At 40.7% G+C, this 72,089-nt stretch overlaps 6 protein-coding genes across 6 annotated transcripts; 5 read left to right on the top strand and 1 right to left on the bottom strand.

The window, feature by feature from the left end:
• Window positions 1-5,836: 5,836 nt before the first annotated feature.
• Window positions 5,837-6,760, bottom strand: LOC143399981 (olfactory receptor 7A17-like). Its single transcript, XM_076857209.2, has one exon. It carries the CDS (start codon window positions 6,758-6,760, stop codon window positions 5,837-5,839), a length of 924 nt encoding a protein of 307 aa, XP_076713324.2.
• Window positions 6,761-22,514: 15,754 nt separating this feature from the next.
• LOC143399972 (olfactory receptor 7C2-like) lies at window positions 22,515-23,453 on the top strand. Its single transcript, XM_076857204.2, has one exon. The coding sequence runs from the start codon at window positions 22,515-22,517 to the stop codon at window positions 23,451-23,453; it is 939 nt and encodes a 312-aa protein (XP_076713319.2).
• Window positions 23,454-36,110: 12,657 nt separating this feature from the next.
• On the top strand, window positions 36,111-37,073 carry LOC143399967 (olfactory receptor 7C2-like). The gene has a single exon (XM_076857191.2). The coding sequence runs from the start codon at window positions 36,111-36,113 to the stop codon at window positions 37,071-37,073; it is 963 nt and encodes a 320-aa protein (XP_076713306.2).
• Window positions 37,074-47,839: 10,766 nt separating this feature from the next.
• On the top strand, window positions 47,840-48,802 carry LOC143399959 (olfactory receptor 7C2-like). Its single transcript, XM_076857184.2, has one exon. It carries the CDS (start codon window positions 47,840-47,842, stop codon window positions 48,800-48,802), a length of 963 nt encoding a protein of 320 aa, XP_076713299.2.
• Window positions 48,803-57,313: 8,511 nt separating this feature from the next.
• Window positions 57,314-58,276, top strand: LOC143399953 (olfactory receptor 7C2-like). Its single transcript, XM_076857173.2, has one exon. The coding sequence runs from the start codon at window positions 57,314-57,316 to the stop codon at window positions 58,274-58,276; it is 963 nt and encodes a 320-aa protein (XP_076713288.2).
• A 9,325-nt stretch (window positions 58,277-67,601) lies between these two features.
• On the top strand, window positions 67,602-68,564 carry LOC143399946 (olfactory receptor 7C2-like). The gene has a single exon (XM_076857159.2). The coding sequence runs from the start codon at window positions 67,602-67,604 to the stop codon at window positions 68,562-68,564; it is 963 nt and encodes a 320-aa protein (XP_076713274.2).
• Window positions 68,565-72,089: the final 3,525 nt, after the last annotated feature.

The following is a 72,089-nucleotide window of genomic DNA, read 5'->3' as shown; positions in this document are numbered from 1 at the left end:
AGCAGGAGAAAATTACCCAAAGTCAGGATTAGTGGTGTCTTTGTGGCTTCAAGTACACTACACAAAAATGATCGCTGACAAAAATGAGGAAGGAGAATAAACTAAAAACTCTCAAGAGATATATAAAAAGTACAACAAACATTTGGCATGTATTTGGATGAAAGAGAATATACTGGTTTTTTTCTGTTTTTTTCCAAAAGTTATTTGACCAATCAACTGTGAAATGGAAACAGTCACGGGATGATGAAGCAGATCCCTTTCTCACTTGGCTTAAGGGGCATCTTTCATTTTTTCTGTTTTTTTTTTTTTGGGGGGGGGGGTGCTTTGGGTCTTAATGTCCCATCTGGAAAATCCCATGATACACTCCAGCCCTTGTGACACAAGATCCAAATAGCAGAGACCTTGTGGATTTATTCACCTTTGTGTTTCCTGAACAGGATGCAAAGTTACGTAATAACTAACTTTAAAAAATGAGACTTTTATACTTCAAAGAATGCAATGAGGATGAAATCAGGTTCAATGCAGTCATTTCAAAAAAAAAACATGCTATTAAACAAATGGAACAGAGCTTCAGACACTCACTGGGCAGGGCCACAGTGGGGCTCAGTGGCAGAGCACTTGCCCAGCACACACCAGTCTCTGGGTTTGAGCCCCTGCACCACAAACAAACAAAACAAAAAAAAAAAGAACTGGGAAAGGATATCAAATGGCAAATTAATAAATCAATGTGAGTTAATAGTTAATTCCCAAAGACTTTGACACAGTGGACTATAACAGACAATGTTCCCTTGACATTCTGACAGACAGATGATAAACACTCAGTTATCCCTTGAGTTTTGAGTGAATTGGGAATGAAGTCTGAGTGTATGTGAGCATTTCACATAACACAGAGTTAAAAACTATGCAGCAGCAAAGGATTACATGGTGAAATAAATACATACAAAATAACCTTTTGTCTGGGAGAAGATGAACCTGGTCTCCTACCTCACACATTTACCAATAATCAGACAGGTTAAAGACCTCAGGGAAAAAATACAAAATACATTGAGATGAACATCTGGACATTATATATGAAATCTACAGTGAGCAGCAAATCAGGTGCAAGAACTCAACAGTAAGAAGATTGACACACCCATGTAACGAAATAAAACTCAAAACTCTTTAATGGTCAAAGAAAAGTGTCCTGATAGTCAATGGAGGAACAATTGTGGAAAATCACTTGAAATGCTGATAATCTTGGGCAAATACCAACAACAGGGAGATCCAAATGGTGATGATAAGAATGCAGATTAGCTCCAAGACAGTTGTGCTTTAAGAAAACACCAAAATATCACTTTCTCACACTTCTGCCTGGAAAAAGACCCCAAAGAGCTCCTACACTGAAGGCATTGGAATTTTCAAAAGAAAAGAGGAAATCTCTGACAGGATGGAGGATCTGTGGCTTGGGACCATGCCTTGGAGAGACATGCTGCAGACAGGGATGGCTGCTGAAGGTGAAGATATGCTTTTACCCAAGGCTGCTCCATCTCCTCACCTACAACATCCTGGCCACATTATTCTCCCATGTGGAGGCTGTCCTGTGCATTGCAGGGTGTTTAGCAGTACCCCCGAGCTCTCGTGACCCCTCCCCTGTTGGACAAAAAAAAAAAAAAACCTCTCTGGACACTGCTCAATGTCCCCTGGGGGACAAATATCACACATGGTGAGAACCACTCTTTGAAATTAACAATAGCAAAGTACATTTTCAGCATTGATATAATAGTAAATTAATGAAAAAATAGGAAAGATCGCCCAAAAGACTTCTTTCTTCGATGTAAATTTATACTGGAATCTACATTATCCAGCCTCCCGTTTCCTCTCCCTCTACCTTTTCCAACTTGGCTGACCACCATGCTGCATTCCATTAAACTGACCTTTACATTTTCCAACATTCGATTAAAAATGCACTCTTTATACATATTGTTAGGGTTCTTTACAATATGTCAACATATTCATTCAGCATGCACTGACTGAAAGAAAATCTAAAAATACCTAAAACAAAGAAATAAAATAGGATTTATTTAATAAAATCAACATGAGTTACTTATTCAATATTAATTTGTCAAACACCTGGAAATAATAGAAAATGAAGGATGACCCTGTAATATGCACTCAGGTATTAATATATAAAGTTTCATTATCTGTCATATAAATACATATGAATTAAACTATGCTTAATAAAGTTATGGTAAATCAAAAAGGAAATAAGCATAATCACCTTCCACATAGTGGCTAAAAGTGACAACTTTCTAAATAATGTATCTTATCTCCAAAAGACCCAGTAAGCAACTAAAGATTTGAAAATGAGGTGGTTAACATCAAAATTGGCTTAGCAATAAGTTGCACAAGAATGCTCAATACTTTTTGATTTAGAGCAAGGACTCAAAAATGAAGAATATTAAATCAATCATTCAATGCTTTCAGAAAAAAAAGAACAATGTGCAAACAAACCAATTGATACATTAGACCCTACAAACTTCATAAGTTTTCACACATTCCCCACAAATATATTTCTACCTACATTAAAAAAAAATAAACAGGCAACAGCAGTGTGTGAATATACTGTTTTAAGAAACACGTTAGAAAGCAGGGAAGACATGCTCCCACCAGTGCACAATAAGACAGTTGCAGAAACACTTTGCAGTGTACAAGCAACTGGCTACCAGATCCAGAGGTGTTCAGCCTCACGGGTGCTCAAACCATTCCAAAGGAAGGCCATTACGCGTACTTGTACTCACCTGTGAAGTGATATTTTTTGTGTGAATACTCAGAGAAATGATACGTTAAAATGTGTGTCCCATGAACTTTTGAAGTAAGACAATTTTTCTAAGAACCTGACTCGGGATCTTTGCCAACAAGACACAAACATCATCAAATACTTCTCTTCTTAAAAACAAACACACCCCAGAGATGCCCTAACCTAACTTCTTGTCCCTCCGCAGTTAAAGCCTATTCTTCTACTCTCTTAATTGCAAAGATCCTTGGACCTCTGTTCTTTCACTTGGAAAACTGGACACCTCCTCCCATCTTCTCTTCAACCGCTGATAGCTCTATTTCACGGTCAGCAGTGAACCCTACGTTAACCAGTGCAACGTTCACTTCTCACTGAAGTGTTGTGAGTCAACGCAGCCTGTGAATTAATCATCCATCAGGACAGCAAGTGGCCACAGCAGCCCTGCTCTGGGCTAGCTCAGCCTGGCTCTCCCCTGACCTCAGCTAAAGAATCTGGGGTTCCCTTCTCTCTGCTGCTCTCCTCCAGTGTCCACTGAGCTCTCAGACCCACCTGGAGACCAGCTCTGGGAGGAAGGTCTCTCTGTGGAAGTTCAAGGTCCTGCCTGGGTGGGCTTGATGGTGACTGAAGCTCTGTCCCCAGAAAACGCAGCAGGAAGGAGTCAAGTACTAGGCTCCTGGGCAGACTGAAGACCTCAAAGACACCTCCACCACCTGTCCAGCACAGGGCTGTGCACTGAGGGACCACATCGGAGCAGAGAGCCACAGCTCCCTATATCTGTTCATTAGCTCATTTCCCTCTTGTTCCCCCGAGGGACACTGGCCTGGAAAGACAGGATATTCTTCCTGCTGATTCTCTGTTCCCAGGAGACCCATTTGTAACCCAGGGAACCTAGTTTTTATTGCTCCTCCATGGACCCACCTGCCTTCCAGAGGTCCTGCCTCCTGGCACCTCATCACTGCTTTGACTGACAGAGTTTTCTGAGTCTCAGGCTGATGAGCTCACCAGGTTTGAGCTCATGGATCTTGAGAGCCCAGATCTGTGTTGGATACAAAACACCTGATATCAATAGTCAGGCCTCCTCTAACAAGGGAGAGAATTGTCTTGCCCTGGTGTAAAGCCTTGGCCATTACACTTCTTACCTTCGTGATCCCAACACATCAGGAAATATATTCAACACAAGTGAAGAGCTCCCACTAAGTCTCTCATTTTGAGATATTTATTAAGATGAGATGGTTAGTTTGTTTGATTTTACACACCGTAGCCTAATGCTAACACCTGATAGGAACTGGGAAATTTCACTTTTAGTGAAGTCTATTTCATGAAGTCTATTTTATATGTGTTAGTACAATTATGAACTACATCAGAAACAGGGCTGACAAATGTTAGACATCAAGTAGGGACTGGCCACACATGGTAGTACACACCTGTAATCCCAACCACTCCAGAGACAGGGAGAGGCAGGAAGATTATAATGTCTAGGCCAGCCTCAGGAATTTAGACAATCCCAGTCTCAAAATACACATATACTTTATAGTGTAGGAATGGGACCTACATTCATATTCTGGCATGATATTTCCAGTTCTCAAGCTCTGAGCCTGTTGTTCTCAACTAGAGATATTTTTCCTGGACAATGTCAGAAGCTGGTGCCGATCAACTATGATGCACAGGAGAGATCCCTGTCCCCAAATGTCAGTAGAGAGGAGGTGATCCAAGCCAGTTCTAGACCAACTTCGTTATACAGAAGAATTACCAGGGATGCAAGTCCAAATGTGAATTCTGAGGCCATAGGTCAACTCTGGTCCCAGGAACTCTGCATTCTAGCGTGACCAAGGTGCTCCTGTGTTGCAGGTCCAGGCCTGTGGACCGTTTTCTGCATAGAAAGGCTGTGATGGTCTGTGAGAGTCAGGTGTAGGTAGGTTCAACTCCTCTCCTCCCAAAGTGGGCCTTGGATGTGATTTCAAAAGGGAGTGTACTCACTCACTTTATCAACTGTAACATTTCTGTTTTGACATTGCTAGTATTGTTATTATTTTGTGGTAGCCAAGGTCTTGCTAACATTCCCTGCCTGGGCTCCCTATGGTTTCAACCTGGGATTCAAGTTGCTGGGATAAAGGTGTGCACCACCTTTCCTGGTGAATAACTTATGGGGATCTAGATTCTAATCCATAGAACTTTTGAACATATCAGCATAAAAACAATTTTTCCAAACCCCAACGATCTGTTATTAAGTACACTTGAATATTTAAAATTATCAAGAGCTCTTTTCTTTTTCAAATATTTTATTAGTGCATAGAAGTTGTGCATGACACCTGGGTTCATTCTGACATGACACATATGCATGGAAGACAATTTGTTCCACTTCAGCCCCTGCTATTTTCCCTCCCCTCCCTCCTTTCCTGCTTCCTTTTCCTCTACTCTAATTGGTCTTCCTTCTATTATTTGTAGCTGTTTAAACTATTTCTATATAAAAGTACATAAAGTGAAATTCACAGTGGTATATTCATATGTACACACAGCATAAATTCACCAGCTTCATTCCACCATTCCTCCCTTCACAAGTACTGACATATAAATAAATGATAAAGCAAAACTGTGACCTCAGATGATCTTCTATTATAAGTTGCAAGAACTGACTGAGTTCTGAAGAACAGGATTTTCCACAGAGACATGACTATGTTTTCATTGAGGTAAAGAAACATTAATCAACACACATATGTCATGTAGGAAGACATTAAATAGATTTTTTTGCTAACCCATGAGAGAAATTGGAATTTTAAAATATTTCTGATATGTTGTTTGGGATAACTTTTGGAATAAAATTATAGAATCAAGACAACAAAGCAAAAATTTGTTGGATTTTAGAGCATGCAGGAGGTTAATAAAGTGAATTGGATATCCCTGTATAGAGAGGTTGAATTCCATGAAACTTCAGAAAATAAATAGAAGGGAGATGTTTCACATTCATAATCTAATCAAAGAATCACAACTTGTGGCTCTAAGGCTTTTTTCCTGCAACCAAAGGCAGGTCCTACTGAAGCCCCAGGGCAAGAGAACCTTCTACAGTTAAGCTCCAAAAAGATTTTTCAGAGATTTTTTTATGTCCTTATTCCTCAGACTGTAGATGAAGGGGTTCAGCATGGGGGTGACCACGGTGTACATCACTGAGGCTGTTGCACTGGAGTGTGAGCTCTGGGTTATTGCAGAACTCAGGTACACACCCAGGCCTGTGCCATAAAATAAGGAGACAATGGACAGGTGAGATGCACAGGTGGAAAAGGCTTTGTATTTGCCCCGAGCTGATGAGATTGCACGGATGGAGGACACGATCTTGGAGTAGGAGTACAGGATGCCAATGAGGGCGATAGAAGCCAACAACAGAGCAGTAAAATCCATCAACTTGTCATTAAGGAAGGTGTCAGAACAGGCAAGTTGGACCACATGATTAGGTTCACAGAAAAAGTGGGGGATTTCTACGTGTTTGCAGAAGGACAGTCGCAACACCATTAAGCTATGTAACAGGGCATGCAGGGCACTCAGGATCCAGCACACAACAACCAGCAAACCACAGAACCTGGGATTCATGATGACAGTGTAGTGCAGGGGGTGGCAGATGGCCACATACCTATCATAGGCCATCACAGTCAGGAGGAAGTTGTCCAACTCTGCAAAAACCAAAAAGAAGCACATCTGGGTGATGCAGCCTGCATAGGTAATGGCCTTGCTCTGTGTCTGGATGTTCGCCAGCATCTTGGGGATGGTGGTGGAGGTGAAGCAGATGTCCACAAAGGACAGGTTGGAGAGGAAGAAGTACATGGGCGTGTGCAGGTGGGAGTCTGAGATGGTGGCCAGGATGATGAGCAGGTTCCCCAGCACAGTGACCAGGTACATGGACAGGAACAGCCCAAAGATGAGGGGCTGCAGTTCTGGGTCCTCTGAAAATCCCAAAAGACAGAATTCTGATACTCTTGTATTGTTTCCTGGTTCCATGGAGTGGATATAACTACCAGAAAGAGAAAAATAACATGACTTCTGGTCACACAGATGAACACTGCTGATATGGTTAAAATGTTACCATTTATATTTCCTTCCAGGACTGGATTTCTACACTTTGCTTACAGATCTGTCCTCTTAGGACATTCCTGGAGCCATTACTGATGAAGAACTCCTGTCACGCTCTCTTCTAGAGAGCACTGAATAACAAAAGCTCCTACATCCCAATAATGGGCAAAGAATTATATGCAGATAAGTAAATCATAATCTGTTGCCTTTTTGTGCATATTCTTGCACATGTGTAAACTCTTCAGATTGTACACATTAAACATGAGTGGTTCTTTGAATATTAATTATGCCTCAAGAAAGCTGTTTAAAAAAACAATCTTATAGCATGTCTGATGGTGAAGGGACATGAAGGACATGAAGCAGTGCTGGGGATGAAACCCAGGGCTTCCTGTGTTGTGAGCAGGTGCTCTACCATGGATATGCACCCCCAAGACCTAGTGCTGCTATTTTTTAAGGGTGTCCAGGCAAGATCAGCAGAGAGTGTAATATTGGAACAGAGACCTCAAGAGGGTGGTGCAGGAGGCAGGAGGTCATCTGCTGAGGTTTAGCAGAGAGAATAGTCAGTGCAAAGGGCCTGAGACAGGAACTTGTTTCAGGTGTTCAAGGGCCTCAAAGAGCCACTGTGAAGAGGCCAATAAAGAAGAGGTGTGTATGTGTAAGTGTCTTTACATAAATAGCTTTATAATTGGCTACCTGATGATAAAAAATATTGCTCATTTACATTGCATCTTACATTTTGATAACACATTTTAAACTTTCACTGAATTTGTATGTAGCTCTCAAAAAAAAGAGGAGGAGTGACGAGGTATGGTGTCAGAGGACACTGAGAAATGAGGTGGTCTCTCTGCTGGGGCTGAAACTTCCAGACACCAAGTGACCTTCATCCCCATTATGTAAACTGTTAGTCTTGTTGAAAGGCAGCCTGGGAAATGAAATGGACAGGCTACTTATGCCACCAATGGTCACATCATCGGAATCGCCTTGGAATAGGCATCCAGTGCCCTGGCCTGAGGATGGTGCACGCACACGCGCGCGCGCACACACACACACACACACACACACACCACGTCACCGCTGTGGCCTCTGACCTCACCACACTGTTAGGCTCCTAGTGTATACAGTGCAAGCTGGCCAGATCAGATTAACTTTTCTCTGATGCAGAAATGGCAGCCAGGACTTCTTTCCCATAAACCTCCTGTTGAGAAGTAAAGATGGAGAAAATACTGTTACAGTTTGCTACATTACGTTCTGCATTTTAAGAACATGAGGGAGTGAGTGGGAGAGAGAGAGAGAGAGACAAACAAATACAGAGAAGAATAGAGAAATGAAGTGGGCATTGGTGGCTGGGGAACAAGGCAATGACCTCAGAAGGCCCCTGAGAGACTGAAAGGAAGAACATGCTCCTAGATTCTGGCTCCAGCCCAGGGCTCACCCCCTGCAGGTCCTGCAAAAATAAGAAAAGAGAAATAAATATCCAACGTCAAAAGTAGTGATGTATTTATGGGTTCCATACCTTATAGAAATATGACCCCACAACAAAAATGACCAAAGGTAAAAAGTTAACAATCCCTCAAAGGACACAGGCAAGGGACCACAAGTTCACCATAGTATGCGTGGAACTGAAGAATCTGGTTTTCCTGCACGTGTCCCCTATTTGACTGATTGGTTTGGAAATGGCCCAAATGGGCGAGCTGGGCCCCTTTCTTGCTTTGCTCATGTGGTATCTTTTCTTGGTTGCTCTTGGGTTTAGGATTTAATCTCTCTTTCTACTTTTTTTTTTAAATCCTATAGGTACCTCCAGCCCTGGTTCTGCTCCTTGTCCAACCTGAAAATGTGGTGACAATTCCACCCTGATATGTCCTAGTGCAATGCCGAGGGCACTGTGCCGTGACATGTGTGTACTGTCATCATCAATCTATGTTCCTGATATTCAAGATGCAAATCAGAGACCTTGGTGACCTTTCCATTTTCAGAAAGGTTTGAAAAGTTAGATTCGGTGACACAAACAAGTGTAAGAAAGTGAGAGACTGAGTATAAATACAAGGAGGATGAAGCCAGACTCACCAGGGTTGTTTCCAAAGAACTGTGTCAAGCAAAATTGAATGGAGCCCCCAAAATGAACTAAACCAGGGGTTGGGGGTAAAGTTCCGTGGTGGAAAACCTGCCTCACATGGGGAGGGGCCCTGGGCTGGATCCTCTGCACTGCAGAAGAATAAAGAGTAACAATTAACTGACACCAGACAGAGAACAGCAAAACGTTAAGGATTTAAAGGTGGGTTCATAGTTACACGGACAAAGTCTCTGACATCTAAGAATATGGCCTACAATGCTCCTGTGATACTCTGGCAGGTACTGAATGCTCAGTTACCACTTGGGAAATGAATCAGGATTGAGTCTGAGTGTATGTGGACATTGCATCTATGACAAAGTTAGTGAGAAATGTTAGATTGTGGAATAAAAGTTTAGATAAATGGCTGAATGGAAGAAAATGATGTTGGACATCTCCCTCATAAATGTTAACAATAATCAGAGAAGTTAAAGAGCTCAGTGCAAAAAATATGAAATTCATTTTAACTAAACATCTAAAATTATATGTAAAATCTCCAGTGAGCAAAATCATTAAGGCAAGAAACTCAGGAGTAAGACCAACATAGGACACTAAATAAAATATACATTTTTATGATCACATATATCATCCCAAAAGTCAAGGAAGAAACAATAGTTTGTAAAAATCAGTCAAAATATTGACACTGGTAGAAAATGGTCTGGTAACAATAATAGGGAAATCAAAATGTTGATGAAATATACAAATATTTGCCAAAAGTCAGTAGAAGTTCAAGAAAACAAGAATTATTTTTTTTCACATCCTCCAGCCACAGAAGATCTGTACCACTGATGGGGGTTGGGATTTTTAAACAGAAGAAAAGGGGAACCCTAATTTGGTGGCAGCAATGTGCCTTATGCCAGGTATTGGGAACAATCTGAAGACAGCCATAAATAGTAAAAGTGCAAGTATCTTTAACTCAAGGTCTCTCCATCTCTCCAATATTGACATCCTGGGACAAGTGATTCTTTGAGGTGGGGGCTGTCCTGTGCACTGTGGGATGATGAGCAGCGTCCCTGACCTCTCATGACCCCTCCCCTGTATGACAACCAAAAATGTCTCCACTCCTTGCCCAGTGTCCCCCAGGGGACAAGTAACACTCCTGGTTGAGAAGCACTGTTTGAACTTAACAATAGCAAGATATTTTTGCAGCATTGGTATAATAGCAAATTAATGAGAAAGACTATGAAAGTCCATCAAAAAATATGAGTAGCACAGCCTCATTGTGCAAGATGGCCCATCCTTTGAAATGTCTGACTTGCATGATGTTGGATGATTTGCAGGAAGCTGATAGGAATGATTGAGTGAGGAGGGAAAGAGGGATAATTTAGAAAGCATTCCACACTAAATACCCAAAGCATTGATGATGGGCGCAGGATCTCATTCAGACATTTGTATTAAAGGTGTATGTGAGTGTAGGCAGGCCTAATAGAAAGAGAAAATGTGTTAAATAAACTGAGAACTGATGCAATGCAAAAGGACAGCATTGATTAGATTAGTGTAAAAGTAGCAGTTTTTTTCTTTAAAGTAATGAGTTTGTGGGTTTTATTTTTTATTTTATTTACTACATCACATCGATTATTTTTTATTATTTATTATTTATTATTCTGTTTCGGCATTTTGTCTTCTTTTGCAGTGCTGGGGACCAAACCCAGGTCGTTGCACATGCGAGGCCATCGCTCTACCACTGAAGAACATTCTCAGGACAGTTATTTTTTTATTGACACATAACAGATGTACAGGTGACTGGAGGAGTGTGATAATTAAATACGTGTACACACAGGCGATTCTCAAACCAGGTAATGATAATTTCCCTTTCCTTAAACATTTATCAATTTTTTTGTGTTAAGAAACTTTAAAATCCTTTCTTCTAATTCTTTATGAAAATATACAATCAAAAACTCACCTAGCCTTTTGTAAGTAATTTTATGATTTAATGATAAAGATCATGGACATAAAGATACCTTGTTTTGACCTGTGATCCCCCTCCTGCTTCATACATCCCCAGGACTTATTCCTCCTGTATCTGTGTACAGGTGCCCACTGTGCAACCTTCCTCTCTCCCCCTCATCCTACTCTTCCTGATTTCTGTGACCATCATTCTACACTTGATGATTTTTTTAAAAATAGTCTCCAATTTATTAGCCTGAACTTATGACACTGTTAACATGGTCCAGTGTCATATTTCAATACACGTATGCAGCATGCACTGATTGAAATAAAATTGAAGGAAAATATAAAACATCTTGATGAAAAGACATACTATAGGAATTACTTAATGATATCAACCTGGGTTACTAATTCAAGATTAAATTGCCATAGACTTGGAAATAACAGTATTCTGAAATCCATGAAGGTAACAGTATCTAAAGTTTTAATTTGCCTCATATAAAAATATGTACTCAGCCAGCCACAGTAGCACACGCCTGTAATCCCAGTTGCCTGGGAGGCTGAAACAGGAGAATCGTTGAGTTCAAAGCCAGCCTCAGCAACAGCAGGCACTAAGCAACTCAGTGAGATCCTGTCTCTAAATAAAATACAAAATAGGGCTGGGGATGTGGCTCAGTGGTCGAGTGCCTCTGAGTTCAATTCCCAGTACCAAAATATATATGGGTGTGTGTGAGTGTGTGTGTGTGTGTGTGTGTGTGTGCACGCGCGCTGGATACCCTTCCTAACAAGGAATGAGCTTTAATCATATGGGAAAGAAGCATGAATGCCTTCCCAATGAGGGCTGAAAGTTTTGCCTAAGAAAGCTTTCTAATCAGAAAAAGCCAAAACACAATAAGCAATAACAGAGATGTGAAAACAAATTGAAAATATTAGCCGTAATATGCACAAGAACCTTCATGATCTTTCTTATTTAAAGAAAGGATCCACAAGTAAAGAATATTAAATTAATACCTCAACTTTTTCAGGAAAAAAAGAAATGCACATACATAATATGATTGATAGATTTGGCACACAAAATTCACAAATCCTTACACGTTCCCCACAAATATCCCTCTACATGCATGAAACAACTAAATGGGAAACAGGCAGTTTGTGAAAGAAAAAAAAATCTTCAATACTTTGCAAGAATATTGCAAAAGGCGGTGGGAGGGGGCTAATTCTTCCACCTCCACATACTAGGGCAAGATTTGCTTAGACACTTGGCCATACAGCAGTAACTGGCTACCAAACCACAGATACATTCAGCCTCACAGGTATTCAAATCTCTTCAAAGTAAAGACAGTAGGCATCTCTCTATTGACCTATGAAATCATGTTCTTTAATGTGAATGCTCCAGGACAGAAATAATACTTTAAAAAATATTTGAACTCCTGTTCTCCTGAACTTTTTCTGCAAGATAATATTTGCAAGCTCAGGATTTTTGTCAGCAATACATCAAGTGTGTCAACTTTATCTCATCCTAAACACAAACACAATAGAGTTCTAACTTCACTTCATGTCCCTCCATAGTTAATCCCTATCATCTCTCCTCCCCTTCATTTCAAAGATCCTTGGACCTCTGTTCTTTCTCTGGGAGCACTGGACGACTCCCTCCCATCTCTTCAGCCTATGTTAGCACCATTTCATAGTGAAAATGAACTACATTAATCAGCCCAATGTTCACTTCTCATATAAGCATTAAATGAGGAGTTATGCAAAATTATGACAAAATCATCAGGACAGCAAAAGTGGCCACAGCACCCCTGCTCTGGGCTAGCACAGCCTGGCTCTCCCCTGACCTCATGGGTTTCATTCTCTCTGCTGCTCTCCTGCAGTGTCCACTGAGCTCTCAGACTCACCTGGAGACCAGCTCTGGGAGGAAGGTCTCCCTGTGGAAGTTCAAGGTCCTGCCTGGGTGGGCTTGATGGTAACTGAAGCTCTGTGCCCAGAACACACAGCAGGAAGGAGTCAAGTGCTGGGTTCCTGGGCATACTAAAGACCTCAAAGACACCTCCACGTCCTGTCCAGCACAGGGCTGTGCACTGAGGGACCACATCAGAGCAGAGAGCCACAGCTCCCTATATCTGCTCATTAGCTCATTTCCCTCTTATTCCCCCAAGGGACACTGGCCTGGAAAGACAGGAAATTCTTCCTGCTGATTCTCTGTTCCCAGAAGACCCATTTTTAGTCCAGTGAACCTAGATTTTCTTTCTTCATGGACCCACCTGCCTTACAGAGATCCAGCTTCCTCGCAAAAGATTGAGCTCACCTTGATTGGATCTCATGGGTCTTGAGAGCAGTATCTGTAGTGGGTACCCCTAAAATTTGTCATCCCCTATTTTTATTCTAATTTGTTATATATGACAGCAGAATGCATTACAATTCATATTATACATATAGAGCACATTTTTTTATATCTCTGGTTGTATACAAAGCACAGTCACAGCCTTTGTGTCTTCATACATGTACTTAGGGTAATGATGACCATCTCATTCCACCACCTTTCCTACCCACATGTGCCCTCCCTTCCCCTCCCTCCCCTTTACTCTATCTAGAGTTTGTCTAACCCTCCCATGCTCCCCACCAACCCCATTATGAATCAACATCCTTATATCAGAGAAAACATTCGGCATTTGATTTTTAGGGATTGATTAACTTCACTTAGCATTATATTCTCCAACTCCATCCATTTACCTACAAATGCAATGATTTTATTCTATTTTTTAATTTTTTTTGTAGTTGTAGATGGACAGAATGCCTTTATCTATTTTTTTATTTGTTTATGTGGTGCTAAGGATCGAACCCAGTGTCTCATGCATGCTAGGCAAGCCCTCTGCCACTGAACTACAGCCCCAGCCCAGATTTTGCTCTTGTTTAATGCTGAATAGTATTCCATTGTGTATATATACCACATTTTTTATCCATTCATCAACTGATGGGCATCTTGATTCCACAGTCTATGTGAGTGGTATGTTTTTTCTCAACCTTTCACCTTCAGTCTGTGGATATCTTTTCCTAGGAGATGAGTCTCTTGGAGGCAGCATATTGTTGGGTCTTTTTTTAATCCAATCTGCCAGTCTATGTCTTTGGATTGGTGAGTTTAGGCCATTAACATTCAGGGTTATTATGGAGTCATGATTTGTATTCCCAGTCATTTTTGTTTATTTTTGGTATTTGACTTGGTTTCTCCCCTGATTAGTTTTTTTTCTTTAATGTAATACCTCCCTCTGCTGCTTTTCATTGTGGTTTTCATTTCCTCTTCATGGAATATTTTACCAAGGATGTTCTTAGTGCAGGCTTTCAAGTTGTAAATTCTTTTAACTTTTGTTTATCGTGGAGGGTTTTTATTTCTTCATCAAATCTAAAGCTTAATTTTGCTGGATATAAGATTCTTGGTTGGCATCTATTTTCTTTCAGAGCTTGGTATACGTTGTTCCATGATCCTCTGGCTTTGAGGGTCTAGGTGGAAAAATCTGCTGAGATACAAATTGATCTCCCTCTATATGTGATCTGATTTCTCTCCCTTTCAGCCTTTAAGATTCTATCCTTATTCTGTATGCTAGGCATTTTCATTATAATGTGCCTTGGTGAAGATCTGTAGTAATTTTGTACATTTGGTGTCCTATAAACCTCTTGTATTTGATTTTCCCAATTCATTTTTCATGTTTGGGAAATTTTCCGATATTGTCTCCTTGAAGAGATTGTGCATTCCTTTGGTTTGAAACTCTGTGCCTTCCTCTATCCCAAAAACTCTTAGATATGGTCTTTTGATGCTGCCCTATAATTCTTGGATTGGAATTATGGAACAATGGTTCTAGTTTTCAAACTATTTTTCCCAGCTAAAGATATTTTTCACCTGGGGATATTTGGCAATGTCTGAAGGGTGGTACTGACCATCACAATGTACAGGACGAGTCCCAACACAAATAATCATTCTGCCCCCAGATGTCAACAGTGAAAAAAATATGTTTTAGATCAATTTCTCCATGTATAAGAACTGCCAAGTATTCAAGTTCAAATGTGAATTCTGAGGCCATAGTTCTGCTATACATCCAGAGGCTCAGCATCCTAATGACATCCCTGGTGGTATTAGGATTAGAGGACCAGGTCCATAGGCCACTCTGAGGAGCAAGCCTAGGATCCTGTGTTAGCATCAGGCTGCAGCTCAGTGGTAGAGCATTAGCCTAGCATGTGCAAGTCCCTGGATTCCAACCCCAGCACCCAAAATGGAAAAAATCTGAAGTGTGGATGGTCTTAGCTCTTCTCCACCATGAGTCATCTTTGCATGTCATTTTGAAAGAAAATTGCATTCCTTGCTCTCAAGGATGTCACAGATTTTGTTTTCAATTGTTTTTATAAAGGGCCTTAGGTGACTTTAGCTAATATACTTTTGCAAAAGACTTTGAAGCAGAAAGAATATTGGGTCTCCAAAAGAAGTTTTATTACATGTGAAACTGCTCTGTTTCTGTGTATTCAACTTTGTTTTTAGATTCCACATAGGAGAGAAATCATGGAGTATTTATTTCTCTTTCTGGATCTGACTTATTTCATTCATCATAGTGTCTTTCAATTTTTAGTCTGTTCTTCCAGTTTCTTGAAATGGTGATTTGAGACCTTTCCTTTTTTAATGTAGGTGTTTATTGCTTGATGATACAAATTTTAGAAATTTTCACACATTTCCTTATACAAACATTTCTACATATAGATGCATACTGGAACTAAGCAACAGCATCAAAGGGGGTGAAAAGTGCTAATTTTTCTATGAAAGAGTGCAATAATGTTTCATAGGAATCAAAACACTCTAACCCCAATGCAAAAAAAAGTAAAAGATTGCAGACAATTTGCAAGAGAGAAATTCAATGGCTATCAAGCCCACACATGTTTTCAACCTCACAGGTCATGCATGAAGTAATTGCAAAGTAGAGCTCTCTAGCACATCCTTTTTCACCTAATAATTAATAAAATCTTTTATGTGAATACCCAGTGTGAGAGAAGATACAATGAAATCTATGTCTTATGAACTGGTATCATAAGGTAGTATTTCCAAATATTCTCTTGGTCTGGAACTTTCTTGTCAATATGGAAACATGGTCAAATATACCCTGTCTTTAAAATTTAGAAAATAGGATCTCACATGTCTGTATATTCCTCCATATCTAATACTCTATTTCTCTACTCCCCTTAATTTCAGAATTTCTGGTATTCTGAAAGTTCTACTTCTGCTGGAAGCTCATTATGTCTCCCAAGCCCTCATACAATTGAGCACCTATTACCATTATTTCATTGCTAACAATGACCCCTGCCTTGTTGAGTTCAACGTTGACTTCCTTTTTCAGCATCACTAGTAAATGTGTTAATGAATTAAGCAACAAAGCAAAGGACCACAACTGTCCCCCAGATCTGGGTTAAGCTGTTCAGCTCTCAGCTGACCGTAGGTGAACAGTCTCAGCCTCCCTTGCCACAGGTCCTCTCCTCAAATGTTTGTCGGGCTCTCAGACTCACCTGGACAGGATGGCTCAGAGTGTGTTTTCTGTAGAAGTGAAAACTTCTCCCTGCTGTGAGTGAAAAGGCACACTCATACACAGCTGGTGGGACTGCAAATTGGTCCAACCCCTCTGGAAAGCAGTATGGACATTCCTCAGAAAACTTGGAATGTCCATACTGCTTTCTAGAGTGGTTGTACCAAAAACCATGACCCAGCTATCCCACTCCTCAGTCTATACCCAAAGGACTTAAAATCAGCATACTACAGTGACACAGGCACATCAATGTTTATAGCCCAACTCACAATAGCCAAACTATGGGACCAACCTAGGTGTCCTTCAACAGATGAATGGATAAAGAAAATGTGGTACATATACACAATGGAATGTTAGTCAGCCATAAAAAAAAAAGAAAGAATTTATGACTTTCGCTGGTAAATGGATGAAGCTGGAGATTATCATGCTACATGAAATAAGCCAATTCCAAAAGACCAAGGGCCAAATGTTCTCTCTGATATGAGGACGCTAACACACAATAAGAGGGGAGGGAGGAATAGAGGTTGTCTGTTGACCAGCACCTAGGCTGGTTCCATAACTTGGCTATTGTGAATTACACTGTTATAAATATCAACATGTCTGTAGCACTATAGTCTGCTGACTTGAGTTCTTATGGATAAATACTAAGCAGTGAGATAGCTAGCCATTTGGTGGTTCCAGTCCTACTCTTTTGAGGAATCTCCATACTGCTTTCCAAAGTGATTAAGTGGTTGCAGTAATTTGCAGTTCCACTATCAATTTAACAATGCATGAGTGTACCTTTTCCCCACATCTTTGTTAGCAATTTCTTTCTTTCTTTCTTTTTCTTTCTTTCTTTTTTTTATTTTTGGTACTGGAGACTGAACCTAGGGGTGATCTACCACTGAGCCACATCCCTAGATTTTTTTTTTTGAGGCTAGCATTGAACTTGTGAGCCTCTCGGGTGACTGGGATTACAGCTGTGTACCCCCATGCCCAACATCACCAGCCATTTTTTGTTACTTCTATTCCTGGTCATTGCCATTCTGACTGGAGTGAGATGAAATCTTCATGTAGTTTTGATTTGCATTTCCCTGATTGCTGATAATGTTTAACATTTATTCATATATTCATTGGCGATTTATATTTCTTCTTCTGAGAAATGTCTGTTTAGATCATTTGCCCATTTCTTGATTGGTTTATTTGGTTTTTGTTTGTTTGTTTGTTTATTAAATTCTGTATATATTCTGGATACCAATCCACTGTCTGAAGTGTAGCTGGCTCTAGTGTCTGAAATGTGGTCAGGCCCAGTTGAGGAACAGGGCAGAACCCCTGAAAGGCAGCTGCAGCTTGGGAGTGCAGGGTCTGGCAGGATGAGAGAGGGCACAGCTCCTCTCTCAAACTGGCTGGACAGCAGGCAAGTCTTGGGGGTCGGGGAAAGAGAGAGATGCAGCCACATCACCCATTCTAAGATTCCCCAGTAGGAGTGACATCAGAGGTAAATGGTGCCGGTGCCCTCTGTGGAGCAGGCCGCTAGCAATCACCATGGTTCCTACCAAGGCTGGTACCAGTAGCTTCTGCTTTTCTTTGTTCCTAGCATCTCTTGGCATCTTAAGCAGGCCAATATCACCAGCAATCCCTTCTATGTGAATATTATTCTTTTCTTTTTCCTCCACTGCATTGTTGCAGATGCTCCCTGGAATTTTATGGTGTGTAGATAGTTGTCTCAACCTGGTTTTATGTGGGATGATGAAGCTGGTATCTCCTCCACCATCCTGATGATGTCATTCCTGAACGATCTTCAAAATAGAAAAGTCTGTTCAATTATTACATTCAGGATAAAGAAAATGTGGTATATATGCACAATAGAATATTACTCAAACATAAAAAAGAATAAAATTATAACTTTCAGGTAAATGAATGGAACTGGAGACTCTCATGCCAAGTGAAATAAGCCAATCCCAGAAAACCAAAGGCAGAATGTTCTCTCTGGTACATGAATGCAAACCCACAACAAGGAAGAGTTGGAAGGGAAGAATAGAAATTGGATTAGACAAAGGGTAATGAAGGGAAGGGATGTCGATGGGATTGGGAAAGACAGTAGAATAAATCAGACATAACTTTCCTTTCTTCATGTATGAATACATGACCAGTGAAACGCCACATTATGTACAACCACAAGAATGGGATACTAATTGGAATGGGTTGTACTCTGTGTATGTATAATATGTCAAAGCACACTCTACTGTCTTATATATCTAAAAAGAACAAATTTTTTAAATGATTGCATTCAAAAATGTGATAGACATCATTATCCAAGGTACATGTAAAAAGACCTGAATTGGTGTCACCATACTTTATATACAACCAGAGATATGAATGTGCTGAATATGTGTAATAAAATTGTAATGCATTCTGCTGTCATTTATTTTTTAAAAAATCAATTTAAAAAAAAACAGTGTCACTTACAGTATAGATCAGAGTCCCAGGAGCCTGTGGGAGTCTACCAAGACATTCAGCCTTCTTTTCTGATTCTTCTCCTACTTGTTTTCCCCAAGATAATTTTACACATGGAAATAATGGAATGTGTATCCTTGCCCAAAGGTTAAAATGAAGCCACAGACCTGGTGCTATGATCTACAACAGCCAGAAGAGGGAAGTGAAGTGTATTAATAAGAAGAGAAAAGACATGGTTAAAATAAGCACATACCAGTCCTTCCTGGTCTGTAGACCATGAAAACACTCAGCTACGTGGATCTCAAACAGAAATCACTGCACCTTATCCTCAGTAATGTTCTTTCTTTGGCTCTAAAGAAGGATTTCACGGGGCTGTTTCCTGTAATGCACCTTTGTAGAGACTGATGCCTACATGTCCTATGTGAGTGAGGAACGGACCCTCCTGAGGGGAAGAGAATGGGCAGTGAACCCAGGGGTACAGCATGGACCAGGCAAGTGCTTCAACTCTTGAACACCTGGGCTTTGGGAGCCCCCAGTAGGTTGCACCTTCTGACGGCCTCACCTGTTGGCTACTCCTTCATGCTCAGCACAAGGACGTGAAAGAAATGCTTGGTATCCTACTCTTCCAATTGTGAATTTTCCATGGTCTGTAAAAGGCAGTGCCCTGGAAATTGTTAGAGATGGTCCTGACTCTCTGGCTTGGAATACTGAGGACCACACAAGGGACTTGTTGTGAGCCTGCTAAGAAAGCTGTGGATTCATGCAGACCCCCACCTGCACAAGCTGCTCTCTTTATACTTCTCTAACCACACACCTGGAACCCTGTTCACACTGCACCTTTGGTAGTGAGGACAGAAGTTGTGACAGTGGGGGAGGGGGGGCTAGGACAGGTGTGTGTGGGCTTGGAAACAGTGTCTGCTCTGGTCTGTGATTGACACACTCCAAATTACTTATTAAGGAGGTGCTCCTGGGAAAAGACAAGGATCTGCTGAGATCAAGTCCAGGGAGAAAGCAACACTATGAGCCAAGGGCCCCAGGGGTAAGGAAGGTATTGTCCCAGGGATGCAAAACTGGCTGCATGGAAAATTATCTTTCTAGTTTGGTTTTCTCACTCATGGAAACTCAATTGCTCAGAGAATAGAGTAACAATGTAACAATTAATTTAATGTTAAATTACTATTTCCAGGGCCTGGGAGAATTACACCTCCCAGGCCTTGGAAATAGTAAATATGCCCTGTGATCCTCTCACCCACAGCTCAGCTCTGCCAGGAATGAGAGGCTTCACTTGTACCTTGAAGAGCTGTCATGCCTTCGCCACCTCCTGGCCTTCAACAGAGCTGAGCTGACCCTCATCATCCAGAGAAGGAAGAGCAGGAGCTCACCACCTCCCGGGACTGCTGGTGTGGGAGCAGGTAGGAGGCAGCACAGGGCTCACAGAAGGAGACTTGGTGGCCCAAGTGGGGACAATGCAGTGAGGAGGGCCCCCACTTAGAGCAGTCTGTGTGCTCAGCTCCTGTCTCTCTGCTTCTCTCCCTCCCAGCGTGGGTCCACTTCTCTCCTTTCCACTATCTGTCAAGAGTCCTTTTCCTGGAACCACCACGAGTACCTTCGTTCTCCTTCATCAAACATTTCAAACACTTATTACCCCTTTTACATTTTCCTTTACACATCTATAATACTGTCTGGCCTTTTCCCAGCAAAAGCACGACATTTTCCATGACTTATAATTAAGGCCTTACAGATCAAGGATATTAACTTTTGTCAGTTCCACAAATTATTCTTGCAACATATTTTCTCATTCACAATTTTTAATTTATAGACGCAATTACTGGTCTTTACTTCCCTTATGTCTACAATAGACCTCATGTTTAGAAAGTAACTCTACAAAGGTTAGATGTCTCCAGGGATAAGTTCAGATGAGACATTTATGTTGTCCTCAGATATTTGGTGTAGTCTCTTGTTCCACGTCTAATGTTTAAGATGTCTTCGGAGTTAAAAACAAACAAAAAAAAGTTATTTGATAATTTGGATATGGATTTAACATTGTGTTTTCTAAAAAGTTAAATAGTCATTAAACACTTACTTGTATCTTTACAAATCCCCTCTCCTAAGCACCCAGAAATTTTAAAAATGATACTGATTTTTACATTTATATATTCAATATGAAAAATGTTAATATGACAGGGAACATCACTTTACCATCATTTTCAGGGTTATCCCCTAAAAGGAAAGAAAGAATAACAGAAATCCTAAATCACCCCACAAATTATAACAAGTTTTTGGAATTTAGAGCCAATAACATAAGATCTAGAAAAGAAATAGTTGTCATAAATTATTATTATTTGAAGAATAATATTTGAAGAATGTGGATAAATTTTTGGCAAACCATTAAGGTAAAATTTAACATTTTAGGAACAATACACTTTTTAATACAGAAAAATCTAAAGCTTTAAGAATACCAAAACAACAGCAGAGAGATAATGTAGGTGCATGATGTTCTTGATGACATTAAAACTTTCACACTCTAAAACACTCTTAATAAGAAATAACTATAACATATAACACAGTATATAAACATAAATATACAAAGTGAGCATGTCTTCAAGGCCATTTCCAGATGGTGAAATATTGTTTTATTTGTCCATGGACCTTTATTTTATTTAATTGTATGTGGTGCTAAGAATCGAATCCAGTGTCTCACACATGCTAGGTAAATGCTCCACCATCCCCAAGGCTTTCAGGAACATCCAGACTCACAGCTAAGGGATCACCTTTGCTGAGCTACAGCCCCAGCCCGGTGCAATATTTCAATAGGATAAGAATCAGATGATGCAAAATGTGCATAAGATTCATCCTTCCATTTAGAAACGCTAGGATTTCTATATTTAGAAATTCCATGGTGGTTGGATTACACAGAGGAAGTAGTAATTAAAGGGAAATCTATAAAATAATAACAGCAGAGGTTACCCATATTTTTTAGCACAAGGAGTGCCCAAGGTCCAGAGGACGTGAAGTGCGGACATTACAGGAAGACAGCACCAAAGAGCCTTCTGATGGTCGCTAAATCTGTCTAGAGTTAGGGACTTCCCATTTCCACACAGTTGGGCAGAACACACCAGAGCAGCCACCAGGATGCTGGGGAGGGAGGACTGTGGAGGGACGCAGCAGATGCTGGAGCTGTGGTCACCAGGATGCTGGGGAAGGGAGGACTGTGGAGGGACGCAGCAGATGCTGGAGCTGTGGTCACCAGGATGCTGGGGAAGGGAGGACTGTGGAGGGACGCAGCAGATGCTGGAGCTGTGGTCCACAAAAGAGCAAACGCATCACTGTGCAGAGAGACTTGTTAAAGTGCAGATGGCAGCTCCACACCAGGGCGTCAGGTCCAGGTGATTCAGACGTGGAAATGCACATACCTAGGGAGTTCCCATGAGGCTGAGGTGGTTGTCCCACAGAGCACCTTTGGAGATCACCAACTTTCAGCTTGTTTTCCTTTGTTTTATTTTATTTTGTTGCAGATTGCAATGGTAACTACAGCTTCTTATCAAAAAAAAATTTCAATGATTAGACTAAATGCATACTTTCTTAAATTTCCTGGATCCAAATAAAAGACAGTGGGGGTAATCCTGCAGAACACCTATTGGGAGCAAATTTTGAGTTCCTGTTCTCCCTCCTTCTCTGGAAACTCATAAACCACATGGAAAGAGGAAACCAAACAGAAGCTGACAACTTCATCCTCCTGGGATTCACAGATGACCCTGACCTGCAGTCCCTCCTCTTTGGCCTGCTTCTGGCCATGTACCTGGTCACTGTGCTGGGGAACCTGCTCATCATCCTGGCTGTCACCTCAGACTCCCACCTGCACACGCCCATGTACTTCTTCCTCTCCAACCTGTCCCTGGCTGACATTGGCTTCACCTCCACCACCATCCCCAAGGCTCTCAGGAACATCCACACTCACAGCAAAGGGATCACCTTTGCAGACTGCGTCTCACAGGTATATTTTTTTGTTTTGTTTGGATGCCAGGACAATTTGCTCCTGACAGTGATGGCCTATGACCGCTTCTTGGCCATCTGTCACCCCCTGCACTATGTGGCCATCATGAACCTACAGCTCTGTCTGCTCATGGCTCTGGGGTCCTGGTTGGTCAGTGTCCTGGGCTCCCTGCCAGAGACCTTGACCATCTTGAGGCTGTCCTTTTGCACAAATGTGAAAATCCCTCACTTTTTCTGTGATCTTCCTGAGGTTCTGAAGCTCGCCTGCTCTGACACACTCATCAACAACATAGTGGTGTACACTGTGACCATCGTCCTAGCTGTCTTCCCTCTCAGTGGCATCCTCCTCTCCTATTCTCAGATTTTCTCCTCCATCCTGAGGATCTCATCAGCTAAGGGGAAGTACAAAGCCTTCTCCACCTGTGGGTCTCACCTCCTGGTGGTCTCCTTGTTCTATGGCACTGGCCTTGGGGTCTACCTCAGTTCTGCTGCTACACCATCCTCTAGGATGAGTCTCATGGCCTCAGTGCTCTACACCATGCTCACCCCCATGCTGAACCCTTTCATCTACAGTCTCAGGAACAGGGACATCAAGGTGGCCCTGGGGAGAGTCCTTAGAAAGATGGTGCCTCTCAACTAAGGGTCTTTTGCATGAACCTCTTGCTCAATGTTGTGCATGATTCTGAAGACCAGAGACCCTGGACCCCTTCATCCAATACTTACTCTACTTCTGCTTTTAATTCGAACTTTTTTCCTGGGTCTTCCTATAGGGTCTTTCTGGCCCTAGTAACTATTCATAAATTTACATATTAAAACACTCTTTTCACTTTCTAACTTATAATCTTAACATTCTATGATACAATATGGCATTTCCTCAGTCATGTGCACTAACGCCTAGAAGGTTGTTTTGAATTTTTATTAACACATAACAATTGGCATATTTATAAGTACAGTGTGATAATTTGACAAACATAATGAATGTGTATGATCAAATCTATGATTTTTTCCATCTCCTTAAATATTTCAAAATTGTTTGAGTTGGGAAGTATTGAGCTCCTCTTATTCTTTGTAAAATATATTTAAAAATCTTTGGACTATAGTCACCCTTCAATGCTATAGAACGTTAGAAGTTATGGTCTCTGTCTACTTGTACCTGGGATCTCATTATTCAGCCACCCCCAGCCCTTCCTTTCTCTCCTTCCTAACCTCTTGCAACATCTACTCAGCTCTCCACTACTGTAGAATCAACTTCATCATTTTCTATGTTTGACCAAGAATATGCTATATTTATAGTTTTCTAACTAAATGTTACAGCTTTGCATAACCCCAGAAGTGGAGGGATGTACACCTACAGTATTTTGGAAATGTTGCCTTGATTGCATACTCATTTACAGAGATGACCTCTAAGATGGAGAAAATAAAACTAACTCACAATGTTTCTGCTCTTGATCTGACTCATTTTCCTCTCAATCCCACCAGTCAACTCTGTTGGATTTTCCTACTCACCACAATATGGATTCCTTGACTATCAGAATGATATCTTCTCTACTTTTGCAACCAAGATGCCTAATGGAGTTCTTGGTAAAAAATTGATGCTCAGTAAATCTTGTCAAATAAAAAGAAAATCATATGAGTGGGTGGTTAAATATCAAGTAGAATCTGGATAAAAACAAATTTATAAGTTTAATATTAGATTTTTGAGCTAGAAAAGAAATTAAAAGTTGGTGATATTGATATTAATAATAACAACACTCAGGATGTGCCAGCAACTATTTCACTGTCTTACACACCTCGTCACATTGCTTTTTCCAGTAAGTCCTTTATGGGATGTATTAGTCCATTTTCCACTGCTGTAACAAAGTACCTGAGGCTGGGTACTTTATACAGTAGAGACGATGATATAGGTTGTGGTTTTAGAAGACGAAATCCTAATAGTACAGCCCTAGCTTTCAAGTGACTCTCTAGATGTATCATTATGGTAGGAGTCATGGCCAAAGCATGTGCACAAAAAAGAGATCACATGGGAAGATAGAAACCAGAGAGCCTGGAGGGGAATCTTGCTCTTTTATAGGGGCAATTATACCTAATTGCCCTGTACCACACTCCACCTCTTAACCACTCTGCCCCTGACCAACATCACCACACTGAGGACCAAGTTTCCAACATATGAAGCTTAGGAAGACACACTTCAACCACACCCAAACCATAGCATGCAATCAGAAGCACTTTCTCCTGTGTTCAGATAAGGAAGTAAGAGTTACAGCAGCCAGGTCATTTGCTGAAGGTCACAGATGTGGTAATGGACTAAACCCCAGGGATGGATAAATGAGGATTCTTGCACAGGTGTGATCTTAGTTCTTTCAAGTGAAACTCTTTTAATGATAAGAGTTAAGCCTTAGAGGAAGTGGGAGTCCTTTGACCTAAATGTCCACTTCCAGAATTCCACTTCCCAGTAAACACAGTTCTGTCTCTGGACACTGCAGTCAGAAATAAACCAAGCCCTAGAGAAAAGGTTTATTGACTCGCCCGTCATTCAGTCCCGCATCCCTTAACAGTGGCGCTGTGTTCTGAGAAATGTGTTGTTAGTCAGTCTCATCTTTGTGCAGACAGCACTGAGGGCTCTTACAGGAAGTGCGATGGCTACAGCGTCACTGGGACTGACAATGTCAGGAGAGACGACCCTCACGTGTGTGGTTAGTTGTTGTGGAAAACGTCGCCATACAGGGTGAAACTGTATTTCCCTTCCTTTGAACCTAGTGAAGATGGGCACATTTTCACATTGGTGTTCATTCTTTGTCTTGCTTTATTGATGTGTAACTGACCAAGACACTGAATGCATTCAAGGCATACAACGTCATAACTCGATATGAGTAAACACATCGTGTTGTCATTTACTTCCTATTGGGTCTTTCTGGCCCTAGTAACTATTCATAAATTTACATATTAGAGCACTCTTTTCACTTTCTAACTTATAATCTTAACATTCTGTGATACAATGTGATATCACAATGTGATACTTGTCAGAGACCAGCTCCAAGAGGGGGTCTCAGGAGACGAAGGGATGGTGAGGAGTCGGCGAAAGACGGGTGGAGAAACCACACAGACACCAAAGTGCAGGTGTTGATCCCAATCTTTACTTGTGAAATTGATCATATATACTTTTCATTTTGGCAGGCTCACAGTACTTTGTGGTTACAAAACAGGAATCATTATTCAAAGAAACAAAATATTACCTAGCTACAATCAGAATAGAAGAATGTATCTTGGCTTATGCATAAGCAAACATTTGTACTTTCAGTTCGCGTTTTGCTTTGAGCTGTTTCTGCTTAGTTAACTTTTAATAATAGTTACAAATGTCCCAAACTATTGGCCTATACCTTGACTATTCTTTCTTGACTTACTGACTGGAACCGGTGCCATGGTTATGGCAAGTGGTTGACTTTTTATTAATTTTAATCAAACAAGAGTAAGAGCACAAACCATTGTGCACAGGAACAAGAACAAGTTGCCCAGTACTAAGCACTAATCTGTCTTCTTAGCATTAATTTTTCTTCTCTAGATTTTAATTTAATTTCTCAAAAACTTCCTTGACAGGAATACAGGGAGTTTTTCATTAGACATTAACAATTTACACTCCACAGCTGAATCATTGCATTTAGAGCAAACAGATCTATTCTTTAGAAGTTGTTGCATTAATTGGGAAAGTCATGTTTTTTCCTTCATGCTTAATGGTCATATGAGAAATCACAACTATACTTATTAAAGGAATACAAAAACAAATCAGTCCATTCCCAGAAACATACTGTGCTCCTCCAGAGGATGGACACCTTGCGCCATCCACCTCAGTAGGGCCTTGCCATTGCCTGAGTCAGGGGAGGGGCGCAGCAGATACTTCCATTTTTTCTTCCTCAATTTGCAGCTCACCGACTTGGATCAATCACGATATTAGAGATTTTTTTTCTAATTGTCATAAAACAATTTGATATGTCTGCATTGCGTTGTAATGCACAATATGTTCTAAATATGTTTCTTAGATTACCATTTGTTCATGATTTTCTTTATTCATTTAACTACATGTGCTTAACATGCTTGAATCCATCAATTGTGTTGTTAGTTCTATTGCTTTTGTTTCTCCTTCTGGGTTTATGCTCAGAGGGTTGATTCTTACTCTATTGTAGAAGTTAACTAGTGCTTCAGATTTCCTTCCAGCTTCATTTGATTATGATGCATTAAGACGAGAACTCATTTTGATTTTACTTCAAATAATTAATTTATGATCCAAACATCCAAACACCATTTATTTCAAATTTCTTTCTTCCTGCATTGATTTAGATACCAGTCTTTATAATAGCTTCTTATCCTATTGGACTGCTATTTTATTTTCTGGTACAGTGATCTCTCTATTTAGTTCTAAGTCAAGTTCACAATACCTGGATGAATACAGATTTTTTTTTCATAAAGAGAAGGACAAATTTACCTCTTTACTTCTCTTTTTTAAAATGGACTTGCCTGGTTACTCTTTGTGAGAAACATGGCTGAGCTGCCCTTCTGATATCCGTGCTCTTCTTTTGGCTTAAGAGCAGAACATGAGTTTGCTTGCAGCAGTAAGGATCCCATCTTAAAGGCCAACAGAAGCCCTATCCCGTCTCTTCATTTCCTGTTGCTGAGGGAACCATTCCGACAAGTATGGTAGCTGAAGAACCACCAATTCATCAGCTCTCATTTCAGGAGACCCAGTCCAGGGTAGTAAAATGGAGGTGCTGCAGGGCTGTGCCCTTCAGAAGCTCTAAGGAGGAACCCTCTCTCCTCTCCTTTCCTGACTTCCAGAGGCCGCCCACATGCCTGGGCTCACTGCTTCTCCATCTTCACAGCCAGCCGTGGCTGATGAACCCCACACATCACAACCCTCAGGCACCCACTTCCCTGCCTCCCTTTGCATATCGAAGGATCCTGTGGTTACCGTGACTCGGCCAGATCATTCAAGATCCTCTCCATTATAAAATTTAATTCCTTTTTTCTCTGAAGCCTAATAGAGTCACCGTTTCAGGAATCAGGACAAGAGCCTCTTTGCAAGGTCATTATTCCACCTGCCTTGTTATCGAACACACTTCCACCCAGAGTCATGTAAGCTGAAACACGTTAGGTGGAGCTTCTAGGAAGAGAAGTGTTTTCCTCATTTGAAAAATAAAATGATACACGCACACACACAATGTTGAACTCAAGAAGCCAAACACACATACAAAACAACCACACACTGTAGATTTCATTACAGAAAGGTTTTTTTAGGAGAGAGAAGAGAGAGAGAGAGAGAGAGAGAGAGAGAGAGAGAGAGAGAGAGAAAGATTTTTTTAATATTTATTTTTCAATTTTCGGCAGACACAACATCTTCATTTTTTATTTTATGTAATGCTGAGGATCGAACCCTAGTGCCCCGAGCATGCCAGGCGAGTGCGTTACAGCTTGAGCCACATGCCTAGCCCCCAGAAAGGTTTTTTGTTTTTTTTGTTTTTTTTTGTTTTATTGATTGTTCAAAACATTATAGAGCTCATGATATATCATCTTTCATACATTTGACTCGATTGGGTTATGAACTCCCATTTTTACTCCACATACAAACTGCAGAATCACATCGGTTATACACTCACATTTTTACATAATGGCATATTAGTGACTAAGACTGTAAAGCCGCTCTCCTTCCTCCATGCTTTCAGGAGGAACTTTCAGGTTAGAGCAGCTGAGGCCATGAAGTGACCAGGCTTGAGACCAGGCTTATACACAATCCAGGCAAGACACTCCTTGACTTGGAGATGGTGTCCACAAAAATGCCAAATTTTTGTTGATTGGGTCAATGGGCCAAGAAACAGCTGATTTCTTCACCTCTGCTGAGGTTTTTGCAGGACACATACAGGAAATGCAAAGAATAGGAAAGTCAGCTCTCTCTTTTTCCTGTTTCTCTTCATTGAGGGAGGCTGTGCAGGAGCCAGCTTCTAATTAATTATTACTATCTAACAATTAATAGTGACCCTATGAAAATATACTATTACCATCACCCTTATTTTACAGGTCAGGGAACAGGCCCAGGGACCTGCTAATAAATCACAAAGTCAGCATCTAAATTAGGGCTGAAGTTACCCTCAGACCCTTGTAAACAGTTGCCTCATAATCGCAGACGGGCCATAGAGGAAACCCTCAATATCATTTCAGTCACAGCCACAAGGTCTAATGAAAAACAGGAGCCCCAAATCTGCAGAGGCTGCTGACCACCTTGGCCCCAGGAAGTGACTGGAATTGTGTCCTTTTCCCTCCTATCTCTGTTTAAATAACACCATTGTCCAAGAAGCCAATCATACAGAACAGTGTTATCCAATGCACAATGGTAGTCTGCCTTTAACTGGTTAAAAAATAACAATTAAAGTAAATTAAATTGTAGTAAGCTCCTTCTTCACGCTAGGCACATACCAAGTGCAAGTACTCAGTAGCTTGAATGACAAGTGGCTACCACCTTGGGCAACACCGACAGAACATCTGTACCATTGCATAAAGTCCCATCAGTCATAGACACACTAGTTTTACAATGCAAAAACCTGCTCCTATCGGGTTGTGAGGATTGTTGCAGGTTGTAGTGCAGCTATTCTGGCACCTGGGAGGGTGTTCCTGCATGATGCCTATACAGCTCAGTCACCTGAGGCCAGAGTTGATAAAGATGCAGGATGCTGTGTAAGGCCACATGGGCACAGAGGGTTGATAGGTCTTCAGTGGGGGTGGCTCTGAACTCCTCCTAATCTTCTTCCCTCCCAGGGAGGGAGTTGAGCCTAAGGATATCCCTCTTTATACTGATCTGGCTTGCAGACTGCCTCCTGGTGACAGATCATGGGGACCAGGGAGTGGCCATGAAGCTGAGACCTGAGTCACAGGCATGCACAGGGGGAGCACAGCTCTGGGACCCAGGGCAGCACTGGCACTGACGCAGGATGACTGGATGCAGGCACCTCCACCGACACACTGGTAGGATGTGCCAGACCTGGAGGATGTGAAGCAGCCAACAATCCAGGACCAGAAGCCCAGGCCTTACAGAAGCTCTGGGATCCCTCGGGGAACAGCTCTATGGCAACTGACATGCAGCCCAGCACATAGTCACATGCACAGAGTCCTTGGCTCTGAGCATCCGAGTGCCAACTCTCTCACCGTGACAAGGTCCAGTGACTGAAATGTGGTGGTGCCCAGGTCAACCACAGGGTGGGGTCTGCAGGGTGGGCTCCTAAGGGGCAGCTGGAGTCAGGGCTGTGCAGAAGGGGAGGGGACATCTCCTTTCCAAAGTGGCTCAGTAGCAGTCGGTTCTCGGGGGAGGAGAGCTGTGCTGCCTCATCTCCCCACTGGGGCTCCCCAGTGGGAAGGGTCACAGGTGAAGTCAGGAGCAGAGGTGCTGTTGTGCTCTCTGCAGCAAGTAATAGTCACCATGGTTCCTACCACATGGGTGAAACCAAACAAATAAACTCTGCTTTTCCCTCCTCCTCCTCCTCCTCCTCCTCCTCCTCCTCCTTTCTATCCAACAATGTCTTTTGTTTAATCCACCATGTGGCTCACATTTCTTAATGGGCTCTTGGGTCCTCCTTGGACTTTCCAGCTTTGTAGAGAACTGTCTCTGCCTGGCTTAGGTGAGCTGGTAAAGGCTGGGTCTCCTGCTATACCATCTTGATGATCTCATGCCTGAAAGACATTCACAAACTAGAAGAATGTCCAGTGATTCCTCCACTCAAAACCCAGGATCACTAACAGTAAGTCACCCTTCCCAGTCACCTGAGAGGAGTCTGCCTGAGAAGGTCCTGCCTCCCTCTCTAATTCACATCCTAATTCTTTAACCTGAATCATGTGCACACATGACAGTGATGTGTTGAGGCACTATTCCAAAATTCCAAATAAAACTTCAGGTCCTTTTGAAGCAAAGACAAAGGATTTATTCTGGTCAAGGACAAGGGAGCAGAAAGCAGACAGTTCTGAGCCCAAGACAATGAACACAGGTGAGAGGGCCACTTAAAAACAGAAAAACCACAAAGGAGAGGGGCAGGAGAGACAAGTACAATCATAAGACACATTTCATAAAGTGGGAAGTACCGAGTTGCATTCTCAGAATTGGTACCTCCTGTACCCACTCAGGAAGCAAGCTAGCGTCAGCTCCATAGTTTAAAGACATTGTGGTCAGGAAGCAAATGGGTGAGGGTGTCTGCTTCTATGCAAGTGGGCTCAGGAGGAAAGGGGGGCCCATTCTGCACAGGGTGAACTGTCTGAGCAGAATGAGATCAGCCCAATTTATCTTTTATCAGCCCGTAACAGATGGACCATAAGTCCTTGCACAGCTGCTAAGGTGGAGCCACAGACTTGACCCTATAATCTAAAGTGTCAGAAGCCAGAAGGGAGACTATGTATCAAAGTACTCCAGACATTACTAAAATAAGCACCTATGAGTTCTCCCTAGAGCATGCATTCCTGATACATGGTCCTTGGAAACACTTGGCCACATTGTTCCCAAGCAAGGCTCAGTGCACATGGTACTCTGCAAAGTTCTCCACTGATTTTCTTCTCAATTGCTGTGGTAGGTCCCTCCTTCTGGTGAGAAGGTCACACCCAGTTGCCTGCTCCTTCATGCCAAACATAGTCACCCTAAAGGAATGCTGTCTGTTCTCAGTGTGCCAGGCATGGAGGATGTGTTATCATTTTCTAGATTTGTTTTAAAAATGTATGTATAATATGTCAAAATACACCCTACTGTCATGTGTATCTAAAAACAATAAATAAAAATTAAGTATTAAAAAAACATAACAAACAATAAAAAACACACATTCACCAATGGATTTGAACTCCAGTATTATTTATATCTGGTAGAAATTCTGTACCACTTATAGAAACAGATTTCTAAGTGCATAAATGGAGTCACATATTCAATTGGTATTTAAATAATAAAATCAGTAGCCACATTTATCCTTACACCCTATGTAAAGATATAAGGATAGTGTGTCACAAATAATTAGCATGAAGGCATGTAAAATTCTAGTATTAATATAGTAGTATTGACTATTTCTTTATTCTTAAATTTTGCTACTTAAAGAGTTATATTGTCCCAGAGAATAAAGCTCTAGGTTATATAGGTAAGGTTCCATTCCTTCAATTATGTCCTAAATGATCAGATCCTTGTTAAGATAAATAGATAGATGATCAACAGACCAAACAGTCTTTCAATTTGGGACATAATATTTTACTGACCACATTATTTGAATTTTGGTTTGATTGATTTACTGAAAAAAGAAGTTATAATAGCAACTACCTTTTACATAAACAAAGGATACTGATTCTTTTTAACTAGTTATAACATCAAGTAATCATACAGACAATGACATAAAACTGTATAACTTCAAAAGAGTGTCATGTTTTTCCTTAAAATCTAAATGGTCTCTCCAGAATTTTCTAGTCACTGATGATATAGTATATATATAAAAGAAAATAAACTTGTATACCAAAAAAGGAAAGAAATAAAAGAAAATGATCATTATATTTTAAGTGTATATTCCAGGACACAGCATTGTGTGGATATTATTTATATCATGCATTATATATTATATAAAAACATGCACACATGAATAAACAAAATACAGAAAAATTTTAAATAGTTCAATGGTTGCAATTGAGCATTTTTAACAAAAATTTTCAATGCTGAAAGAAAAATTGATGGCGATGTAAAGGCCAGTGTTTTGTGAATTGTTAAAGATATATTTAAATCCATGTCCATACTCTCTGCTCTGGAGTACTGAGGACCATGCAGCCAGTGTGTTTAGAAACACATGCTGCTGCCTACAGACTCCTTCCTGTCCAGCCAACCCACCTCTCAATGCACTTCCCTAACCAGATGCCTGGAACATCATCTGCACTAAACTTGCGATGGTGAACATAGAAGATTTGCAAGGTCTTTGGAAGAGCTGTGTGTGGAGTTGGATGTGTCCTGTGCACAGCTCCCACTTGAGGTGCAGGACTCACATGGACTTGGCTACTGTCTGCTCATGCCTGGGAGAGACCAAGGAGCTCCATCTCACATTTGAGGAAATACTCATGGGGAAGGGCAATCATCAGTAGATTTCAAGTCCAGGGACAAAATGACATCATGTGCCACAGCCCCAGGGGAAGGACAGACATAGCTGGCAAACAAGATGGTCCCAGGGTTGCAAAACTAGGTGCAGGCACAATTACCTTTCTGTTTTAGTTTCCTTGCCCATGGGAATGTAATTGCTCAGAGAATAGACCAATAAGGAAAGAAATAATTTAATGAACACTCATGGGAATTCACCCTCTGAGATCCTGGAAATAGCAAATATGCTCTGTGATCCTCTCACCCACAGCTCAGCTCTGCCAGAAATGAGTGGCTTCCCCTGGACCTTGAAGTGCACCACGCCTGACGCCACCTCCTGCCCTTCATCAGAGCTGAGCTGACCCTCATCACCCAGGGAAGGAGGAGCAGGAGCTCACCACCCCTGGGGCTGCAGACGTGGGAGCAGGTAGGAGGCAGCACAGGGCTCACAGGATGAGCATTGGTGGTCCAAGTGGGGATACTGCAGTGAGGAGGGCCCCTCACTTAGAGCCATCTGTGTGGCCACCTCCTGTCTCTCCCTTGACTTCTCCCCCTCTCAGCTTCTTCTCTTCCTTCTTCTTCTTTCTTCTGGAGCCCACGTCTGAGGATCTCTCACCCTCCTGGTGGCTCTGTTCTCATCTGAGGTCCCAGCCATGTTGGGCACTTTTTGGAACCACTACAAGTGCCTTGACCCTCCTCTACCAAAGACACTTTTTTTTCTTTTATCTATAATATTGTACTCATTCCTTCATTCATTCCCTCGGGTGCCTCCCTTTGGGCTGGGGTGTGGCTCAGTGGTTAAGCACCCCCGTTCAATCCTCAGTGCCAAATCAATCAATCAATCAATCAATCAATCAAAGCTCTTGTCTTTGACTAATGGAATAGATTATTTTTGCACTCTTGATTTTCTGCAAGTCACATTTTCTCCTTCAGATGTTTTCAAGGTATACTTCTAATTACTTTTTTCCTTTTATTTAGACCAAACTATTCATTCAGAAAGTGCTTCTACTTTCAAAGACTATTTAAATCCATGTGTAAATTTATATTGCTTTTATTGTGTATTTTGCAATTAGCTGCTTTAAACTCCTGTTCCACATAGAATGTTTGAAATTTATTTCAGAACATGGTATTAGACTCTACATTATTTTATGAAATACTTCATAAATCATTATACACTTATTGATACCTGTAAAATCCTCTATCTAGGAGTGAACCATGCAGTTTACAAGAATAAAAAGAACATATTTAATGTGAGCAATTTAATCTGAGAATGAGCATCACATTACAGGACAAAACCCTGGGGTGATTTCCAAGAAAGAAAGGAAGAAATAGGAAAATTCCGTATCTTACAAGGATCTGGAATTTCAAAACACTACAATGGGAACAAAATAAATATGTTATAAATTAAAATTATCTTAGAAAAATCAGAACATTAATAAGAAAAACCTCACCACATTTAAAAATCAAAAGCTTTCTGAATATAACAGCAATGGTAGAGATAAATCATAGGGATGATCATTATTAACAACATTAAACCTAAAATACATCAACTGTTACAAGAAATGAACATAATTTATATTTTCTTTTAAAGAAAACTTCAGGAAAGTTTACCCAAACAGGGGCCAAAAACTCTAGAGGGAAATTCTTGCCACTGGAAGGAGAAATACAAGCATTGTAACGATGTCAACTTATTCCCAATTAATTTAAAATTTTAAGGGATCACTAATCAAACTCCTTTTTTTCCTTCCAATAGGACTGATTCTAAAATCCATCTATGAAAATAAACTCATACCAGAAGTAAAATTATGAAAGAAATAATATTGGATAACATTTTCTATCCATCCTTTAAAGTATATAATGAAGATAGTTACTTTACATAGTTATTTTACATCTAGATCTGATAGCCTGCAAATGATCATTTTTAATCAATTATTTATATGAATAAGACACAGGAAATAACTTAATTTTTTGACAGAGGTAATTTATGGGCTATTCTAACAAGAGAAAATATAAAATGAAAATAAATCCAAACTATTTGTCCTAAAGAAAATTTAGAAGAATATAAATGGCCAAAGTGGGAAGGTTGAAAAAGCCATTTCCATGTGCTAAAATATTTTAATATGGTGTTGGAAGATTTAAAAATGTGCTTAAGACTCACCTTTATGTTTAGAAACCTTGGGGTTTCTATATTTGCTTATTTATTTGTTTATTAACCTTTTATTTTGGTACTGGGGATTTAACCCAGGGGCACTTTACCACTGAGATACATTCCCAGTTTTATTCTTTTTTTTTTTTTTTGTAAACAAGTGCTTGCTAAGTTGCTTAGGGTCTCACTCTATTTCTGAGGCTACCCTTGAACATGTGATCCTTCTGCCTCAGCCTCCTGAGTCACTGGGATTACAGGTGTGCATCACCACACATGGCTTAGGATTTCTATATTTTGCAAATCCATGTTTGTTGGATTTGTGTCATGAAAGTGGTAGTACTGAGGACTGCAGTGCAGCAAATTATGTTCCCTGCTGGTATGATTATGCCAAAATGAACCCCAATATTATGCATGACTGTAATGAACTAATACAAAGATAAAATTTCTTAAAATGAAATGCCAATGATGAACACTCACAGGGGATATCGATATTTTTACCAGAAGGAGCACTGAAGTCCCCATAAAATAAAGAGTATTCCACTCACAGATGTGCCTGCCTACAGATAGGAAGCTCGCATGCCCATGTGCAGTAGGAGGAACACCCCAGAGCAGCCACCAGGACACTGAGGAACGATTGGCTACAGGGATGCAGTAGGCACAGGAGCTGGGGCCTAAAAAGAGACATGTGCATCAGAATCCCCAGAGGGCCTAGTAACCCAGAGGATGCTCCAACCCAGAATCTGAGGCTCAGCTGGTCCTGTGGACCTGAATATGCACATTTCCACCAAGTTTCCAGGTGACACCCAGGTGGCTAATCTGGGAACACCGTTAGAAAACCACTGGACTAGAGCCAGTTTTCCTTGGGTTAACGTAGTAACTTCAACTTGTCAGCAAAGAGACCCAAAGATAAGACAAAATATTATTTCTTGAGTTCCCAATGTTTCAATAAAAGATACTGGGGTCTTTCTGGGGAATCCCTATTTAGAGTGAATTTTGAGTTCCTGTTCTCCCTCTTTCTCAGGAAACCCAGAAATCCCATGGAAAGAGGAAACCAAACGGAAACTAGCAACTTCGTCCTCCTGGGATTCACAGATGACCCTGACCTGCAGTCCCTCCTCTTTGGCCTGCTTCTGGCCATGTACCTGGTCACTGTGCTGGGGAACCTGCTCATCATTCTGGCTGTCACCTCAGACTCCCACCTGCACACACCCATGTACTTTTTCCTCTCCAACCTGTCCCTGGCTGACATTGGCTTCACCTCCACCACCATCCCCAAGGCTCTCAGGAACATCCACACTCACAGCAAAGGGATCACCTTTGCAGGCTGCGTCTCACAGATATGCTTCTTCTTTGTGTTTGGATGCCAGGACAACTTTCTCCTGACAGTGATGGCCTATGACCGCTTTGTGGCCATCTGTCACCCCCTGCACTACGTGGCTATTATGAACCCACAGGTCTGTTTGCTCATGGCTCTGGGGTCCTGGTTGGTCAGTATCCTGGGTGCCCTTCCAGAGACCTTGACAATCTTGAGGCTCTCCTTTTGCACAAACATAGAAATCCCCCACTTCTTCTGTGATCTTACTGAAGTTCTGAAGCTCACCTGCTCTGAAAAGCTCATCAGTCACATAGTGGTGTACTCTGTGGCCATCGTCCTGGGTGTCTTCCCTCTCACTGGCATCCTCTTCTCCTACTCTCAGATTTTCTCCTCCATCCTGAGGATCGCATCAGACAGAGGCAAGTACAACGCCTTCTCCACCTGTGGGTCTCACCTCCTGGTGGTCTCCTTGTTCTATGGCACTGGCCTTGGGGTGTACCTCAGTTCTCTAGCCACACTGCCTTCTAGAATAAGTCTGATGGCCTCAGTGATGTACACAATGGTCACCCCCATGCTGAACCCTTTCATTTACAGTCTGAGGAACAGGGACATCAAGGTGGCCCTGGGGAGAGTCCTCAGCAAAATGGTGCCTCTCAGTGAAAGGGTGGATTCATGTCTCTCCTGAGTCACAGGGTGCACCATAGTGAAGACCAGAGAACCTCACCTCGTCCATCCAACTGTGGCTACCTCTGCTTTGTGTATTTTAGGGCAACTCATTCTTTGCATCTTCCTGTAAGGGTTCTGTGTTTGGGACTGGGGTCTCTGATAGCTTCATGGAACTATGACATGCTTGGTGGATGGGAAATTTCTGTGCAAAGACACAGAATGCCTGGCTGCTAGGAAAACTTATGTGCAAAGACACAGGATGCCTAGCTGCTGTACAATGCCCTGCATGAGGAGGCTCTGTGCTAGAGTCTTATCAGCCTCGGCTTTGATCTCACTCATACACAGCTCCTGGGAATAAGGAAACTCTCCTTAGATAACCACAATGTTTCACCTAGCTCCACTGCACCTGAACCTGTCCACATAGCAGTAACTTTAAGCAATAGACTTTCTCGAGAGCTACACAAAACTCCTAACATTGCACATTGCAACTATAGTAAGTAACTGTGGAACAAGCTGCATAATGTTACTAAACCTATAAGCTGCCTAATGACACAATGAATGATAATGTACTACTGATGCCAGTGACCTAATGTAACCTATTGATATAAATAAAGCTGGCAGATTAGACAAGGAGCATTCTGCCATCTGCTATTCTCCCTCTGCATCTTGTCTCTGGGTCTCCTTTTTATTTTCCTTTCATCTTCCTGTGGGCTCATTCCCACCTAGGTACTGTTCATAATGCAACAACATATTGGATCACCTGTGAACTCTCTTCACCTCTGAACCCTTTTGCCTTGTCCCACAACTGAGCTCCCACAGCACTGCCTTGGATTGTTAGTGAAGATAAGCATATATTCATGGTTTTATGTTTTTCTTCATTCCTGCTTCCCTGAAGTGTAGCCAGCACGGCGGCACATATTCAGGTGACAAGGTGATTGTGTCATGATCTCCTTGCATTTATTCTTTCTGTATGTTTGGCTCACTTCCTTGGATCATATAACATAAAATATATTTAATTCTAATTGACACTAAGCAGTTAATATATCCGCATTGTCATGTTTTATAATGTCTATTGTTGTCTAAATACATTCCCTAGACTTCCATTTGTTTTTTATTTTCTTATTTCTTGAATAACACTTGTTTAAAATGCTGGAATTCATCAGTTATGTTTTTAGTTCTATTCATTTTTTATTCCATCTAGGTATATACTCAGAGGATTCATCTATATTCTCCTTTAAAGACCACTACAATTTAAGATCTTTCCTACAACTTCCTTTTATTATTATTTTTGGCACTTAGAGAGAAACTTACTGCATTTTGATCAAATAAATAATACTCTTGACCAAATAAATAATAATCCAAGCACCATTTATTTCAAAATCTCTTCCTTGGCACTGATTTTGGTACCACTTATATATCTCTTAAATTTATTAGATTTGTATTTTCATATGGTACTTAATTAATACATTTATGTGGAGAGAAGCCAAATTCACAATGTCTAGATGAATACAGATTTATACCTGATTTCATAATAAGATAGACAATGTTCCAGGATAAAAAGGGGACACCATAGAGCATTTCTTGCACCTGTTGTTTTAATTGCCTTCCTCTCAAAATAATCCCTACACAAGTGGTACACTTTGTGGTGGCATATTCTCCCACCTTCATCATATAAACATATTTCAAACATAAAACTTACTTGGGGATAAGCAAGGCTATTCTATTATAAGAGAAAAATAGAATTCATAATGAAAATTTCGCCTTGAAAAGGTATAGCCCACTATTTTATTTATTAAATTATTCTAAATATATTTGATTAAAAAAGAAAATGTGAGGTGGCCAGGTACCACTCAAAATTTATAATCTTAATAATTCTTATAAAGCAGAAGGGGCTGGTTCCTCTGTGGCAAGGCTGTTAGCAATCCCCATGGCTCCTACTACATGGGTGAAACCAATAGCCTCTGCTTGTCTCCTTTGTTCCTAACCATCTCCTGGCATCTCCATGATCCTTTCTAAGTGAATATTGTCCTGTTTTTATACACCATGTAGCTCACATTTTTTAATGAGACCTTGGGTCTGCCTTGGGGTTGACTGTTTTATAGGTAACAGACTCTGTCTGGCTTAGGTGAGCTGGTGAAGGCTGGGGTCTCCTGCTATACCATCTTGATGATGTCATGCCTGAAAGACATTCACAAAATATAAGGCTGTCCAGTGATTCCTCCATTCCAAAACCCAGAATCACTAACAATACAACACACACTCCACAGTCACTTGGGAAGAGTCTACCTGAGAAGGTCCTGCCTCCCAGTCTGATTCACATCCTAAATTCTTTTACCCAAATCAGGTGCATACCTGAGAGTGTTGGGCCATAAGTCCTTGCACAGTTCTTAAGGTAGAACCACAGACTTGGCCCTATGATCCCAAGATCAGAAGGGAGAAGGGGGACTATGTGTCACAACACTCAGGACATTGCTACAATAAGCACATATGAGTTTTCCCTAGAGTAAGCATTCCTGATACATGGACAATGAAAACACTTGGCCATATTGTTGCCAAAAGGGACCTCTGCACATTGCACTCTGTGAGCTCTCCCATGATTTCCTTTCTCTGAATTCAACATTAGATTTCAACAGGCTGTTTCCTATTGGATGCTTTTGTAGAGACTAGTGTCTCTGTACCAAGTGTGAGCAAGGGATGGCTTCATCCTGAGAGGAGGAGGATGAGAAGTGGATCCAGGAACACAGCATGGACCAGATGTGTGGCAACCCTGGAACACATGGGCATCAGGAGTCCCATGGTAGGCCTTCCCTTCTGATGAGAAGCTCTCACCTGTTGAATACTGCTTCACACTAAACAGAGTCATCCAAAAAGAATGCTCTCTGTCCTACTGTTATCATTTTCTGAAATTTTTTTAAATGCTTGATTCGTGGTGTAAAGATCAGTGCCTTGTGAATTGTTAAAGAGGTCCATACTCTCTGCCCTGGAGTACTGAGGGTCATGCAGCCAGCTTGTTTTGAAACATAGAGCTGTGGATACCTATAGACTCCTTCCTGTACAAGTGACACACCTCTCAATGTACTTCCCTAAACAGATGCCTGGAACTTCATCTGCATTGAACATGCAATGCTGAACATGGACTCTTTCAAGGTCCTTGGAAGAGTAAGGTCACTGTAAGAACTATGTATGGGGTTGGATGTGATCCTGGGCATGGCTCCCACTTAAGGTGCAGGACTCACATTGGCTTGGATACCGCCTGTTCATGCCTGGGAGAGACCAAGGAACTCCATCTCACATTTTTTAATTTATTCTAATTTGTTTTATATGACAGAATAATGCATTTCAATTCATATTACACATATGGAGCACAATTTTTCATGTCTGGTTGTACACAACATAGAGTCACACCATTTGTGTCTTCATTGATGTACTTAGAATAATGATGTCCATCTCATTCCACTGCCTATCCTACTGCTATGCCCCCTCCTTTCCCCTCCCTCCCCTTTGCCCTATCTAGTGTTCATCTATTTGTCCCATGTGCCCCCCACCCCCATTATGAATCAGCATACTTATATCAGAGAAAACATTTGGCATTTGGTTTTTGGGGATTGGCTAAATTCCCTTAGCATTATATTCTCCAATTCCATCCATGTACCTGCAAATGTCATGATTTTGTTCACTTCTATTGCTGAGTAATATTCCATTGTGTATATATACCACATTTTCTTTATCCATTCGTCTACTGAAAGGCATTTAGGTTGGTTCCATAGTTTAGATATTGTGAATTATGCTGCTATAAATATTTATGTGGCTTCATCCCTGTAGTATGCTGTTTTTAAGTCCTTTAGGTATAAACCAAGAAGTGAGATAACTGGGTCAAATGGTGTTCCAGTCCCACTTTTCCAAGGAATCTCCAAACTGCTTTCCAAATTGGCTGCACCTATTTGCAGTCCCACCAGCAATGTATGAGTGTGCCTTTCTCCCCACATCCTCACCAACACTTATTGTTGTTCGTATTCTTAATAGCTGCCATTCTGACTGGAGTGAGATGAAATCTTAGAGTAGTTTTGATTTTCATTTATCTAATTGCTAGAGATGTTGAATATTTTTTCACATATTTGTTGATTGATTGTTATGTCATCTTCTGAGAAGTGACTGTCCAGTTCCTTGGGTTATTTGGTTTTTGGTTTAAGATTTTTGAGATCTTTATATACCCTGGAGATTAGTGCTGTATCTCAACATCATTCAAAGTGGAGAAAAATTGAAAGCATTCCCTCTAAAAATGGGGACAATACAGGGATGCCCTCTTTCACACTTCTATTTAACCATAGTTCTTGAAACACTAAGCAGAGCAATTAGACAGATGAAAGAAATTAAAGGGATACGAATAGGAAAAGAAGAGCTCAAGTTAGCACTATTTACCAATGATATGGTTCTATACCTAGAAAAGCCAAAAAAATTCTATCAGAAAACTTCTAGAACTCATAAGTGAATTCAACAAAGTAGCATGATATAAAATCAATGCCCATAAACCAAAGACATTTCTGTACATCAATGACAAATCCTCTGAAAGGGAAATGAAGAAAACTACCCCATTTACAATAGGCTCAAAAAAACTTGGGAACAACTTAATGAAAGAAGTAAAAGACCTCTACAATGAAAACTACAGAATGCTAAATAAAGGAATTAAAGAAGACCTTAGAATATGGAAAGATCTCCCTTGTTCTTGGATATTCAGAATTAATATTGTCAAAATGACCATACTACCAAAAGCACTATACAGATTAAATGCAATTCCAATCAAACTTCCAATGACATTCCTCATAGAAATAAAAAGAAAGCAGTATGAAATTCATCAGGAAAATAAGAGACCCAGCTAAAGCAATCCTTAGCAAGAAGAGTGAAGCAGGTGGCATCATTATACCAGACTTAAACTGTACTACAGAGCCTGGTATTAGCACCAAAATAGACTTGTAGACCAATGGTACAGAATAGAGGACTCAGAGACAAACCCCTATAATTACAATTATCTTATATTAGACAAAGGTACCAAAAACTTATATTAGAGAAAAGATAGCCTTTTTAAGCAAATGGTGCTAGGAAAACTGGAAATCCATATGAAACAAGATGAAATTAAACCCCTATTTCTCACCATGCACAAAACTCAACTCAACGTGGAACAAGGACCTAAGAATTAAACCACAGACTGTGCACTTAATAGAAGAAAAAGTAGGCTCAAATCTCCATCAGATTAGGCCCCAACTTCCTTAATGAGACTCCTATAGTGCAATAATTATAATCAAGTATCAATTAATGGGATAAATACAAACTAAAAAGCATCTTCTCAGCAAAAGAAACAATCAGTGAGGTGAATAGAGAGCCTACAGAATGGATGCAAATTTTTATCACATGCACATCCATCTCACATTTGAGGAAATACTCACAGGGAAGGACAATAATCAGTAGATTAAAGTCCAGAGGAAAAAAACACATCATGAGCCAACAGCCCCAGGGGAAGGATAGACTTGGCTGGCAAACAAGATGGTCCCAGGGATGCAAAACTGGCTGCGTGCACAATTACCTTTCTAGTCTTGCATGATAATTTATGGAAACTCAATTTCTCAGAGAACAGAATAATAATGCAACAATTAATTTAATGAGAATTCAACCTCCCAAGCCCTGGAAATACTCATATGCCCCATGATCCTCTCACCCACAGCTCTGCTCTGCCAGAAATGAGTGACTTCACTTGGACTTTGAAGAGCACTCATGCCTTCGCCACTTCCCCCCTTCAGCAGAGCTGAGCTGACCCTTATCACCCAGGAAAGGAAGAGCAGGAGCTCACCACCCCTGGGGCTGCTGATGTGGGAGCAGGTAGGAGGCAGCACAGGGCTCACAGGACAAGCCTTGGTGGCCCAAGTGAGGACACTGCAGTGAGGAGGGCCCCTCACTTAGAGCGGTCTGTGCAGTCAGCTCCTGTGTCTCTCTCGACTTCTCTCCCTCTCCACTTCTTCTCATCTCACTCTCTTTTCTTGAACCCAGTTCTGAGGATCTCTCACGTTGCTGATGAATGACCATCTCTCAAATTTTTCCCCAATAGCAGTTTCACTATTGTTCTGGCACCACTAAAGGGGTCTGTGTTCTCCTCCATCCGAGAAGTTTCTTTTTCCTTTATGTATAAAACTACTCCTTCTTTCACTCAATAGCTCCTTGGGTATATTGTGTAGCTAACCCAAGTCCAACTATACATCTTCTGACATCAAGTTATTTATTTTTTGTCTCAGTTTCCATATTTATAAAGTAATGATTAAAATCGTATTCACTTCATAGGAACCATGTTGGGGTGAAGTTAAAGTAAATCAGGTATGAAAAACAATAATACTCTAACAGTTAGTAGGGCATACACCTGTTTATTATTATCATTGCATTATTATAACACATTTGTTTATATCATATAAAAACAGCAATGATGATGAAATGAATCAAGGTATATAAAATATAAAACAAGTGCTGAACACAGGCAGGTCCTCAAGTAATTATACATATTAATCTCACATTTGTTGTGTGTTTGTAAGGTATTGGTCCCCATTCTAGGTGTTGTAAATTTCATTAATATTTGGAATGTTGGACCTTGAAGAGCACTCAAGAGCACTCATTTCTACTGCGTGTAGAAATGCAAATTTTTGCTGCTCTTGCTGACTGTTTTATTTTTTTGAATAAGTTAGATGAGTACAAAAGTTACAGAGAATACTGAGGCTTCTCTGTTAGAACTGAAAATGGAAATTCATAACTAGAGAGAAGCAATATCTGCCAAAGATCTCAAAGTGCTATCTGCCCTGTGCCACCTTCAGTGGCCTCTGCTTTTTACACATTGGCTTTGCATGAATGGCCTTAGTAAAATCACATCCAATTAAAATAAGTTCACAGCTACCAATCTGTCATGTGCAGCCACTCCATTCTCCATAAACAATGATATCTTGCCTCTCCTCTGTTTTTTACAGGTGCATTATGGTTGTACGTAGGTGGGATTTGTTGGTTCATATTCGTACGTGCACACGATATAACAACAGAAAAAATTTGGCCAAGATCATTCCCCAGTAGACTTCTTGCCTTTTCCATATTCAGATCTCTGGTGCCTTTTTCTCCATCTATTGCATTGGTTTGCATTTCCAGGCTGCTGACAAATGATTAGTGATGACAGACTTAGTTTTCTTTTTTATTTAAAGAAGAATTCTGCTTCTGCACCCACCTAAAGGTCCTGCCAGGTAAGTCTTATAATTTATTGGTTCTTTCCGTGGTTGTTGATTTGTTATCCTCCATCAACTTTGGACAATTCCTAGAAATAAGTTCTACTCTGGGACAGAGTATTTTATTTTATTTATTTTTTTATTTGTTCTAATTAGTCATACATGACAGTAGGATGCATTCTGATACATCATACATTAACAGAGTACAACTTCTCACTTTTCTGATTGCACATGATGTAGAATCACACAGCTGGTGTAATCATATATGCACATAGGGTAATAATGTCCAATTCATTCTACTCTGCTTATGACCCCCATACCCTCTCCCCCACTCCCCTCTGTCTAACCCCAAGTACATCTGTTCTTCCCATCCCCCACCTGATTACTGTGAATTACCATATGCAATTTAGAGTTTTAAGAAATATTATCTTGTAAGTTTGAGCATTTCCTTACCTCTGTGTTCATTTTCCTCATTCCTAATTCTAGACATTTCAATTCATCTTTGTCTTCTTTAAGAGTTTTAGTAGTGCATTGTAGTTTTGCATAATAAAATGGGGTCATTTTACATAATCACACATGATGGAAATTTATTTGCTCTGATTCAAACCCTGCTCCTTCCCCCTCTTGTCTCCTTTTATCCATTTCATTTGATGTCTGACTTTTTCTAGTTGTGGATGCTAGAGAATTAGTTCTGGAATTTGTGGGGATTTTTATTCTAGGATCTTTCTCCTTTTTAGTCCTCTAGCTCTGCTTTTACCTTCATTTTATGCTCCTTGCTGCTTTAGTTTTGCCTAGTGATATTTTTATTTCCAACAATTTTAAGTTTAAAATTTTGTATTTCTTAAGAATAGATGACTTATGTATTCATTTGCAGTCTTTATATGATATATTAAGAAGCAAATCCAAAAAAGAAACAATGATGTCAATCCTCCAGGAGATCCCTGGTCATATGCTGGTGACTCTTGTAGAATTTATAAAAGGGCTATTTGCTGATTTAATTCCTGTGGCCCAGAAAGGCAGACCAAGTATGCTCTCATATCAGCACCTGAAATATCACTTCCTTTCCCCATCACAGAATTTAGCATGGTTACTATTTTTGAAAAGACCTTCTCAATTAATTCCATGAAAACAGAATCTTATTTTCATTACACTTTTATAAATTAATGATAAGAATGAAAATCTGCTCATTTAATATCCTTTTTACATTTCCTTCAATGAATCTTTAACTCTCTTGACCTTTTTCTAAGCAATGTGTGAATCTTAAATTATAAGTGAGACTTTAGTATTGAAATACATTATTTGACTAACTAAATAGATTATCTTTGCACTTTTCTGCCTTGTGCACTTTTTCTTCAGATGTTTTCAATATAAAGTCCTAACTAGTGAAGTTTTTTTTCACTTGTGCAAAAAATTTTTTGGTCAGAATGTTCCTCTACTTTTACAGATTACTCATGCCCATGTAGATGTTTACTTTATTTTTACATTGTATTTTCATTACGTAGCTGCTTTCGTCTCTTGCTTCACATTGAAGTCTTAAAATTTACTTGGGATCATGGAGACTGCATTCAACATTATATTTTTCAAATGGTTAATAAGTCATTACACTTTTAGAGAAAATTTTAAAATGCTCCTCCAAAGTATGCAGGGATAAGCAATGCATATTCATGGAATTAAAATTACATAATTTTAATATCAAACAATTTAATATGATTTAAGTATCATATTATGTGACAAAACAAAGAATTCCATATCTTACACAAAACCTTAACAAGGATCTGGAATTTCAAAGCAATAAAATAAATCAAATAACAAGGATAGGTGTTATAAAGTGATATTATTTAGTCAAAGTAGATTTTTACAAAAAAAAAAAATCATGAAATTAAAAGAAAGCCCAGAAAAATTACATGACATCTCATCAACACACACACACACAAAAAAAACAACTTCCTAAATATAATCACAAAAGTGGATATGATATTGAGAATCATCATTCCTAACAGCATTAAAGCTTAAATACACTCAATATTATAAACAAGAAGTGAACATGATCTACATTTTCTTTTTAAAACCAGAAATATTTTCCTAAAAAGGCACTGAAATGCATGGGGGCAAATTCCTGCTACTGATATGAGAATCTGAATGTTGTAATGATGTCATTTTTTTTCTCAATTAGTTTAAAACGTTAAGAGAATCTCTGATAAAATTCCAATAGTATTTTACTTCCAATAGTGCTGATTCTAACATTCATCTACAAGCATAAATTGGAACAAGAAATAGAATTCTGAAGGAAATAATGCTAGGTGACTTTCTCTACTCGACTTTTAAGCACATCATGAAGATGGACAATAATTTACAATATAAATCTGGCAGCCTGGTGAATGGTGAGATTAAGCCAATCATGTATATGCATGTGGCAGAGGAAATACCTGAATTTTTTAAGAGGGCAGATTTAAATTTTTTGAAAAACTGATAGACATCACTTGCAGATTATCGTAGGAGAAGAAAATATAAAAGTAGAATTAACCTTAATTGCTTCCCTTATAAAGAATACTTGGAAAGCAAATGTCCAGAATGAATAAGATTTGAACAGCTATCTTCCCTTTCATGGAATATTTTAATGTGATTTTTTTAAATGTGCATAAGACTCATTTCTATATTTAGAAACACTGGGATTTCTATAATTAGAAACCCAGTGATTCTTGAATCTATACAGTTAAAATGGTAACTAAAATGAAATAGAAACAAGAATAATAATAACAAAAGACGTTGATATTTCTAGCAAAAGGACCACACACATCCACAGGATATGATGTGTAGAAATCACAGATTACACGCTCAGTAACACAGAGAGCCTTCCCGTGACAGGCAACCTGCCTGGAACTAGAAGATGTTAATTCCCTTATGCATGAGGCAGAACGCAGGAGAAAACCTAGGGACAAAAACTGCTGTGGACTCAGGCAAGATCTAGAGCCCTGGTTCCCAAACAGGTGTGTGCATCCAAATCCTGACAGGGCTTCTTAAGACAGAGAGGGCTGCTTCACACATAAAGCGTGAGGTCAAGGTAGTCAGATATGCAGGAAAATGCACATTTCTTGCAAGATTCCAGGTGATGCCCAGGGGGCTATTCCTGGGGACACCATTTGAGAACCACTGACATACAGTCAGGTCTTGATTTGCTTCTTTGGGGGGTAAAAATGGTAACTGAAACGTGTCATCAAAGAGACCCAGTGTTAAGACAAAATAAATGATTTCTTGAGTTCGCAAAGTTTCAACAAAAGACATTGGGGCATCCTGGGAAATCTCTTTTTGAAAAATTTTTTTTTGAGGCAGGGGGTGTTGAGGGTACCAGAGTTTGAATCCAGGGGTGCTTCACCACTGATCCACATGCCCAGGCCCTTTTTTATTTTTTGAGACAGGATCTCACTAAAATACGGAGGCTGGCTTTCAACTTGCAGTCCTCCTGCCTCAGCCTCCCTAACCTCTGGCTGGAGTGAATTTGGATTTCCTTCTCTCCTTCCTTCTGGACAAACACACCAGCACCATGGAAAGAAAAAACCAAACAGGAGCTGGAAACTTCATCCTCCTGGGATTCACAGATGACCCTGACCTGCAGTCCTTCCTCTTTGGCCTTTTCCTGTCCATGTACCTGGTCACAGTCACAGGAAACCTGCTCATCATCCTGGCTGTCATCACAGACCCCCACCTGCACACGCCCATGTACTTCTTCCTCTCCAACCTGTCCCTGGCTGACATTGGCTTCACCTCCACCACCATCCCCAAGGCTCTCAGGAACATCCACACTCACAGCAAAGGGATCACCTTTGCAGGCTGCGTCTCACAGATATGCTTCTTCTTTGTGTTTGGATGCCAGGACAACTTTCTCCTGACAGTGATGGCCTATGACCGCTTTGTGGCCATCTGTCACCCCCTGCACTATGTGGCCATCATGAACTCACGTCTCTGTCTGCTCATGGCTCTGGGGTCCTGGTTGGTCAGTGTCCTGGGCTCCCTGCCAGAGACCTTGACCATCTTGAGGCTCTCGTTTTGCACCAACATAGAAATCTCTCACTTCTTCTGTGATCTTCCTGCAGTCCTCAAGCTCGCCTGCTCTGACACACTCATGAAAAACATAGTTGTTTACACTGTGGCCATCGTCCTGGGTGTCTTCCCTCTCACTGGCATCCTCCTTTCCTATTCTCAGATTTTCTCCTCCATCCTGAGGATCTCATCAGGCAGAGGCAAGTACAAAGCCTTCTCCACCTGTGGGTCTCACCTCCTGGTGGTCTCCTTGTTCTATGGCACTGGCCTTGGGGTCTACCTCAGTTCTATAACCACATTGTCGAATACGATGAGTCTGATGGCCTCAGTGATGTACACTATGGTCACCCCCATGCTGAACCCTTTCATCTACAGTCTGAGGAACAGGGACATCAAGGTGGCCCTGGGGAGAGTCTTCATCAAGATTGTGCCTCACAGTGAAACTGTCAATACACGTCTCCCCTGAGTCACAGTGTGCACCATGTTGGAGATCTAGAGCCCTGTCCCCTCCATGCAACACTGTGACTACCTCATTTTTGTGTATTTCTGGGCAACTCATTCTTTGCCTCTTTCTTAGGGCTCATTCCCACTCATAAGGCAGTATATTAGATCACCCATGCACTATGTAATCAGTCATTGTAATTTTGTATGACTAAAAATGGGATTTTTAATTTGTAATCACCTACACTGAGGTATCTGCATTTGTATTTTTATTGATATGAAACACTGGCATTTGTTGATGGCTCACAGTGAGACATCGCAATGCATGCGTGCTACGTGTAGTGATAAAATCCAGGTCATTGGCATTCCACCTCCTGAAACATTTACCACCACTTCCTTTTTTAATACTTTTTTATCTGTTGATGGGCCTTTATCTTATTCGTTTATTTACTTACAGTGCTGAGATATGCACCCAGTGCCTCACATGTGCTAGGCAAGTGCTCCACCACTGAGCCACAGCCACAGCCCCTTTATCATCTCTTTTCACTGGGACACTTCATGCTCCTCTCTTCTAGTTTTCCAAAATTATGTAACCAGCTGTTGTAAACTATTGTCCTCCACTGTGCTGTAGAACTGTCACGTTCCTCACAACCAAAACACTCAGGGTCACTCCAGGGGAGCTGGGCTGCACGAAATAACCACACAAGAAACAGAGATGCCTTTTTCTCTGGGGTCCTGTGATGGCTCCTCTGACCTTAAGGGTCCTGAGAGAGAGAGAGAGAGAGAGAGAGAGAGAGAGAGCGAGGGCAGGTGCTGAATCCTTTTATTGAGGTGAAGTCATTCAAATGAGGCAAGGGGTCAGGTTTCAGGAGATTGAGTCTAGCTTCGTGATGTCTGCCGTCAGCGGAAGGCCACACCCAAAGGCAGAGCAAGAGAAGGGGTCACACAAAGGGAGTGTTCATGGAACATTCTATCCCAAACAGGTCAAAGAGGTATTATCACAAAGGAACAGGTGAGCATAGCTCAATCCATGGGGTGACACACCTATGTCTGAAGACGCGTCCTCAACCTCTGGGACCAGGGCAATGTCCAGGTCACTACGAGATGTAGTGACTGGTCAAAGCCTCTCTGCTCCAGGATGGAAGGCACAAATCATTCAGAGTGGGTCCCCACATAGAATTTTAGAAATCATTTCTCTCCCAAAACTGGACTTCACCTCTACCCAACCTCCTCCTCACCCCGCCTGAATTCAGGGACCACTGCTGTACTCTCCACTTCTGTAACATGGAATTCATCCCCTTCCTCATATGAGCAAGGACTTGCAGTCTTGCTTTCTGGTCTTTTGGATTGACATATGTCCTCAGACATGATGGGATGTGTGCCTCCAGGATTGTGCAAATGCTGTCTTGAGAACTCATTTACAGAACGACTTCAAAGAGGATGTGAATAAATTAACTCAACGTTTTCCCCTTTAAATCATTCCTGCTGTGCTTCCCGTCACACTATGTTGAGTTTTCTATTCTTCCTCTGTACAGATTCCTCAAACTGAAAACTTTCCCACCTCTGCAGCAACCATGCCTCACCGTGTTGTTGGAAGGGAGTTTTTGCTCGGTGACTCTTTGTCAAGTGAATGAAAATTAGCTGAGCAGATGGGTAAATGTATAATAGAATTGGGAACAGGAAACACAAAGTTATCAGTTGAATAGAAGTTTTTTGAGCTGGAGAAGAAATTAAGAGTTACTAATGCTGATATTAATAACAACACTCAGTATGTGCCAGCACTATTTTCATGTTTTATACACATCACATCATTAGGTTTCCCAATGTCTCTTTTATTTGATATATTAGTCCATTTGCATTGCTACAACAAAGTGCCGGAGACTAGGTACATTATAAAGAAGTCTGTTTATCTCACAGTTTGGGGTTCTATCAAGTCCAATTAGCATGACTCCAGCTCTGATGAGGGAGCCTCTGACTTCATCCCATCCGGTGTTTGGAGCTGTGCCAGGAGCCCTCCCAAAAGAGAGAGATCACACGGAGAGACATAAAGCCAGAGAAATACTGGGTTTGGCCAGTCTTGCCCTTTTATCACAACCACATACACAAGCTAAGATGGGTATGACATCAGCAGATAACGCAAACGTATGAGACCCTGTCTTATGTGTGGTTGGTGAGGGACCAAAACGTACTTATGCAGGGCACAACTACATTCTAATTTCATTTCCTGTTTTAGTCAGATTTTCCTCACTCAAAAGACCTGTCAAGTACAACTTAGAGCAGGAAAAGTTTATTTTGGCTCACGGTTTCACAGCCGGCTCAGCTGACTCCATAGCTCTGAAGGAGGCTTAACACCATTGTGGAAGGGCGAGCAGGAGGAAGGAGCTCAGAGCAGGGCAACCAGGGAGCAGAGAGAGCCGCACTCTCCAGGAACAAAGAACAAACCTGAGGAACCCCTGGTGATGCAGCTCCTCCAGCCATACTCTACCTGCTGACAGTTATCACCAAGATGATTCATTGTAAGTGGATTAATCCACCAACTAGACTACAACTCCACGATCTAATCACTTCCCCTCTGAACATTCTTGCCTTGTCCCACACCTGAGCTCTGGGGGACACCACATACCCAAAACATAGCACTGCTTGGATGGTTAGTGAAGATGAGCACCTTTTCATGGTTTTGTGTTTTTCTTCATTCCTGCTTTACTGAGGTACAGCCAGCATGGTGGCACATATTCAGGTGACAAGGTGATGGCTTGAAACGCAAGCACAGTGTGTCAAAATCTCCTTGAAATTCTTCTTCCTGTATTTTTGGCTTAACATATTGAATCATATACCATAATACATATGTTAATTCTAATTTACTTTAAACAGTTGATATGTCAACATTACCATGTTTAATAATGCCTAATGTGTTCTAAACACATTCTGTAGGATTCCGTTTGTTTTTATTTTCTTATTTCTTGAATTGGTGCAGGGTGAAGCCACCTCCCCTGACATATTGGTAATATGTGACAAATGTGGAAGTTGTGAAATGGCCAATGAGCCAATACTGGAGGACCCAAGACTCCACATACGTAAAGAAGCTTCAGGACCCCTCAGGAATAGCCCTTGGCAGCACCGACCCACTGTCCAGCATATGGTCAAGTGCACTGAGGTCCCAGCTCTGGATAAGAGAGTGAAAACTGCCTCACCATAACAAGAGTCCAGTACCTGAAGTGTGCTCAGGCCTAGTTCAGCCACAGGGCAGGATCTGGACGGTGGACTCCTAATGGGCAGCAACAACACCCTGGGAGTCAGGGCTCTGGCAGGAAGAGGGAGAAAACAGCATTTTTTCCAAAGTGACTCCACAGCAGTCGCTTCCTGAGGGGAAGAGAACCCTGGAGCCGTATCTCCCTCTCTCAGTTCCCCAGGGGAAATAGTCATTGGTGATGTCTTGGGCAGGCTATTGCTGGTGTCCTCCGTGGGGAGGCTGCTAGCAATCCCCATGGCGCCTGCTACATGGGTGAAACCAATAGCCCCTGCTTATCTTCCTTGTTCCTAGCTATATGCTGGCATCTACATGATCCTAAGTAAACATTGTCCTTTTTTATCCACAATGTGGCTGATATTTCTTAATAGGCTCTTGGTCCTCCTTGTAGATAACAGTCTGTCCTAGCTTTAGGTGGGATGGTGAAGGCTGAGGTATCTTTCTAAACCACCTTGATGATGTCAAGCCTGAAAGGTATTCACAAAATAAAAGACTGTCTAGTGATTCCTCCACTCAAATACCCAGGATCACTAACAATAAAAGTCACCCTCCCCAGTCACCTAAGAATCTACCTGAGAAGGTCCTACTTCCCACTCGGATTCACAGCCTAATTCTTTTGCCAAATCATGTGAACATACGAATACAACAACTACCAAAAGTCCTTTCAAATCTGCTACGTTGGAACCACAGACTTGGCCCTATGATCTATGACATCAGAAGGGGGACGTGGAACTATGTGTCCCAACACTCAGGACATTGCTACAATAAGCATATTTGAGTTCTCCCTAGAGCAAGCATTCTTGAAACATGGACAATGAAAACACTTGGCCACATTGCTCCCAAACAGGGGTCACTGCACATTGCACTTTGTGAGCTCTCCCACGATTTTCTTTCCTTGAATCCAATATTAGGTTTCAACAGGCTGTTTCCTATAGGACGATTTTGAGAGACTGGTGTCTTTGTACCAAGTGTGAGCAAGGGATGGCTTCATCCTGAGAGGAGGAAGATGGGAAGTGGATCCAGGAACACAGCATGGACCAGGTGTGTGGCAACCCTGGAACACATGGGCATCAGGAGTCCCGTGGTAGGCCTTCCCTTCTAATGAGAAGTTCTCACCTGTTGAATACTGCTTCACACTAAACTGAGTCACCCAAAAAGAATGCTCTCTGTCCTACTGTTATCATTTTCTAGAATTTTTTTAAAAAATGCTTGATTTATGGTGTAAAGATCAATGCCTTGTGAATTGTTAAAGATGGTCCATACTCTCTGCCCTTGAGTACTGAGGGTCATGCACCAGCTTGTTGTGAAACATAGAGCTGTGGATGCCTACAGTCTCCTTCCCATACAAGTGACCCACCTCTCAATGCACTTCCCTAACCAGATGCCTGGAACTTCGTCTGCACTGAACTTGTGATGGTGAATATAGAAGCTTTAACAAGGTCATTGGAAGGGCAAGGTCACTGTAAGAGCTGTGTGTGGAGTTGGATGTGTCCTGTGCACAGCTCTCACTTGTGCAGGACTCACATGGACTTGGATACTGCCTGCTCATGCTTGGGAGAGACCAAAGAGCTCCACCTCACATTTGAGGAAATACTCATGGGGAAGGACAATCATCAGTAGAGATCAAGTCCAGGGACAAGATGGCATTATGTGCCTCAGCCCCAGGGGAAGGATAGACATAGCTGGCAAACAAGATGGTCCCAGGGATGCAAAACTAGCATCGTGCACAATTACCTTTCTAGTGTTCGATCCTCATTCATGGAAACTCAATTGCTCAGAGAATAGACAACATTGCAACAATTAATTTAATGAGCATTTATGAGAATTCGACCTCCCGGGCCTGGAAATGGTAAATATGCCCCGTGATCCTCTCACCCACAGCTCAGCTCTACCAGGAATGAATGACTTCACCTGGACCTTGAAGAGCACCCATGCCTGAGGCTACCTCCTGCCCTTCCTCAGAGCTGAATTGACCCTTATCACCCAGGGTTGGAAGAAAGAAAGTCCTCTTTCAGCCCTCACCCCAGGGCTGCTGATGTGGGAGCACGTAGGAGGCAGCACAGGGCTCACAGAAGGAGACTTGGTGGCCCAAGTGGGGACACTGCAGTGAGGAGGGCCCCTCACTTAGAGCCATCTGTGCAGTCAGCTCCTGTGTCTCTCTCATCTTCTCTTCCTGTCCGTTTCTTCCCATCTTACTCTCTTTTCTGGAACCCAGATCTGAGCATCTCTCACTTCCTGATGGAACTGACCTTCTCTCAAGCGTTTCCTTCACAGCCATCTCCACCATCTTTCTGAAGCGACTAGAGGGGACTTTCTTCTCCTGTATTAGAGAAGCTTCTTTTTTTAATTTATAAAACTACTCCTTCATTTACTCAAGGTACCTCTGTTTGTATCTTGTGTAGTTAACAGAATTCCAGGCAAACATCTTCTGACATCAAGTTATTGAAAGGTTTTTGACTCCATTTCTATGTTTATAAAATAAGGATCATAATAGTGTTTACTACGTAGGAATCACGTTGGGGAGAAGTTAAAATAAATCAGGTGAGAGGAAATGATAATACTCCCTATCAGGTAGTGAGAGACTACACCTGTACTTTATTATCATTGCATTATTAAAACACATTATATAAAAACAGCCATGATGATATAATGAATCAAGGTAAATAAAATATACCACAAGTACAGAACACAGGCAGGTCCTCAAATAACTATACCTATTAAATCCCTTATTTGTTGTGTGTTTGTAAGATTCTAGTCCCCATTCTAAGAGTTTTAAATGTTATTAATATTTGGAATGTTGGAGATCTATTTTCTAATAAATTCACCTGCATTTAGAAATGCAAATTTTTTTCTGCTTATGCTATTTTATTTTTCTAATAAGTCAGATGAGTAGAAAAGTTACAGAAAATACTGAGACTTCCCTTTTAGAGATGAAAATGGAAACTTGTAACTAGGGAAAAGCAATATTTGCCAAACATCTCAATGTGCTATCTGCCCTGAGCCATCTGAATGGCCTCTGCTTTTTTTTTTTTAAGAGAGAGAGAGAGAGAATATTTGTTTTAATATTTATTTTTAGTTTTCGGTGGACACAACATCTTTATTTTATTTTTATGTGGTGCTGAGGATCAAACCCAGCACCCCGTGCTACCGCTTGAGCCACATCCCCAGCCCGGCCTCTACTTTTTACACATTGCCTTTGGGGGAACAGCCTTGGTAAAATCACACCCAGTTACAATAGGTTTACAGCTCTCAGTCTGTCATCTGCAGCCAGTACATCCTGAACAAAAAGGACTTCTTACCTTTTCTCTATTTCTCACTGCTGCATTATGGTTGAACATAGGTGGGATTTGTTGGTACATATTCGTACATGCACATGATATAACAATAGAATTTGGCCAACATCATTCCCCAGTAGACACGTTGCCTTTTCCATACTCGGGTCTCTGGGGTGTTTTTCTTAATCTACTGCATTGATTTGAACTTCCAGGCCATTGACGAATAATTAGTGATGAGACACTTCATTTTCTTCTTAAAGAGAATTCTGCTTCTGCTCCCGCCTCAGATCCTGCCAGAACATTTTTGGCGGTAAGTCTTGTAATTTATTGGATTCATTCCTTGGTTACTGATTTGCTTTCCTCCATCAACTTTACACAATTCCCAGAAATAAGATCTACTCTGGGACAGCTACCTATTTTTAATTAGAGTTGTAAGAAATACTATCTGGTAAGGTTGAATACATCCTTACCTCTGTGTTCATTTTCCTCATTCCTAATTCTAGGCATTTCGATTGGCTTTTTGACAATTTTATTAGTGCATTGGAGAATTACATAATTTTAGGTAGAGTCACTTTGACTTTAATCACTCATGCGTGGAATTTTATTTCCTGCACCTCAGTGCATGTTCCTTCCTCCTCTTGTTCTGTTTGTCCCTTTCATTTCATGTATAACTTTTTCTAGTTGTGGAAACTATAGAATTGGTTATGGAATCTGTTTTTCAATTCCAGGATCTTTCTCATTTTTTAGTTCATCTACAAGAATAAACTGGAACTAGAAATAAAATTCCAATAGAAGCCACTCTAGGTAACTTTCTCTACTTGATATGATGAAAATAGACAATTTTTTTAAAACAGGAATCTGGCAGCCTGATGAATAGTCAGTTTTAGTCAATCAATTATATGAATGCAACAGAAAAAAAATAACTCGATTTTAAAAAACTGTCAGAAGTTATTTGCACATTATCATAAGACAGGAAAATATAAACTTAAAATTAATCTTAATTGCCTTCCTCATGGAGAAAACTAATAAATCTAGTGTCCAGAATGGGCAAGATATGAAGAGCCATTTCCTCTTCATGGAATATTCGATGTAGTGAAAATAAAATGGGCTTAAGATTCATGCTACATTTAGAAAACCTAGCATTTCTGTACTTAAAATTCTATGATTCTTTAATCTATATAGTTAAAAGGGGTAATTAAAATAAAATACAAACAAGAATAATAAATACAGAGGCTGTTGAGATTTCTTGCAGAAGGACCACACACGTCCACAGGATATGACATGAGGAAATCACAGAGAAGCAGCACAGTAACAGAGAGAGCTTTTACATGACAGAGCAATCTGCCTAGGAGATGATCATTCCCACGAGCATGAGGCAGAACGCAGCAGAGCACCTGGGGAACGAGGATTGGGTGGGGATGCAGGCAAGCTCTGAAGAACAGAGCTCTGGTTCCCAAACAGGTGTGAGCCTCCGAATCCTGACAGGGGTTCTCAAGACACAGAGGGCAGCTTCACACCTACAGCAGGAGGTTCAGGTGGTCAGGTGAGGTGTGCATGAGAATGCACATTTCAGCAAGATTCCAGGTGATGCCCAGGTGGTCCTCCTGGGGACACCATATGAGAACCACTGACATAAATGCAGGGTTTGTTCCTTTCATTGTTTGGGGAATAAAAATGGTAATTAAAACTTGTCAGAAAAGAGACCCAATGATAAAACAAAATAAATAATTTCTTGAGTTCCCAAGGTTTCAATAAAAGACATTGGGGCATCCTGGGGAATCTCTATTTCGAATTATTTCTTTCTTTGGAGGGGAGTTACCAGTGTTTGAACCTAGAGGCACTTAACCACTGAATACATGCACAGGCGATTTTCTATTTTTTCTTTTAAAACAGGACCTTTATAAGTTGCTGAGTCTGGCTTTCAATTTGCAGTCCCCCTCCCTCAGTCAGCCTAGCTTCTGGATGGAGTGAATTTGGAGTTCCTTCTCTCCCTCTTCGGGAAATAACAAGCACCATGGAAAGAGGAAACCAAACAGGAGCTGGCAACTTCGTCCTCCTGGGATTCACAGATGACCCTGACCTGCAATCCCTCCTCTTTGGCTTGCTTCTGGCCATCTACCTGGTCACAATCACAGGAAACATGTTCATCATCCTGGCCGTCATCTCAGACTCCCACCTGCAAACCCCCATGTACTTCTTCCTCTCCAACCTGTCCCTGGCTGACATTGGCTTCACCTCCACCACCATCCCCAAGGCTCTCAGGAACATCCACACTCACAGCAAAGGGATCACCTTTGCAGGCTGCATCTCACAGATATGCTTCTTCTTTGTGTTTGGATGCCAGGACAACTTTCTCCTGACAGTGATGGCCTATGACCGCTTCATAGCTATCTGTCACCCCCTGCACTACATGGCCATCATGAACCCACAGCTTTGTCTGCTCATGGCTCTGGGATCCTGGATGGTCAGTATTCTGGGCTCCCTGCCAGAGACCTTGACTACCTTGAGGCTGTCCTTTTGTACAAAAATAGAAATCCCTCACTTTTTCTGTGATCTTCCTGAGGTTCTGAAGCTCGCCTGCTCTGACACACTCATCAACAACATAGTGGTGTACTCTGTGGCCATCGTCCTGGGTGTCTTCCCTCTCACTGGCATCCTCTTCTCCTACTCTCAGATTTTCTCCTCCATCCTGAGGATCTCATCAGACAGAGGCAAGTACAAAGCCTTCTCCACCTGTGGGTCTCACCTCCTGGTGGTCTCCTTGTTCTATGGCAGTAGCCTTGGGGTCTACTTCAGTTCTGTAGCCACACAGTCTTCTACGATGAATCTGATGGCCTCAGTGATGTACACCGTGGTCACCCCCATGCTGAACCCTTTCATCTACAGTCTGAGGAATAGGGACATCAAGGTGGCCCTGGGGAGAGTCCTCACCAAGATGGTGCTTTTCAGTGAAAGGTTTGATGCCCGTCTCTCCTGAGTCACAGTGTGCACCATACTAGAGAACCTCACCCCTTCCATCCACATGTGTTACCTCTGTTTTATATATTTTAGTACATCTCATTTTCACTCATTGGGCTCATTCCAGCCTCAGAACTGTTCATAATGCAACATATTGATTCACCTGTATGCTATCTAAACAATAGTTGTCATTTTGCATGAATACAACTGAGCTTTTTCTTTTGCAATTACGTACAGTGAGGTGTGGGCATTTGTGTTCTGACTGATACATTGTACTGGTATATTATGATATCTCAGTGCAGGTGTACAATGTTGAATGATCAAATCAAGGTAATCATCTCCTGAAACCTTTATGATTTCTTTTTACTGGGACACTTCATGCTTGTTTCCTCTAGTTAATTATGTAATCAATTGTTATGAACTATTGTCTTCTACTGTGCAATAGAGCTTTATTTTTATTTCAATTCAAGTCACTAAGGGTTGATTTTATTGGGGGTAGGGACAAGAAGTTGTCAAATCTAGCACGTTTTATTGTGACTACATAAAAGAAAAATGTAAATCCAACTTTTTTATTGATTTAAAAAAAATGACATCAGAATGCATTACAATTCTTATTACATGTATGTATACAGCACAATTTTTCGAATGTCTGGTTGCATATAAAGTATGTTGACACCAATTTGTGACTTCATACATATACTTTGGATGATGATGTCTATCACATTCCACCATCCTTGCTAATCCAACTTTAAAACAATCTTTTCTTTCTCCTCAAATCAACCTCAAACTTCTATATAAACTTTAACAGTTTCAGAGAAATCAGTCCATTTATGAAAACTAGGTGTACTATCAAGTTCATCCAAGAAAATATTGACTGAACTAAAGAAATCACAGATAAAACATTTACTAAAGGAACAGTGCAGGAATTGTTATCAATGCTCTTGCAGGAACTGATCTCATTTCTCTAGTCATCATTCCAGTCTCTAAGTCTTTATGCTATGCCAACTTGTCCCCGGGTCTAATAACAGAAAAGGCCATGATTGCTAAAATGCTGGTTTATATTTCTTTAAAATTTTTAATATAAGGCCATTTATTAAAGTAGACAAACCACAAGATGAAAATGAAGACAACATAAAAACACAACTTTTCACAACCAAAAATATTAACACAACTTTAAAAATAATTTAGATGAGTGTTGTAAAAGATGTGTGTCACATTTGCATCCCATTAACTTAGATGATGTCAATTCATAATTCTAAATAAGTTTTTAAGTATGGTATTAAAAAGTCATTTTCAATGTATATGTAAATTATTTACCACAGGACAATTCAACACTGACTTTTGAAAATGGATCATTTTAAAAGACAAAGAAATTTTTATTCTGTAAGTTTCATTCAATTTACTTATGGTGAAAACACATGAAATGTGCTTTTACTTATTAAAAACCATGGTGGATAGCGGCAAAGGACTGGGGGTGGGGCCATTAAGAAGAATGTCACATTGTGACTTTTTCTGCACACAAATGAATGATAATTTCCACTTCTAGAACCTCAAAACATCCATTTTTAAGGAAACAAAATAAACCAAGACACCTTGCAGACACTTCCCCACCCCTAAACAAACTGATGACACTTTTACATTAAAAAAAAAATCTAGAATAGTTATGGCGGCAAAAGATTCTGATGGCAATGGATGTTATAAATTATGTTTCAGTCTCTCTTATTCCAAAAGTGCAAGGTGCAGGAATCTGAATATTTTGTAGTGCTTCTCCTAGAAATAGTTCTTCATTATATTTGTCAAAAGCCGTTTCTGAATTAGGTCTATCCTTGTAGACAGAGGTATAACGAGAGACACAGGTATTGCAGAGAAGGGCCTGCCTGAACCTCGACATTTGATTGATTGGTCAGTCTGAAGGGGTAGGTTGCAGATCCAGGCACTGAGATGTTCAATAACAAAAAGCTCCATTTTCAGAGTCCCTGACTGGATACTGCATTAAATCAACTATGGACATGTGTCCTTCCACATCTGGTTGTTCATAGAAGCTAAACCTACCTTTGGAGTACTCCATTCTAGTGGGTAGTGTTTTTCCATGGGAAAGAAAGCTCATGCTTAGAAGATAATAGTCAATGGAACTATCCTGAACAAGAAAGGAACCATTTGGAACATTGGCTAGCTTCCCCTCTGGTCCGAGGATGTGATTGGCCCCAGTACCAGGCATGTTTTGCAAGTTCCTTCAGCTCCTCTGTAAGACTTGTCACAACCAGGGAACCACTGCTGTGCACAGTTATAAACTCTTGCAACCCCAGGGGCAGAGTTAGGATCAAAACTCAAATGATAACACATACATTCAGCCACATGGGCATCTGTGCCAGTGAGCCCACTGAAGTCCTTTGGGTTTGACTAATCTGCATCGGAAATAGCAATGGTGAGAGTGGAAGGACCTATCATGAGACTTTGGTGGCTATAACATGACTTCTGTGGTGCCAATCAACAAGCCATTCACTGACTGGTCCACAAAGATCTCTGAAACAAGAACTAGGCCCTGGTCTACCTGATTCTACATTGATTTTGATGCCACTTAGTTAACTTCTCATTTTATTGGATTTGTGTTTTATTGTTCTGCTGTATTGATGTTTCTTTTTAAATTTGAATCAAGTCCACACTACCTGGATGAGTACAGGCTTCGTTCATATTTTCAAAGGACAAATGTTCTTTATTTACTCCTCTATTTTATAACAATCTTGTTCTGTTATTCTTTGAAGAAAAAAAATGGCCAAATTGCCTTTTCAATATATATCCTCAGCTTCTTAAGAGCAGAGTTGACTTAGGGTCAGGATAGACCCAGCCTGAAACATCAAGGTCAGGGTTACGATGTGTCCTCCCCTCCTATTGCTGATGGAGCCAATTCCAGCAAACTTCAGAGTTTAAACTGAACACCAATGGATGATCCAGGAGGTCAGAGTGCAAACTGAACTTATGGGAAAAAATGAAGGTGACTGCAGGTCTGTGAGCCTTCAGAGGATCTGAGGAGGACGAATCCCTTTCCTTATATTTTCTGACTTCTAGAGGCTGCCCACATGCCTGGGTGCCTGGGCTCTACATCCACGTTCAAATCCAGCAATGGCTGAGTGAAACCCCACACATTGCATCACTCAGGCACTGACTTTTCTGCCTCTCTTCTACATCCAAGGATCCGAGGACACGTTGCACTCTGAATATCCTCCCTTTCTATTTCCTAGGGATCCAAAATTTGACTTCACAGATCCCTTCTTAGAATACACTTCTAAAGGCCTGATAACTTTGTGCCAAGAATGAGCACAGAAGGGCGTCAATCATATTAGTTATCCTTGATTTAAGAGCATAAAAAATCGTGTTTTTTTGAATTCTAAAGCTGGTCCTTCCTCTGTGGACTGGAATATTCAGGTCATATATTCAGCTTGCTCTGAATCTGGAAAGCCTGTAAGGTCAGCCCACCTCTCACCACACACCTCTGTAACTACACACCTGATGCACTGTCTTCACTGCACCTTCAATAGTGAGGACAAATGCCAGGACAACATCAATGGAACACATGTGGGGTAAGGGGTGGTCCTGTCCACAGCCCCGAGTGAAGGTGCTCAAGGACTCACATGGGCTTGGAAATGGTGTCTGCACTTGTGTGTGTAGACAAAGAGACTCTGTATCACTTATTGAGGAAAAGCTCATGGGGAAAGCCAAGGATCAGTTGAGATTAAGTCCAGGGAGAAAGCACACCATGAGCCAGTGCCCCAGGGAAGGAGTGTACATATTTGCAAAAAAAAAAAAAAAAAAAAAAAAGATGATGCAAACTGGCTACAAGCACAATTGCCTTTCTGTTTGTTTTTTTCCCACAAATGGAAACTCAATTGCTCTGAGAATAGACAACAATGCAACAATTAATTTAATGAGCATTCATGAGAATTCAACCTCCCAGGCCCTGGAAATAGTAAATATGCCCCGTGATCCTCTCACCCACAGCTGAGCTCTGCCAGGAATGAGAAGCTTCACCTGGACCTTGAAGAGCACTCATGTCTGAGGCCACCTCCTGGCCTTCATCAGGGCTGAGCTGACCCTCATCACCCAGGGAAGGAGAAGCAGGAGCTCACCCCAGAGCTGCTGATGTGGGAGCAGGTAGGAGACAGCACAGGGCTCACAGGATGAGCCTTGGTGGCCCAAGTGGGGACTCTGCAGTGAGGAGGGCCCCTCACTTAGAGCCATCTGTGCAGTCAGCTCCTGTCTCTCTCGACTTCTCTCCCTCTCCTCTCATCTTCCTTCTCTTTTCTGGATCCCAGTTCTGAGCATCTCCCACCTTCCTGATGGAACTCTCAAGCATTTCCTGCACAGCTATCTTTACCATTTTTCTGCAGCCACTAGAGGGGACTTTCTTCTCCCCCATCAAAGAAGCTTCTTTGGTTTTTATGTATAAAACTACTCTTTCATTCACTCAAAGTACCTCCTTTTTGATCTTGAGTAGTTATCACAAGTTGAGCCATACATCTTGCTGACATCACATTACTGAAGATTTTTTTTTTGGTCTCAGTTTCCATATTTATAAAATAAGGATCACAATGTGTTCACTTCATAAGAATCATATTGGGGTGAAGTTAAAGTAAATCAGGCATGAGAAAATGTTGATACTCTCTAACAGGTAGCGAGGGTCTACTCCTATTTATCATTATCATTGCATTATTTTAACACTTTTTGTACTTATATAAAAACAGCAATGATGACATAATGAATCAAGGTATATAAATCATAAACCAAGTGCTGAACACAGGCAGGTCCTCAAATAGCTATACAAAATAAAACTCATCTGTTGTGTGTTTGTAAGGTTCTGATCCCCATTCTAGGAGCTGTAAATTTCATTAATATTTGGAATGTTGGAGATCTATTTTCTAATAAATTTGCTGCATGTACAAATGCAAATTTTTCCTCCTTCTATCACCTGATTTTCAAATAAGTTACATGAATAGAAAAGTTACACAGAATACTGAGACTTCTCTGTTACAGCTGAAATTGGAAAATCACTACTAGAGAGGGAGAAGCAATGTTTGCCAAAGATCTCAACGTGCCATTTTCCTCGATGCCACCTGGAGTGGCCTCTTCACATATTGGTTTTTTGTGAACAGGCTTAGTAAAATCACACCCAGGTACAATAGGTCTGAAGCCACCAATCTGTCATCTAAAGCCACTCCATCCTCCATAAACCACACCTTGCCTCTTCCCTGTTTCTTACTGATGCATTTTGGTTGTACATAGGTGGGATTTGTTGGTTCATATTTGTACATGCACACGATATAAGAGTAGAATTTGGCCAAGATCATTCCCCAGTGGACACCTTGCCTTTTCCATGTTCAGATCTCTGGTGACTTTTTCTCCTTCTATTGCATTGGTTTGCACTTCCAGGCTGCTGACAAATGATTAGTGATGAGAAACTTAGTTTTCTTCTTCACTTAAAGGAGAATTCTGCTTCTGCTCCCACCTCAAGTTCCTTCCAGAGCATTTTTTGTGGTAAGTTTTGTAATTTATTGACTTCTTTCCTTCGTTTTTGATTTGTTTTTCTCCATCAACTTTGGACAATTGCCAGAAATAAGTTCTACTCTCGGATAACTACATATTTATTTCATTCATTTTATTTATTTTTTCTTTCTTCAAATTAGTTATACATGACAGTAGAATGCATTTTGACACGTCATACAGAATTGGAGTACAACTGCTGACTCTCCTGGTTGTACAGATAGAGAATCACACAGCTGGTGTAATCAAATATACTCATAGGACAATTATGGCCAACTCATTCTACTCTCCTTCCTACCTCCAGATCCCTTCCCCTCCCATCACTCCCCTCCATCTAACCCCCAGATACATCTATTCTTCCCTAGCCCCACCTACTTACTGCAAATTAATAACTGCAACTTAGAGTGTAGGAAATATTACCGTGTAAGATCAAGCATTTCCTTACCTCTGTGCTCATTTTCCTCATTCCAAATTCTAGACATTTCAATTGACTTTTCGTCTTTTTGAAGGGTTTATTAGAGCATTGTAGTTTTACATAATATTGAAGTCATTTTACCTAATCACACATGCATGGAATTTACTGCTCCACATCACACCTGCTCCTTCCTCCTCTTGTCTCCTTTAATCCATTTCATTTGATGTCTGACTTTTTCTAGTTGTGGATGCTGTAGAATTAGTTCTGGAATTTGTTTTTCAATTCTAGGATCTTTCTCCTTTTTAGTCCTCTAGCTCTGCCTTTACCTTCATTTTATGCTCCTTGCTGCTTTAGTTTTGCCTATTGGTATTTTTATTTCCAACTATTTTAAGTTTTTAAATTTGCTATTTCTTAAGGATGATTGACTTATGTATTCATTTGCAGTTTTTATATGATATATTAAGAAGCAAATCCAAAAAGAAACAATGTTGTCAATATTCCAGGAGATCCCTGGTCATATGCCAATGGCTCTTGTAGAATATATAAAAGGGCTATTTGCTGATTTAATTTCTGTGGCCCAGAAAGGCGAACCAAGTATCCTCTCATATCAGTACCTGAAATATTACTTCCTTTCCCCATCACAGAATTTGGCATGGTTACTATTTTTGAAAAAGGCCTTCTCAATAAATTCCACGAAAATGGAATCTTATTTTTATTACACTTTTATAAATTAATGGTAAGAATGAAAATCTTCTCAAACATTTAATACCTTTTTTATATTTCCTTTAATGAATCTATGACTCTTTCTACCTTTTTACAAACAATGCATGAATCCTAATTTATGAGACTGTAGTATTGAAATACATTAACTTTGACTGCCAAATAGATTATTTTTGCAGTTTTCTACCTTGAGCATTTTTTCCTTCAGATGTTTTCAATATAAAGTCCTAATTACTGAAGGTTTTTTTACTTGTACAAATAATTTTAATTAAGGATGTTCCTCTACTTTTAGATATTACTCACACCCATGTAGATGTTTACTTTATTATGACATTGTGTTTTCATACATAGCTGCTTTGGTCTCTTGCTCCACATTGAAGGCTTGAAATTCATTGGAGACTGCAGTCAACATTATATTTTTCAAATAGCTACATAAGTAATTACACTCTTACTGAAAATTTTAAACAGTTCCTCAAAAGTATGCAGGGATAAGCAATGCACATTCACAGGATTAAAATTACATAGTTAATATCATACCATTTAATATGAGTTGAGCATCATATTATGTGATAAAACAAAGAATTCCATATCTTACACAAAATCTTAACAGGGATCTGGAATTTCAAAGCAATAAAATAAAACCAAATAAAAAGGATAGTTGTTATCGGGGTGGGGTTGTGGCTCAGTGATAGAGTGCTTGCTTAACACACATGAGGCAGTGGGTTTGAACCTCAGCACCACATAGAAAACAAATAAAGATATTGTGTCCACCTATAACTAAAAAATAAAGATTAAAAAATATAGGTGTTATAAGTTGATATTATTTAGGCAAAGTGGATTTTTATAAAAATTTTCACAAAATAAAAAGAAAGTACAGAAAAATTACATGACACTTCATCAACTCAAAAAAAAACACTTTCTGATAATAATCACAATAGTGGATATGATATTGGGGATCATCATTCTCAACAGCATTAAGGGCTTAAATACACTCAATAGTATCAACAAGAATTGAATATGATCTGCATTTTTGTTGTTGTTGTTGGTAGTACTGGCGATTGAATCCAGAGCCTTGTGCATGTGAGGCAAGCACTCTACCAACTGAACCATATCCACAGCCCCTGATTTACATTTTCTTTTAAAAATCAGAAATATTTGCCTAAAAATGATTGAAATATATGGAGGCAAGTTCTTGCTACTGTTATGAGAATCTGAATGTTGTTATGATGTCATCTTTTTTCCAAATTATCCTAAAATTTTAAGGCAATCTCTGACAAAATTCCAATAGTGTTTTACTTCCAATAGTGCTGATCTAACAATCTACAAGAATAAATTGAAACTAGAAATAGAATTCTAATAGAAATAATGCTAGGCAACTTTCTCTGTTGGACTTTTAAATGCATCAAAAGATGGACAATTTTTTACAATATGAATCTGGCAGCCTGATAAATGGTCAGTTTAAGTCAATCATTTATATGCATGTGACAGAGGAAGTACCTGAATTTTTAAAAAAGGACAGAAGTCATTTGCAGATTATCATAAGAGAAAAGAATATAAACTTAAAATTAACATCAACAATCTTACTCATACAGAAACCAAGTGTCCAGAATGGGCAAGATTTGAAGAGCCATTTTGCCATAATGGAATATTTTCATGTGATTTTTTTTAAATGTGCATAAGACTCATGCCTACATTTAGAAACTCTAGGATTTATATACTTAGAAATTCCATGAAATTTCAATCTATATGGTTAAAGTGGAAATTAAAACAAAATAGATGGACACAATATCTTTATTTTATTTTTATGTGGTGCTTAGGGTCGAACCCAGTGCCTCACGCATGCCAGGTGAGTGAAAAACGAAATAGAATTGGGAATAATAATAATAACAGAAGATGTTGATATTTCTAGCAAAAAGACCACACGTCCACAGGATAAGATATGAGGAAATCACAGAGAAGAAGCATAGTAACCGAGAGAGCTTTTACATTGACAGAGCAATCTGCCTAGGAGATGATAATTCCCATGAGCATGAGGCAGAACGCAGCAGAGCACCTGGGGAAAGAGGATTGGGTGGGGATGCAGGAAAGGTCCAGAGCCCTGGTTCCCAAGCAGGAGTGAGCCTCCGAATCCTGACAGGGCTTCTCAAGACACAGAGGGCAGCTTCACACCTACAGCAGGAGGTTCAGGTGGTCAGGTGAGGTGTGCATCAGAATGCACATTTCAGGAAGATTCCATATGATGCCCAAGTAGGTACTCCTTGGGAACACCACTTGAGAAGAACTGACATAGAACCATGTCTGGATTTGTTTTTTGGGGGTGTACAAATGGTATCTGAAACTTGTCAGCCAAGAGGCCAAATGATAAGATAAAATAAATAATTTATTGAGTTCACAAAATTTCAATAAAAGACACTGGGGCGTCCTGGGGAATCTCTATTTGAAATTCTTATTTGGGGGAGAAAGAACGGTGCGGGGTGGGAACCAGGGATGGAATCCAGGGAAACTTAAGCACTGAGCTACATGCCCAGGCCCTCTTTTTATTTTTTATTTTAAGATAGAATATCACTAAGATAATGAGCCTGGCTTTCAACTTGTAGCTTCCTGCCTCAGCCTCCCTAGCTGGAGGGAATTTGGAGTTCCTTCTCTCCCTCCTCAGAGCAAACACACCAGCAACATGGAAAGAGGAAACCAAACAGGAACGGGAAACTTCATCCTCCTGGGATTCACAGATGACCCTGACCTGCAGTACCTCCTCCTTGGCCTGCTTCTGTCCGGGTACCTGGTCACAGTCACAGGAAACCTGCTCATCATCCTGGCTGTCATCTCAGACTCCCACCTGCACACACCCATGTACTTTTTCCTCTCCAACCTGTCCCTGGCTGACATTGGCTTCACCTCCACCACCATCCCTAAGGCTCTCAGGAATATCCACACTCACAGTAAAGGGATCACCTTTGCAGGCTGCATCTCACAGGTATATTTTTTCGTTTTATTTGGATGCCAAGACAATTTGCTCCTGACAGTAATGGCCTATGACCGCTTTGTGGCCATCTGTCACCCCCTGCACTATGTGGCTATCATGAACCCACGTCTCTGTCTGCTCATGGCTCTGGGGTCCTGGTTGGTCAGTGTCCTAGGCTCCCTCCCAGATAGCTTGACAATCTTGAGGTTGTCCTTTTGCACAAAAATAGAAATACCTCACTTCTTCTGTGATCTTCCTGAAATCCTGAAGCTCACCTGCTCTGACATACTAATCAACAACATAGTGGTCTACTCTGCAGCCATTATCCTGGGTGTCTTCCCTCTCACTGGCATCCTCTTCTCCTACTCTCAGATTTTCTCCTCCATCCTGAGGATCTCATCAGACAGAGGCAGGTACAAAGCCTTCTCCACCTGTGGGTCTCACCTCCTGGTGGTCTCCTTGTTCTATGGCAGTAGCCTTGGGGTCTACTTCAGTTCTGTAGCCACACTGTCTTCCAGAATGAGTATGATGACTTCAGTAGCATACACCATGGTCACCCCCATGCTGAACCCTTTCATCTACAGTCTGAGGAACAGGGACATCAAGGTGGCCCTGGGGAGAGTACTCACCAAGATGATGCCTCTCAGTGAAAGGGTGGATGCACGTCTCTCCTGAATCATAATTCCATCATACTGGAGATCCTGGAGCCACGTCCCCTCCATGCAATATTCTCCCTATCTCTGTTTGTTGTATTTTAGGGCACCTCATTTTTGTCATCATCCTAAGGGTTTGTTCCTATTTAGGGACGGTTCCTATTGCAACATTTTGGATCATCTATGCACTCACTGTCTTACCAGTCATTGTAATTTTGTTTGAATACAAATGGGATTTTTAATTTATGATTACCTACACTGAGGTGTGAGCATTTGTATTTTTATTGATACAAAATACTGGCATTTGTTGATAGCACCATGTTATATCTCAATGCATGCATGCTACATGTAATGATAAAATCAAAGTAATCAGTATTTCCATCTCCTGGAATATTTATTATTTATTTTCACTGGGACACTTCATGCTCTTCTAGTTTTCCAAAATTACATAATCAATTGTTATGAATTATTGTCCTCTACTGTGGGGACAAGGGCATGGAATATAGCATACATGGCATATGTTAAGGGCGCCAGAGTGGCAGGCCACTCCCCTCATACTAGGCACGTGACCGGCAGACTGCTTACCCTGTAGGCACAGCCCTGGGTGGGAGGCCATGTATTGCAGTCCCTGCACTTGCTCCACAGCCTGTCCCTCGGTTGGTCGCTGTAAGGACAGTTAGCAAGAAATTGCATGGGTGGCTGCCTGTAATCTGCCTGGCTACTTCCTGAGAATATATACATGGTAACTGGGCAATAAAATTGACCTGCTTCCTGCTTGATCTTCAGAGGTCTTGAATAGCAACTCCACAGCCACACTCTCCCCTACCCTGTTCTGTGGACCTCCCTGCTAAACAAGAGAGAGCCCATGCACTCTACTTGCTGTAGAACTTTAGAAATCATTTCTCTTATAAAACTGGGCTTCACACCCTGTACCTAACCTCCTCCTCACCCTGCCTGATTTCCAGGGACCACTTTTGTACTCTCACCTTCTGGGACATCAACTTCATCCCCTTCCGCATATGAACAAGAACTTGCAGCCTTTGCTCTGGTCCTTTGGATTGACATATATCCTCAGAATAGGCTGTGTAAATTGTGCAAATGCTGTCTTGAAAACTCATTTACAGGAACATTTCCTGAGGTGGTGTGAATGAATTAACTCAATGATTTCCCCTTTAAATCATTCCTACTGTGCTTCCCATCACACTGACTGTGGAATTTTTCTACTCACCCTCTGTACAGATTCCTTGAATTTGAGAACTGGCTCTTTCACATCTTCACAGCCACAATGCCTCATCCTGTTGTTGGAAAGGAATTTTTACTCAGTGAACATCTGTCATGGATAATGGAGTGAAAATTAGCTGGTCAGATGGTTCAATGTAAAATAGAATATGGAAGAGAAAATGCAAAGTTATAAATTGAATAAAAGATTTTGAGCTGGAAAAGAAATTCAGAGTTACTAATGCTGATATTAATAACAACAACCCTCAGCAGGTGCCAGCACTATTTCCATGTTTTATAAACATCCCATCACTAGATTTCCCAATGTCTCTTTTATTTGATGTATTAATCTGTTGCATTGTTATAATAAAGTACTAGAGACTGGGTACATTATAAAGAAATCTTTCTCTCACAGTTTGGGCTCTATCAAGTCCAGTTAGCATGACTCCTGCTATGGACAGGGAGCCTCTGACTTCATCCCATCCGGGAGCCAGGAGCACTTTCAACAGGGAGCGATCGCATGGAGAGACAGGAAGCCAGAGAAATACTCAGATGGGCCAGTATGACATCACCAGATGATACAAACTTATGAGATCACCATCCTATGTATGATTGGTGAGGGACCAAAGCATGGTTATGCAGGGCACAACTGTATTCTAATCTCATTTCCTGTCTTATATTTCCTCACCAAAAAGGCCTGTCAAGTACAACTTAGAGCAGGAAAACTTTATTTCAGCTCTGAGTTTCAGAGGTTTGGTGCATGGTCAGCTGACTCCACAGCTCTGGGCCTGAGGTGACACCATGGCGGAAGGGCTAGAGGAGAGAAGCAGCTCAGGCAGGGCAACCAGGAAGCAGAGAGAGCTCCACTCTCCAGTAACAAAGCATAAACCTGAAGGCACCCCCTAGGGATGTAGCTCCTCTAAGCACACCTACCTGCCCACAGTTTCACCTAGTTGATCCATTTTAAGTGGATTAATCCAACAATTAGGCCCCAGATCCATGATCTAATCACTTCACCTCTGAATGTTCTTGCCCTGTCAATACCTGAGCTCTGGGAACACCACATATCCAATCCACAGCACTCCCTGGATTGTTAGTGAAGATGAGCATATTTTCATGGCCTTGTGTTTTTCTTCATTCCTGCTTCACTGAAGTACAGTCAGCATGGCGGCACATATTCAGGTGACCAGGTGATGCCTTGACAGGCACGTACAGTGTGTCATGATCTCCTTGCATTTATTCTTTCTGTATTTTTGCCTCAACTCCTTGAATCATATACCATAATATATATAATTTACTTTAAACAGTTGATATACCTGCATTGTCATGTTTTATAATGCCTAATGGGTTTTAAATGCATTTCCTAGCTTTCCATTTATTTTTTCTTTCCTGATTTCTTGACCTACCCTGTTGAACATGCTAGAATTCTCCAGTTATGTTTTCGGTTCTACCCATTTTTTCTTCCATCTGGGTGTATGTTCAGAGGACTCATCTATATTCCCTTCTGAAGTCCACTACAACTTAAGATCTTTCCCACAATTTTCTTTGATGACTATTTTTGACATTTAGAGAGCAATTAACTCCATCTTAATCCAATCCATAAATAATTATCCAAGCACCATTTATTTCAAAATCTTATTCATGGCACTCTTTTTTTCTATTGTTATATAAAGTATATTCACACCATTTGTGTTTTCATACATGTACTTGGGGTAATAATGTCCATCTCATTCCACGAAAACAGTGCTCTCATGGGACCTGATCTCATTCTGTAGTCATAATTCAGTCAATATGTCTTGACACTATGCCAATGTGTACCTGGGTTTAATGATAGATAAGGCCATGATTGCTAAACTGGTGGCATATAATTCTTTACAATTTTTAAGGTAAGGCCAAATATTAAAGTAAACAAACCACTAGATAAAAATGAACACAAATACAAACACAACTTTTCACAAACAAAAATAATTTAGAAAAGATTGTTATAAAAGATGTGTGTCAGATTTGCATCCCATTAACTATGATGATGTTCATTCATAATTCTCAATGAATCTTTTTAAACTATGATATTTAAAAATCTTTTCGGTGTATCTGTAAATTGTTTTTTCACATGTTCATTCAACACTGACTTCTGAAATTGGATCATTTTAAAAGACAAAGCAATTTTCCATCTGTGAGTTTCATTCATTCACTCAGGGTTGAAGATACATCAAGTGTGCTTTTCATGCATAAAAATGACAGTAAAGAACTGGAGGAGGGCATCAAGGAGAATCTGATAATTCACACTGTGATTTTTCTACACACTAATGAAAGATAATTTTCACTTCTA

The sequence above is a fragment of the Callospermophilus lateralis genome, chromosome 1 (genome assembly GCF_048772815.1).
Source record: "Callospermophilus lateralis isolate mCalLat2 chromosome 1, mCalLat2.hap1, whole genome shotgun sequence".
NCBI lineage: Eukaryota > Metazoa > Chordata > Mammalia > Rodentia > Sciuridae > Callospermophilus > Callospermophilus lateralis.
The sequence above is the reverse complement of the archived record's forward strand: the minus strand, read 5'-3'. Positions and strand labels throughout refer to the sequence as shown.

Bases quoted from the DNA above. Each gene is read 5' to 3' on its own strand.
- LOC143399981 (XM_076857209.2), bottom strand. From the start codon at position 6,760: ATGGAACCAGGAAACAATACAAGAGTATCAGAATTCTGTCTTTTGGGA.
- LOC143399972 (XM_076857204.2), top strand. From the start codon at position 22,515: ATGGAAAGAGGAAACCAAACAGAAGCTGACAACTTCATCCTCCTGGGA.
- LOC143399967 (XM_076857191.2), top strand. From the start codon at position 36,111: ATGGAAAGAGGAAACCAAACGGAAACTAGCAACTTCGTCCTCCTGGGA.
- LOC143399959 (XM_076857184.2), top strand. From the start codon at position 47,840: ATGGAAAGAAAAAACCAAACAGGAGCTGGAAACTTCATCCTCCTGGGA.
- LOC143399953 (XM_076857173.2), top strand. From the start codon at position 57,314: ATGGAAAGAGGAAACCAAACAGGAGCTGGCAACTTCGTCCTCCTGGGA.
- LOC143399946 (XM_076857159.2), top strand. From the start codon at position 67,602: ATGGAAAGAGGAAACCAAACAGGAACGGGAAACTTCATCCTCCTGGGA.